The sequence below is a fragment of the Fulmarus glacialis genome, unplaced genomic scaffold (genome assembly GCF_000690835.1).
Source record: "Fulmarus glacialis isolate BGI_N327 unplaced genomic scaffold, ASM69083v1 scaffold9432, whole genome shotgun sequence".
Classification (NCBI taxonomy): domain Eukaryota; kingdom Metazoa; phylum Chordata; class Aves; order Procellariiformes; family Procellariidae; genus Fulmarus; species Fulmarus glacialis.
The window spans coordinates 55,221-113,415 of record NW_009198421.1 but is presented as its reverse complement, the minus strand read 5'-3'; the positions used below and the strand labels follow the sequence as shown (position 1 = coordinate 113,415).

At 37.6% G+C, this 58,195-nt stretch overlaps 1 protein-coding gene across 2 annotated transcripts; it reads left to right on the top strand.

The window, feature by feature from the left end:
* The first annotated feature begins 17,988 nt into the window (after positions 1-17,988).
* Positions 17,989-54,567, top strand: LARP4B (La ribonucleoprotein domain family, member 4B). Of its 2 annotated transcripts, XM_009572892.1 has the most exons (17): positions 17,989-18,117; positions 31,573-31,720; positions 31,906-32,067; positions 34,267-34,348; positions 35,233-35,369; positions 35,958-36,061; positions 37,887-37,997; positions 38,483-38,536; positions 38,889-39,098; positions 41,327-41,433; positions 41,953-42,207; positions 43,687-43,732; positions 47,041-47,205; positions 50,292-50,416; positions 51,079-51,190; positions 51,765-52,077; positions 53,922-54,567. In XM_009572892.1, the coding sequence occupies exons 1-16, from the start codon at positions 18,040-18,042 to the stop codon at positions 52,044-52,046; spliced, it is 2,178 nt and encodes a 725-aa protein (XP_009571187.1). In that variant the 5' UTR covers positions 17,989-18,039; the 3' UTR covers positions 52,047-52,077; positions 53,922-54,567. The 2 variants fall into 2 exon arrangements, with proteins under 2 accessions (XP_009571187.1, XP_009571186.1); XM_009572891.1 differs by lacking the exon at positions 53,922-54,567 and having other exon boundaries at positions 51,765-52,162.
* Positions 54,568-58,195: the final 3,628 nt, after the last annotated feature.

Genomic DNA, 58,195 nt, shown 5'->3' with positions numbered 1-58,195 from the left:
GGGCCAGCTCTGCCGGCAGGTTACGAAGCACTGCTTGCAGAAGCCGCCACCGCACAGACGGTGTTTTGCCCCTAGGATTTTGTTGTCGTTGGGCCTTCGCCGGCCGCTTCAGCTAAGTTGTTTTCACTCTCAGTTTCAGTTTGTGCAGATGCTCAAAATTACTACGTAGCTTTGACCACAGTTTAAACAGATGTGCACTTGCCAAACAATGTTGTACAAGATGCCTGTGTGGCAGATAAGTATAATTATTTTTATTCTGCAGGTAAGGGAATTGAGGCAAAGTGGTTAAGGCTTGCCTGTGGCCACAGAGAGAGCTGGTTTCAAAACCACTGTTTAAACTTGAGTCACGGTTGGGGTAAAACCATGGGAATTCTGGCTTCCGATCCTGCGTCTTGTCTCTGGCCTAGTTTTGTTGGCCTCCGTCTGAATCCTTAGTAAAATTGGAGTAGGAATCTTTCTTTAGTTCTGCCGCAGGATCACTATTGAAAGGCTTTAACCTTTCACGTGGTTTAAGTTTCATGTCAAACTTTGCTGGTTTTGAAGGATTGAGATAAATTTTCAAAGGTCAAAGCATGTTGTGTTCTTTTTTTAAACTTGCTGGGATTTCACAACTCAAGGGTTTTGATTCTGATCTGGTAACTGTTTATATCAGTTGAAACTTGTTTCCTTTTTTTGCTGACTTGTAAGCATTTCTTCAAGTTAATTCTTGAGATATGAAGCTAATCAGCGTAATCACTCTAGCTATTAGAAGAACATTGATATTTTCTAATTTTTTTTTTTTTTCGGGAAGTGAAAGGGAGGAGAAAACTAGGGTGAGGCCTGATAAAGCACGTACAGAAAACAGTAATACTTTATATGTAATGTCTATAGGAAATTTCATTTTTCTAGGTGTGTTGCCATTTATATGTGTATACTATTTATATGGAAGCCAAAATTATTCTTATGTTCGATTGGTCTTACATTTCGGAAAAAAAAAAAATCCTTATTGAAACTGAAATAAAAGGTTTGCATAAATGAATTAATAGAAAACATTTGACCTCTTGGATGTTCCTAAATAAGTGATTGTATCTTTTCATGGTATATAATTGGGTCCTTAAGTGCACACAATGTTCTGGGTTAGATTGAATTGTTTCCCTTGTAAGTCTTTCTGGTTTTTTCAAGTGTTTACACACAAATGCCTTAAGGGAATAAAGGTGTCAGCGCAAGTGTGTTCTGCCTTTGTTGCTTTTTATGGCTTGCTCTAATGCAAATATACACATAGAAAGGTATGGATGACCGATATGTACATATATATATTGTTTAGATACGTGGTTGAACTTAAATCTGCTTCAGTACAGAGCAAGGTGGAAGATCGGGAACTGGAGGCAGTTGTGGGCGCTTTGGGATTTTGGGGTTTTTTGTGTCTTTTTGAGACATGCAGTAACCATGTAGGCAATTTCTGGCTCTGATATTTTACTTGATTAGAGTGAAATTGACTACTTGGTTTATTTTACTGAAATGCAAAATACAGTCAGGTTTGTCTAATCTACAAGTTCTGTGGAGATCTGTTGCTGCATCTCTTATTAAGTCTCATATCTGGCAGTGGCTTTGGCTTTGAATCATTTGTGAGCTTAATTGGCATGGTAATATAAACTCTTTGTTAAATATTTATTACATTACCTCACAAAATGCACATGCTGGACATGGAAAAGGCATGTTTCTGGCCATAGTGCGTGACAAATCTAAAGTGACAGCTGAAAGGTAGCGAGAAAGGAGTTATAAAGAACAAAGTAATTAGGTGTAGATGCATTTCATCAGTTTAATTTTTTTAAACTAGGTGGCTTTTTGGCCCTTCAGCACTATTAATGTTTAATTCCATGGTGCCTGTATATATTCATCAGACATTCACATTCTCGTCAATTAACAGGTAAGGTACATAAATAAGCATGTAGAGCGCTTGACTTACCTTTTCTTGTGCCTGTGTTGGAAGGAGCAGGTTTTGTTAAGGACAGCAGCCTTATTGATCTTCTTGAAGGAGAGCATTCTTGTCTTGGAGATGCTCTGTGAAGGAAGGTGCAAAGGTGGCTGTAGAGGTAGCTAACAAATGCAGTGTCAAGGTGGCTACCGCTGGCACAGAGAAAAAAGCAAAAGAGACCAGATGAAGAATGCAAAGAGACACAGTTTCAAGTCTGGAGAACATCAAGCTTTGGGAATGTGATTTTTTTGTGTGTGTGTGCGTGTACGTGCACATGTGAGGAACTGCTGTATGACGTAAGACGTTGTAAAAAATGTGGTTTACGTAGTGTTTGGTTCCTTTAAGCATTTACTGGCAAAATGACATTTTTAATCAACAAGTTTGTGTAACTCTTAGAAATAACTGTTGAAAATAGACTTTGGCTGCATTTATTCCTGTATCTAATCAGTGATATTAAACTAACATGAGTATTGCCGTCTCTTGTATTTGCATTCAGAATGGGCACACAGGTACGAGTAGGAAAGGAAGGATGTTACAAAATAGGACGTTGTAAGGAAGAAAATTAACCCCTCCCCTTGCAGTTTTGTAAGAGGCAATAGTATGTGGAGAGAAGAAGATGAGAATAAAAGCTACTCTTGTAGTAAAGGCCCCAGAAAGGTATTTGAACCATATTGTTCCCAAAGCAAGGTACACGCATGCTGAATCTAATACTGTATTTTAGTCCATGTAAAACAAGTTCTAGACAGGTGGATTTCACCACGTAAGCCAGTTGTTAGATTAGGGAGGGGAAAGTGATGTAAAACTTTAACTTTGAAGTAATGCTGGTTTTATGTATACCTCAAAAAAGAGAAAGCACGCACGCGCACACCCCCTTACCCTTTTATCAAAGGTACCAGCTGAAAATGTTGTAAATGCAGTTGTAAGCTAATGCTTTGGGGAAGTTCTGTTTCCTTTTCCTATGTATTAACTCCTCTGTGCGAAATTCAGGGCAAGCTAGTGTGTCATAACAGTCAAACACAAAAATAGAATGCCTCTGAGCACTTTCTCTGAATATAAAACTCAATAAAAATAATTTGGTGCTGTAAATACTGGATAATTGAAGAAGACCCATTGCTATTCCAACAATCTGTTTCTTTCTCTTTAAGGATATGCTGTCTTTGACTGACTCATGATAAAAATTTATCTAAAACCAGCAAGTTTGAGGAACTTGTTAGAAACAGGAGACTAGAAGTTGATTTCTGTACCACTCATCCATTTAAATTAATCTAGCCAAGTTCCACAAAGTAGTGCAAGAGAGAAACTAATTCTATTAGCTGGTTCATAGCCGATATTTCTTAGGTTTTGGTGATGTGATGGAGCCAAGGATTTTTAATTTGTTTTTTCATTGGTCTTTCACGTTTGTGTGTTCTGTGTGTGTGTTGCTGTTACGTACTCTTTCTAAAGGGGGGTGTCCCCCCCCATTAGGAAGCAGGTGCTACAGAGTAATACCTGCAGACAACAGAGGTACTTTGGAGTACTTAAATTAGGTGTGACTGTAACACAGCGTAATTCTGTGATTAGGATAGCCATGGCAGTGTTCGTTCTGTGATGTGTGCTGCTGCAGGTATTTTGTGTCTGGCTATGTGTTTCAGGAACAGCAATTAACTCCAAAATTGGAAGTCTGACAGGGGTTACTAATATGTGGCTAGCTACTTGGCCTAGAACATTGCAGGGAATTGGGGAAATGCTGTTTTGACGCCCTGATGAATCACAAATTTCTTTGAGCCTTAATCTTTTCTAACGCTCGTTTACTGTGGAGGGCTGGGCTATGCATATTCTGGATCCTGTCAGTCCAGCTCCTTGATGGGTAGTTGGATGATGTAATACAAAAGGAATCATTCGTTCATAAGCTGAATGGATTGCCGCCTCTGCACTTCCAGCAGCTCTGTTGTTATTCGCATAAGGCTGTTGGCACGTAAGGAGCTGGTGTCCCCGAGAGTATATCCTACAGTAAAGGTTTATTCTGGATTGCCTTTATGGCCATCTAGAGTTCATGGATATCTCAAGTTCAGTGTGCATCTGTTTAAGGTAGTAGTAGCTATACACAACTTTTAGTTCTGGACTGTTTCACAGATAGATAGATAGAAACATAGCTGCCTATAGATATCTATAGACGTCTATCTGGCATGGTAGCTTATGATGAATTAGACCCAGAATTGCTTTATCTGTTAGGGACTCCTTCCTAAAATGCCCATATCACTTTCGCTATTGAAAATAACAAGCACTGGCGATATAAAGACTTTGGAAATTACACCTCCAGATGCTATCAGTAGTTCACATGGGACTTGTTCAGGAATATACTGAGTTTTGAGTGTAGTTGTAGAACATACAGTTATTTTATCTAAAGCTTGTGCTGGGCTTTTTGCAAGTCTAAATACTGTATCGCTTGATTTTGCTTTTAGATTTCCTGTGGTTTTTTGCACAAGTATCAGAACAGTATTTTCCCTTTGCTTAGATTAATTCTCCCTCAACTTCATACTGGCTCTTCCCTGCTAGCTTCTGGAAATAAGCAATAATGATGAATGTTAGTACTTTATTGATGGTATTCATAAGGCAGACTTCCATCTGTCTTGGTAATGGAGTTACAAACTTACTTCAAAAAATTGTAGATTTCTGTTATTCTATTAAAGTGTTGCTCTGTATTTCTTGGCAGACCTAACGTTCTGCAATCTATTTTCAAGTATTTTATAATCATAGGATGCCAGTGATCTGACAGGGAATCTTGAGAAACAAAATATTAGTTAAATAGTAATTATGTTGAAGAAAAAATATTTAACCATTTGGTAAATCTCACATGTCATAAAATTCATGAAAGGCTTGAGAAGCTTTACAGTGAAATGTCTTGGCAGCTTTATGGTTTTGTTTTCGGTCAGTGTTGGTATCCCCAAGCATATTTTTACAGGTTGTGATGCTGTCGCAGGTTGCCCCACAACGGAGTCTGACTCTGACTGTTGTTCAAACAAGGAACTGATGAATCAACAGACCAATGTCCAAAGTAGCTTGCTTTTTCATAGCCTGGCGCTGAAGGTTTATGCTCAAACGTTTTGATGTATCCTATGGTTTCTGGTTCTTGTTCTAGGGATTAGAAAAATAGATCAAAAGTGAAGAATGCATCAGGGCACTGTTACTTTAAGTGCTGAGGACCAAAGCTTATAAAATAGCTACCTGTATATGCAGAATTTGCAATCTTATCTCGGAGTTTCATTCCCATTCAATGTTGTTGCTGCCCGACAGATAGGGACAGAATATGGTCAACATGTTTCTGTTTAAAGCAGCAAGGCAAACAGTTTGGGCAAAATATCATTGCCTGCATTGGCACGTCTCCAAGATCTTGGGTTTGTGTCCCTTTTTAAAGCTTGTTGTCCAATTCTTTATAATAGGTGTCTAAAAGATTTGTGTTATAAAGAAGGGAGGGGAATCCTTTTTTTTATGAACATGTTGCAGCTTAGTTTATAATCTATTTTGTTTTGATTATAATTTCTGTTTCTTAATGTTGTGTATTTTAATTGCCTGGATTCAAGGAATCAGTGGAGTTTTTAGGAGGGTCTGTGCCCAGTTATTTTGACTTGCAAGGAAGAATTATTGTCCTTAAATCCAAGCTCAAATATTGAAACAGTCCATCCTTTAACAGTGAGTCAAAACCTGAATTACCGGTAGTTTTGATTACAATGATACTCTAAAAAGGTGGGGTGCTCTAACTGTGAACAAATGTGCACTCAGTAGGTGATAATCTTTCATACAGTGTTTTAAAAGTAAGCAAGAGTTGCTTCTGATTGTGGTGAAAATTGTAATGGAGGATGGTGGCTTTTTTCAAAAGAGGAAGTAATACTAAAATGACTGGATTATTTGGGTTAAATTCTATTTTTGGCAAAGAGGTTAATGAAATAATCGTTGGCAAAGACATTAGCTTCCTTTTCTTATTACAAAACCTTAAAGTTAAATGATGCTTCTTCTGTAAGTAGTTTAATTTCACTTTAGATTTGGTCCTGAACATGTTTCAAAACTTAAACTAACATATTTTAGGTAAATGAATGCCTTTCAAGTCATCTGAATAAAAACCCAAACCCCAAAGCCTGAGGGGAGTTCATCCTACACTGTTTGTTTTGCAGAACAACTGTTTATTAAAATAGTCTTTGCATAGTCAAGGATTATTGTATACATTCATGTTGGAAGAAGACTTGTCATTGTATCTTTTCATTTATCACTGTAATTATCAACATCTTATTTGGTTCTGTATATGCCTCTCACCTGGACTTTACGTAGGTGTAGACCCTTTTCTCTCTCACTTTTCTCAGACCTATTCTGACCTAAGATGTATTCTAGGAGCACTGTAACAGCTGACCCATCAGTCTGCATCAAATCTTTTCCAGAATTCTAGTTCTGTGTGCATTTGAATTTGAGATCCTTGATGTAAGATTTCTGCTTCCCTGAATTAGGTGTTTATTGTGTGGTCGAGAATGTGGTGATAAAGAACTTAGCAAATCGGCTTTGAAGCTGTGTGTGTGTCTTAAAGAATAATTCAAAGCACTAAAAATATTGTGTCTTAGAAGTTCCTAATGCAGTTTTTGACCTCCTCTTGCTTAAGCACACACTGATTGCAGACTTGAAACATGGAATCCAAATAATAGCGATATTCTAAGATGATAAGCCTATTAAGACCTGTTAAAGAACGTCAGACTTTTAACCTCACCCTTGGAAGCCCTAAATATTAACTTTATAGCTTCAAGTGAAGTTTTTAGTCTTGTCTTTCATTATAAGATACTGCATCCTCTTTTGCCAACTTCTGAATTTTTCTGAAGAAGGTGCTGTCTATAAAATCCTGCCCAGCAGAGCTGGGTTAGTTATCTCCTTTACCTTTGCGAACTATACTGCCTAGAATCACAGGCAGCATCGTGAGTGCATTGGCCACTTTCTGGTTAGAGGTGTAGTGAAGTATGCGGAAAACTTAAAGATCTTATTGGTATATCAGGAGGGGGAACATTCAGTAATTGAAACAAGCAAGTTCGTTGTTCCCAGCATTACTAAACTGACACTCTTCATGCACAACATCTAACTTGTTCCCTCTAAGCAAGTGCTAAAGCTGCTGGTACTTTGTCATGTGTTGTATCTTTTGAAGACTTAGGGTTTGAAGAATTAGGAAAGCCCAAATAGATGATCAGTTGCTGCATCTTAGCTTTAAAAACTTGAAGCAGCTAGTAAAATGTTGTAGCACTTGCAGTTGTTTTGTGAAATAAATATAATTTATAAAATGACAGGTCCACTTGCTGCGAGACTGGCATGCTGAGATGCTGGAGATAGCCGGCAAAGTTCAGTATCTTTTTTAGTTTTCACTCCAAGTCAGGAATCAGTTTCAGTCTTAGAATGAAAACTGCTTCTCATGATGAAAGTGCAACAGTAAAGTAAACTTTACTGCTCTGTGTGAGCTCTTAGCATACTTAATTGTTGCTTCCTTCGGCAGTGGAATAGGAAGATTAATCTCTCTGACTTCCCTTCAATAGATACCTTAAAGAAAAGCAAACACCAAAAAACCCGTTGGTTAAGTGAGAGCAAGCCAGCTATGTGGGGAGGGAAGGGAAACAAGGAAAATATACTATTATGCAAGATATTATCCTTGCATAATAATTCCTCATGTGTGCATGAGTTCAGAGAAGACATGATAGAATGAGACTGACTTAGTATCCAGAGTGCCAAAGTAAACTCACCTGCTGGAAATAAGATGTGTGTCGAAATGAAGAACTATAGTTTATAGGAAAAAATATCTGAAGTCTTTCACGTGGCTTTTTCTGATAGCCATGTTAATCTCTTTATGTGGTGTCTTGGTTGGCTATGGGAAGGAGTAATACAGGCTGAAGAGATATGGAAGTTTTTGAAAAGTTTCCCTTATTTTAAATAAATCAGAGCTTAAAAGTTTAAGTTACCATCTAGTGTTCTGAAAACGCCTATTTAAAAATAGTACAGAAATGAACAATATTTTGTGAAATCTATAGTCGTTAGTACTAATAGGTATCAGCTCCTGCCCTCTCCACTCCAGGGCAAGCTTTAATTTTCTTTCCAATTCAATTTACTGCTTCTAGTCAATTGTGTCTTGGTCTTCTGCTTTCTGTGTGTACAGAGGTGTTGTGCAATTGTTAACGCATGTGATCTCAGTGCAGACAAGCAACATGGATGATGATAGTTGATGAATTAGATGAGGGTTTGCGTTTGACGGTGCTAAACTTCAGAAACAGATTTTTGTGATGCTTTCCTCATGTTTGCATTAAGTGAAAAAATTAATTTCTGCATCAGTGAACAGTATTTGATATTAAATATTGGTATTACATTAAAAGCCTGGAATAGTCTCCCAGCTAATTTGTAGTCATAAAGATATCTGAAGTTACTGAGAAGCTTTGACTTCCAGAGAAAAATGCAATTAGCCTATTAAAGATTACACCAAAGGGTCTAAAATTAATATTTGTGTAGTAGGTAAACAATTTTAGCAGTTAAAATGATGTATATTGGTAAAAATACCAACACTTTTATTGGTGTTACCTAAGTTGTGACTTGTATTTGCAGATCAGAATCCCACTGCACTGGACACTGTGCAAGCACAGACTGTTGCCTCGTAGCTTAGTCAAACGCAACAGGTAAATACAGGTGGATGGGAGCGTTACAAGAAATTAATGTGAGTGGTGGGTTAGTATAATATATGATGCCTGTGGTCTGTTGAAAACCTCATCAGTTTTTAATATATTAATTTTTAAAAAATCTTGTGGAAGGAGGGAGCTTCCATCACATTCTACAGTTTCTGTTAACCCATGTTAGGCATAAATTTTTTTTTTTTTTTACTTGGCCATTATTTAGGCTGGCTGTTTTTAGAAGATTATATGAAAAGTTAGTCCCCCTCTATGGTTAGGCTAATTTAACAAATGTATTCCCTATTATACAGCTTGGATGCAGAGGCAGATGTGAAATGCTGTGCAAAGTGTGGAGTCTGGAATTCCAAGCTTCTCCTTCTGTAGATACTTTGAAGTGTTGCTGCCCTGTGTTCAGGCTTAATTGCTTTTCTGGTTTTTTTCAATGCAGAAGAGCAGTGGTTTGCATTGCTCTAATTCAGTAGAGGCATTCTGCTGGGACTTCTGTGAAAGTCCTGCAGGTATGTTACTGTCATCTTTTCTTTCTTTTTTTTTTCTTCTTTTTTCTTTCTGTTGCAGTAGGAACTACCTGTGATGCTTTGTAGGCAAGAGTAAATAGCAGCAGCAGAGTGATGTGGCCTTGACTTGTTAAGGTTCACTCAGAACTGCAGTACTTGGTTTGCAGTACTCTCTGCTGATGGTCTCCTAGAGAACAGTAAGGAAGGATTAATGGCATCAGTTGTTCAACTTGGGTCTTCTCTGCTACTATTGTGGTGGTCCCAGAAGTAAAGCGTGTGTGCAAGCAACTACTGTGTAGTTCTGTTTAACTGTTTGTAGAAAAGGGGGATTACTCGAATTTATTCCAATTCTGTTCTTGCTGGTGATGTTTTCTTTCCTGGAAAAATAGAGAGACACATCAGGCCTGGGAGGTAGGGAGGAGGTCAAATGCTCAGGAACCTAAATGAGGGCAAATGATGGAGTATTTTAGTGGAAAGTCATCATACTTTGAGGTACTTGCCTAATGTGCTTGAGTGGCAAATTCCTGATCTCTTCCCTGAGAAAGGTAAGAGACCTTTTTCTCCAGTGTGAGATGATTTCTGCTTTTGGTAGGCATTGGGAATTTGGGATTCTACATCCAACTAGATAAAACAACTTTTCAAGAGAGGATGAGGTTGTGGAGAATTACGATCATAGATGCTTTATATTAAGGTAGCATCCCACCTTTCATTTCAGAATTGTCATGGTTTGGCTGAGCTGCTAACAACTTGAACTCTGCCATTTGTGGGGTTGCTCAGATAGTACACAAATGGAAGAGTGAAGGGTTTATTTTAATTAACAGTTTGGTACTTTTTGAAATCATCATCTGATAAAACAATATCTTATCTGACATGATAGTTATAATAGAAATTAAATATGCATCTTTATGGATAACCTGCAGGGTGTGTGCTGTTAGTCCACTTACAGTGAGGAAAACAAGCTTGTGGCTTTGTGATGGATGTGCTACATGAAGCAAGCCCTGTTAATTAATGAGTTGGGTTTCTTGATGTTATGTCCTTCAGCCTGCATTCAGGAGAGTGCTGCTTCAGATCTGAAAACTGGGAACAAGCTATAAGCAAACTGAGAACTGCTCATGACACAATCACACTTGTCTTCAAGGCACATGATAGTCTTATCAGGCACAAAAATTTCTTCCTGGTGGGTTATTCCTGTCTTAATAGGCACTCCTAGCATTCTTAAATGGTAAGATTTTTTTAGACTATATACTCTTAAACATCTGGTACATTGCATTACTGAGGAGGATGCGATCCACAGGCTTATTAGTCCATCTCTTGAGTGATGTTTCAGTGTGCATCAGATAGTACCTGCGTGTAAAATTTATCATTGCGGTGTGCAAGAGGACTGTGGAAATTCTGGGTGAGACCTTTCAATATAGTGAAAAGATTTCCTTTTATTTTAAGCATATATACAATGCATAAAAGGCTAGACATAAAAAAGATAATCAGGATTATTTGCTGGTAGGAGTCATCGTGTTATCTTCTGTGTACTATCAAGATCTTTCTTCCTGTTGTTTGAGATTAGGTGAGCGAATGAAGCTGTAACTTTACGCCCTTCCCATTTTTCTTGCTCTTGACTGAAAGAGTTTTTCCATATACCTCTGTATAGTGTACTTGTCATTTACCACTATCAGGATTTTTTGGGTATTTTTTCACCTTTTAGTAACTTACTGCTTGGTATCTCTTGGACAAGTAATTACTGTAACGATCTGAATTTCTAGACTTGCAGAGTAATCAGTTCTGGTGTGCGGTTCCATTGCAAAGGTTTGTGTGCCAGTTAGAACGCTCAGTAAATGATGGAGTTGCAAATTGCTTGTGAAGCCTAGCGCAGAAATGTTTCATAGATCTTTACATAAGGAAATGCAGCGTTCCCTTTAAATAGCAAGGTTTGCGATTCCTCCTGAAATCTCAGCCATTCTTAGAGGAGAGACTATGTTTGAAGAGATAATTAATAGAATTGCAGGAGAGTTTTGGAGGCTATCAACTTTATAAAGAACAGATGTTTTTTTTTAAACAACTTGTGACGTAGATGCAGCAGCAGCTCTAAACCCTTTGAGCTGGTGTTTTGCAGAATATTAAAAACATACAGCATTCAGGTTAGGTGGTCTTCTGACACAGTGCATTTCTTGCTAACACCTGGTTGCCATGTGGGTTATAAAATGCCTTGCACCTGTCAAGTGTCCAGTTGCAGGTTCACTCCCTGTGCTTTATGTCCATGTTCCTCTTCAAGAACTAAAAAGTTGCGTTGTTCTGGGTGCTGCCTGGGGGGTTCCCGGGCATAAGCAATTTTCTTGGGAGGAAGGAAAACTGAAACAAATCAGACAGTACTTTTCTCGGGTTTTTTGAAATCTAACTTTCCAGCCACCATGCTGGCATGTACATTGGATGCATGTATGTTTTGAAACCTTCATCTGGCAGACTTTGATAAATGTCACACTAAGCTCCAGAGGTGAAACTTTCAACTTTCCCCCCAACTATTTAGCTAATTAGCAGTTAAACAAATTCAGAGCCTTGTGATGATTTTTAAAATAGTAGTGTATTCAATATTTAACTTCTGTAGACAAATGCTGTGACTAAATATTTATGTCATGTCAGCTTTTTAATTGTTGTTGTGTAATAGAGAGTTTACAACTGACATAGGCACAATGATGATTGCAGAGATCGCCACCAACAAATGTGCTTTTTGGGGTGGTTAGCTTTTTTCGTTCGCAGCTATTTTGTCCACTGTGGTAATGTAACCACAGTATATTTTCTTTTAAATAATGCCATCCTTTGAATGATAGATTGCTTGTCACATCTGTTCTGTAAAGAGAATGATTTCCTGCTTCGAAAGGAAAGATGGAAGCCCCTGAGTTCTGTCACAGGCTTTCTGTATCGGGACGATACAGCTTTGTAGGGTTATTCATCTACGGAATGGTAACGTGCCCCATGCAGCGGGATGATGGTTCAACTCTTACATTAACAGCTGAAATCTTTCTTTGAAAGTCTTCTAAAACTGCCATCTGATTAAAATTGCAAGCTCCAGTTTGTATCACGGCTCATAATGCTAAGACGGAGGGAAACTTGCAGCCTTTCAGGATTAGGATTTGTCATTTTTTTTCTTGATGATGCTCTATCAGCTTAACTATCCTGTATCTGAGTTAGCAGCTTTACCTGGACTGAGAACATGATTAACTCTTGACATATTACATATGCCTTGGGTATTCAAAACACTTGTGAAAGTAATAAAAAAAGGAAAGGTAAACTTTATTTAACCAGCAGTTAATGTATTAAATATATAGCATACTTTTGGAAGAGGCATCTGTTATTTCTCATATCAACTATGTTATATATTCAGCAGGTGCTAAAACTCTTTTCAAAGCTGAAGTCAGTGGTATCTCTGGTTACTTCTGCTGTGGTGTCGTGATCCTCGTGGATACATACAGGCGTGAAAGATGGTGAGAAAGTATGTTATCTCTGACAGTAGAAAGAGGGTTTCTGGCCTGCAACTAGAAGTTTGTTATGAGGCTTAAGTTAAGCAGTGCATGTCTGTTTTGAAAACATTTTGGGCTTTCTCATGTTACTGGAAGTGTATTTCTGTATTAGCCTTGTGAAAAGTTTATCTTAATCTGTGTTTAAAGTTTCAAAAATGTTTGCTAGGAAGAGTTCTGCACAAAGCCAAACTCAAATCTATTTTTGTTTGTGCTTTCTGGAAGAGCAGTGGAAAGATCTTTTATTCTAGTGAGCTTTTTTGTTTTATGGTGTTGCTGTTTGCAGTGTGAAAGTTAGTTGTCAGCACTTGCATTTGTAAATCTCTTTTTAAGGGCTGATTACTCTGGGCTGAAAGTTGGCAGGCAAGATCTCAGCCCTAGAGCATTGTTTGGGGTTTTGCATGTTTTTAAATAACAGATCTATCTGACTGGTTTGGTTGAGAGAACGCATGCTGCTACTCATACTCTTGTAACTCTAGACAGCAACACAGACTGTATAAAAGCACGCTTTGAATATGAATTAGAAAAATTAGAGACTACTTCTGATGAAAGCAGAGGTGGGAGGATTGGGGGGCTGCACTCAAGGGAGGTTTTGGCGGGGGCAGTAGTGGTTTTTGTTGGCTACATAACAATCGAATACATGTCTCTTCCGAGCTGTTTGCAAGGTTGTGGTGTGTGTGGATGCAGTGTGTATACAAATATCTTCAGACAGTTGAACATTAAGTCTGCCAGTACTATAAGATACCTAAACCTGAACTAAAATGCAGCGTAAAGGTTAGCCTGATGTTGGCACCACAATAACACACACGTGTGGCTTTTGGATGAGAGCGGTCCTAGCACTGCTTGGCTTGGCACCCAGACGAGTGATCATGTGGTGGTGTGCAGTTATCTGTATAGTCATCCTGTGTACCATTGCTGGTTTGTATCTGGTATCTTCTGAAATGATGGAATTCTTAAAACAAGATGCATTTGAAAATATTTGCCAGTAAAGAACCATGTTGTCAACTTTAAAAAAAAAAAAAAAAACCCAAAACAAAAAAAAAAACCCACAACCAAAAAACAAGCAAACAAACAAAAAAAGCCCCACAACTTTTTGTTTGTGAAGGTTGTTGTGGATGTTGCAGAGGGAAACCGGTAGACTGAAATAAGTGATATCTGTGTCATTTGGCCAGGCGGTCTCAGTCCTTCCTGAGAATACTCCTGTAACTCCTCAGATAAACCCCTGCTGACCAGGTACCCACAGGGACAGATCTGTACAAGTACGAGTAAAGAATTACTGCCCACATTGTCCTCATTCTAATGAGAAAACAACAATATTAAGGTGCTCTTCCTGTTGCAATTACTAATTTAGTAGACTGAACAGTGTATTACAGTTTTGGGGACAGAAAGGACTTAGTGGGTGAATGTTACGCAGTTTCTAAAGAAACATGCTTTCACCTGTATTTTAAACTTCTGGGGGATAAATGTTTTGCCTACTTACAAACCAAGTACAAACTGCTTGTGGTAAGCTTTGGTAAAATCCATGCAGTTTCTCTTGGATTAGGTAGTTCTGGAAACAAGTATTTGCATGTCTCGAGAGTAACTTTACTCTTGACATAATATATCTGAAGTTGTTGAACTTGACTAATTACTCTGTGATGACTGAATGGCAAGCCAGGAGAAAAAATATTACTATACACATTTACAGAATTGAAATTATATATAGTATTACAAAATTATAATTGTGTACTTCTAAATTGATTTATAAATGCAGGCCACTTTGTAGACTATGTGACTAGACATAATTTGTGGAAGATGTGGATTTTTTTGTGAATCTGCTTGCTATAGACTAGAAATATTATTTAAGAGATTGTGTGCTTCTGAAGGTTTTTCTTGTGGGTTTGGGGTTTTTTTAATAACTTAAATGAAAAAAAAATTGCAGTGTACTTCTGACAGCTCCATGTTCTGCCATAGGTATTGCTATCTCTATCCCAAATGGGTCTGTCGACTTGACTTTTTCTCTTGAATGTCTCCTACTTATTGCAGCAGCATGTATTTATGCAAAGATACGGTTTACCACTCAGCAATTCAGTGTATCTTTTAAAGTGGTGGGCAAGTTAACTCTTCAGTAGGATGATAATTTTTATTGCTGCATTAAAATGCCACATTTAACTTGCTCGCTAATTTGACTATTAAACTAGCATCAAAAGACGATAAACTGTCTTTTAAACTATGAATCCTAATGTGTAGTTCCTAGTACTACCAGATATTGATTGTGGTTCCTGTAAATAAGCTTGTGTATAAAGCTATGTATCAATACTAATGAAGAACATGCTAAAACATGTCCTGTGAAGAGCCTTTAACATTTTGTGATTTTTATTGTTTCTCTCCTTGAAGTAACAGTACCTTTTCCACAAACACTGTATTCTCTGACAGGATAGTCATGGAAGCCTGCAGTCATGTAAGTTTTATGCTTTGAATCCGATAAGTGGCAACTCTGTGGTGGAAAAGTTGATGGCACTAACTTTCCAGAACAGCCCTGCACATGAAGTCGTTTTGAAGTATATCACAACAGATGGGATTTTGCAGCAGAGCACTTGGCATCCTGCGGACTTGTAGCAGTGTGACACATTAAGTGAAGAAAATTGCAAAGGAAACCCCTTCTGCATTTGAGGTCCTTCTATATGGCTTACCCATTTGTAGAAAGGCAAGAGCTGATCGTTGTTAAAAGCATGGGATTTAGAAGGCAGGTTGAATATTCTCTTCAAACAGTTTATAATAGTATCTCATTTTTTTTGAGAGCCATTTTGATCCTTAATGATCAAAACGCAACTTAAATATATGGGTTTGGCATTGTAGTTATTAAAAATAATTTGCTCACAGGGTGAGTGGATTTAGTGTTGTGTGTATCACAACAAATCTGTGTAACTAATGAGAATATGATTATTAGTCTGAGTAATCCAAACAAAGTTACCTAGAGCTTCAATCTAGACCTAACCTGTGATAAGCGTCTTGTGTAATCTCATCTAAAGGACTTCTGAAAAGCAGTGGAATGATACGCTGCTCTGATTGCTGGTGGCTTGCCCAAGAAGTTTGAAGTTGCAATGTGCACATTGCAGTCATGTGTTACCTATCCAGTTGGCTAACAACTTGTCTACCCTCAGCTGAAATTAATGATTTAGCTGAATATTTTGTGCTTGATGGCCAGTCAGCAAATGCTTTAAAGGACATATGTGTAGTGGAACTTTACTCTTGTTTGTTAGACTCACATGATCTTAGCTGTTTCCTTCCACAATCCATAGATTTACAAAGTACTGGTGCTAATACTACATACCAGAGGATAGAAGAGATTGCAGCATGACTGGGGACAGGCTGATCTTAGAAGGGAATGGGAATCTGTGAGATAAGCAGGCAACAGAGGGATGCAAAGAAGTACCTTGGCATTGATTTGGGGATCAAAATGCTGAGTAGATAACATCATTGCTGACTGAAACACATTTGTCTTTCTGAAAAGTAGACTTTAACTTGTGAATCTGGACTAACGTGCATGCTCAAGGTTATTATGAACAGCAGTGGAGACTGAGAACACGAAATGTGTAAGAAGTCTCATGCTCTTTTTAGAAAAATATTAATCCAAAATTTTAAAAGGCCAAATTTCTTTGAAGAATATTAACACAAGCATTCTCCAAGAAGCTCAGACACCTTCTGCAGTGTTAATGTGCATACAGCTTCCCATGCGTGGGTTTGAGCAACACAGAGTCTAGCTATTTAATACTTGCTTTTGAAAAATCACTTTCATCCCAAGGATGATTTTTGGTTATTTTATAAAATACAAACATCCTGAATGAATTCCAGGTTTTCTGCCATGTGGACTCTGTGTATGTTCATGTGTGTGTTACAATGTATGTGAGGGACAGTATAATTTTTTTAATTTCTTGTTTTGTGTGGGTTTTTTGTCTGTGTAATTTCTCCCTTACTTAAGTAGTTTCTATTCCGAGATGAGAGGCAGGGTGTTAGGAAAAAAAACTTCCAGGAATATAACAGTGACACAGTGCATGTGTTTGTTTCAAAACCATGTTTTTCATGCTGACTTATCACTTCATGCTATTGATGTAAAGCAACTGTTCATCTAAGCTGAATATTTCGTCCTGTCAGGGATGTCAGTATATTTGTTTCTTCAATTGTGTGTGCAAAATATCTTATCCTCTGCACAATCCGTAATACAGATGCTTGAATCAGTTTGTAGATGAATGTCATGATTTTATTTGTAAATTTTGGAATGTATTCAATCAGTTGTATGAAAGGCTTTTGCTTTTGTCCATTTCAAAATATAGTGTAGAGGAGATTCCATGGAAGGCCATAATGCCATAGACTGAAAGAAATACTTTTTAACTCCAGTCTTTTGGAGTCAAGATACCCCGAAAGATGCTAAATGATGCTAAAGATGCTGCTAAAGAATGGAATCATACCGTTACCTTCCTTGTGCTGCAAATCTTTACATCGTTTTTTAAGGAGATCGTAGAGAATCTCACCTTGAAGTTTTGTGTCACCAACTTGAAGGCAATTAATTTCTCTTACACATTGTTACAGATGCAGAACTGGAATTTCCACGTGAATAAGTTAATCAAAAAGCATATTACAACTTGCTCATAGTCCGTTTAGAAAAGAAAAACTGAAACCTGATTACCCTGATTTTACACCCCAATATTTACTTTCTGAGACTTCATGCTTTAAATGAGCTTTTCCTGTTTTTTAAAGACCAGTTTGCTTTTTTTAAGTAACAGTATTAAATAATAGCATCAAATTTCAAAGCAAAGTTGCTGTCAGACCTTCAACTCTACTCAGTTTTCTACTTGTCTAATCAAATAAAATAACATTTTAGGATGGTGGAGCAGAACAACTCCTTGAGCGTTACTAATCTAGCAGAACTGTTGTAACATGCTTCTTAAAATTTGCAAAGATTAAGCGACTGTCAGAGTAGTTGTAGAAGACAAAGGTTGGTTTGTGACTAAATGCTTCTTAGTAAGTTAAGTAAGCCTACCAGGTGGTATGAAGAAGTCATGGTTTGAAAACCAGTCTGAGTAATTAAGGTGAGAATCAAGTGAAACTTTCCCTATGGAATTTCCCTGCCCGGCGCTGTGGCAAGTGTTCATCTGCAGTCCTGAGGCAGCCGGCGACTGGGAGCTGAGCGTAGCTGCAAGATTGCTTTATCCTCACCTTCTGCCATAACGTTTTCTCTGAATGCGTAATCCTGACCGTGTTGTGTGGAAGTTCTTTGGGCCTTTGGTCTGAATCGGCATGGCACATCTGGAATGGCTGTGAGTTCTCAGGAATTTCAACAACCACTTACAGAATCTTTTGTCTTCCTATTTCCGCAGCTTACAGAGGTGACCAGTAAAGTTCTCTCTGAGCAGCCAAAAAGCAGACAGCTCATGACTTCTGATCAGGACACTAAAGTTGTTGAACCGCAGGTGCAGCAAGTACAAGAAGTTAAAGACGGTTCTCATCTAGTAAGTATTATCATTAAATATTCCACTGGTATAAGTGTTGCATGAAACACGTTTTTTTACTGTTTTAATCAAAATTGTATCTCAGAACATTTTAGAAGACAGTTGGCTGATAGCATTGCAACATAATATGCTACAACAGAGCTGTTGAAGGTGGCTAATTCTCCACACTGAGTAGGTGCCTCAACTTAACTTTTCTTCAGCCCTACAGGGGATTTAAATAAACTGCAAGTTACAACAATTTGCACTTACTTAAGGTACGGGGCTTTTTAGGCTATGCAGGAATTATATTACCAATCTTGAGTTAGGTTCTAGCTCACACGTTAACATGTGAGGAAAATACAGGAAATGCACTTGGCATGTATCTGTAATTGAAAAAAGTACAAACCCATACAAATAGGAAATTGCATTCTGTAACAGGAATTTTGCTCAGTCATTTCTGCCAAATGGCACGTGCTGCTGCTTCTGTGCTACTGTGCAGGATCCAGTAAGTTGCTTTATGGGATGCTTTTGGCAGATCATACAGCAGACAGTACTGTGTGTGTTTATGTTGCAGTAAATGTTACATACATCTTCAATGTTACATACATCTTCAAGAAGACTGAATACTTGGTTTGTGTGTGAGCTCTACTCATATTTTTGTCTTTGAATGTTAACTATATATTGGGAGGAATGTTTCCTCTTGGGACATCTTGAAGGGTTTGGTTTCAGTGTATGTCCTCCTAGGCACTTAGCCTGTGCTATGCTAAGCAGCAGATGCTTGCTGCTTCAACTTAACCTTGCAGCAAGCACTAAGGAGAATTTTGAAAAACACTGTATACTTGTGCTTTTCTTTGCTAAGCAAGCTGGGGGGTTTTTTGTTTGTTGTTCCCCCTTCCCGCTCCTTTTTTTTTTTAAATTGGTTTTCTGGGTTCTCTTCTGCTCTCTTTTATCTTTCTCAGATGTGAATTTTGCCGATTTGACAGTAGAGGAAGAAGTTGAACCCGCTTCTGTGCCATACTTTTGAAAGTTGAGCTTTTGTGATTTTTATTTTGTTTTGTTCTTTCCCCCCCACCAGGCATTAATTCCAAGAAACCAGTGTGTAAGCTTGAGTAAGAGGCTCTTGCAGATTTGCTTCAAAATCTTGGAACTGTCAGTGCACTTTCAACAGCTGCCTTAGTATTAAAGGTGGCTTGATCAGTCTTCACATTGATGCTAGTTCTTTTAATTTGGCATGGTAGAATTTTTATAAAGCATCATGTAAACTTGGATCTAAATCTTAATTTCTGTTCTTTCATAGTTACTTGGAGAAAGAAAGTAATCATTTCTTTCAATTTCAGAAAATCTGTCTGCTCTTTTCCTTAGTAGAAGAGACGAATGTTAATTTGGATATCTTGGAATGTATCCATAGTGCTATAATGGTGCATTTCAAATAACTAATTCTTTTGAGATAAGCTTTTCCTTTGCTGAAGATTTTATTCCAAAAGCTGAGACCTGTAGCTTATTAAGCTTTTCTGAGTTATATCAATATCATACTCCTACGTGCACAGCATCACAAGGTCATTTTGTTGTATGAGAATCATTGCCAATATATGCTGTTAAAAGTGTTGTTTTCAAGATGGTCCCTTCCATGATGGCATGCTTGCGTGAGTATATTTTGCCAGTGCTTCAGGACTTCGCTTGCAAGTTTTGGGAACAAGGCTATAGTTTGAGAAAAATGTCATGGAGTACAGGAAGAAGTTAGCAAACTAAAATCATTAAGACATTTTCATCTTTCCAAAAATGTGATAGGAAGGAGAAAAACTTCTGAAGTCCTAACTCGATTGCATTTAGCAAGTACATGCTTCAGGTTAACTGAAAATCATCTGCTGTTTCTTCTGTGTCTTAATTATTTTGAGATCAGGGGGCTAGACTGCATAAAGGTATAGATTCGTGTCTGTGGTGATCCCTTCTTCAGTGTGTATTTGATATGGGGCCATACTGTCATGGTATCTAGTGAGATTTCTAGGAGTCTTTTTTTTATAGACTTAAAAGCAATTTGCTGAATTACATTCCCTAGCTATTTTGGCTATGCTGTTCTACTAGGATCTGGTGATACCTAGTCCAGGTGCTTTTGTGGCAGTTCACGAGGAAAGTTGTAGAATTTCTACTGGAAATTTTGGTACACCTGTATATATCCTGGAAAAATAACGCCCTGTATGCTAGTCTTAATTCTGAAGTGATTATATAAAGTATTTTTCGTTTTATCTTCAAATATTAACAATAAATAAATTTTCCTAATTATGTAGTAAGTCTGTTTTCTTTGGCAGGAACAAAACACGTGTTCTACTGTTAGTAATGTTGAACAGATAGTCAATAGTGACTGAACTAAAATGAAAGTTTTGATGTTGTAATGGAACCCTTCAGAAATCACTTTCCATGGTTGCTTATGGTACAGTTACAGAGGTCACTTGTTTACTTTACTAACAGTTTTCAAAGGTTTAACCTCATGGTGAGGGAGCCAAAGTAATTTCTTCTGCCTTGAAGTAGCTATAAAACTATATGCTATTTAATGCCTAATGTAGATTGATCGCAAGCCTAATATAGTTCACTTCCAACAACAGCTCCTCTTTAATTTGGCTGAGTTTAGTAGTATTCAACAGCAGAATTTCAGTAGTTTTGCACGCAAGTTGATTGAAGGAAGTTGGCAACTTGAGGATCCTTGTAAATTTCTTGTTAATAGTAGCTTACACTTAGAAGTTGGAGATAGATAATTTGGAGGATACTAGCAAATTTCTTAGCTTTGATAAATTTGGGAGTTAAATATGCTGGTGTTTGTGGCTTTTTTTTAACCTAGAGGCAGGCTTTGTCACTTCAGGTGACATCTGTCATTGGATTTTTTCTATCCTGATTGACATTTACTCTTTCCGAGAAAGCCATTGTCAGACTGGACCCAGGAAAGTCAGTGTTTAAGAAATGTTTCACTCCCTTTTGACTGACTTCTCTGTTTCCTTTTCGATCAGTAACGCTTTGCTGCTAGAAATTCGAGGTTTCTTTCTGAGGGAAGAGGCCAAGACCCAAATCCCATGGTGGAGGTAGTTTATATGACCTGTCTCTGCCAGACAGGACTTAACTAACCTTTAGTGCTAAAGGCACAGTGTTTTTCCTTTCTCATTGATCCTGAACTCTTCCCCTGCCATGCCCACATTTGAATACGTGGCCTCTCAGAGCACTTTCCAAGGACCAAAGAATTTTCTTTCCTTGATTGGCTGAATTGAAGACCCGATCTGGAAATTTGAAATTAACTTTAGAAGGGATTCTTGTCATCAAGCGGCAACAGATTCCGCAAATGTTGGCATGTTCCAGTGGAGGATACTACCATGGGATCATTTAAACTTGCTGTCTGATGGCAATATGAGCATCACCCATTCCTTCTCTAGTTGAATAATTATCAGGTGCTGCCATGGGCTTCTGTTAATGGGAATTCAAACCGATGTGGTGTGCTGGTTTTTGTCGATGCTTATAGGTACTGTAAATACAAGTTCAATCATATTGTTGGTTCTAAGCACAATAAAAATAGCTAGCAAGTCAGAAAACTTAGGATAGGACTTAATTGTACTTCCTAAAATGTTTTTCATAGGAGGTAATGCGTAAGGATGTCTCGGGCTTAGAGCTGCTAGGTTATGTTGTTCAAAAATCCTTTTGCAACCCATTCAAGAATAAGCCTCATAAAATAAAAAGGGACTGAGAAAATTAGATTTGCTAGTTTAATATAGGACCCTGTGTAACACTTTAATGAAAATTCAGTATAGCATATAATCCTCAGATCATTTGACAATACACAGTATTACATACAGTATATGCCAATTAAGAGTTGAGTAGCAGTTTGTATAACATGTAGGTGATATAATTCAAGAGATCATTAATAACTTTAAAGAGAGATGGGAGGATTAGACCTTAAACTGAACATGTATGGTATCAGCATCATGAAGGATCAATACTGCTCAGTGTTTGCTCTTTCTGTCACATTGTTGTAGATTTAGACCATAAGAAAAGTGCTGAATAGTTCTGCACCTGTAGATGACTTCTAATGCTAATGTTTAATTGCTTTAATATGTAAAATGTGTATTTAAACTCTTAACAGTCCATTTAACCTTGATATACTGGAGGGAAAGTTAAGCAATCTGACCAGCTGTTTCCAAAAGCCTGCAGTAGTGGCATTGTGATGTTTGTTGTGATGCTGCTCTTCTCTTTTCCCTTAACTGGTGGTGGGCAGGACATCAGGTATGGCCCAGGAGTGCAGGATAATTACTGTTTCTTCAGGACTAGTAACGATTGCATGATTTTATTATAGAAAAAGAATAAATGAAGTTAGATGTCAGAAGGTTGTAAGGACTGTTTTAACTTGTGCTATTGTAACTGTAAAGGAATAGGTACATCTGGAAATGAAAGTAGATGGGTAGGTATACTCCTGTTAATAAGCATGTTGACTTGTTGCCTTCTGTGTAGGTGTGTACAGGACATAGGACTAAAATACTTATTAAAAAAAAAAATTGTTCAAGTTATGAAAGTGCTGCTTCAGAGCAGTTTCGTTTCGTGGAGGTGGAAAACCCGTTTAGGCTTTGAGTAGATGAGAAATATACTAAAGCTGAAGTATATACGTATAAAGGAAAAAAACCAAAATAAACAAAACCCACCCCTCAGCTGAGCTGGGCTCTGAAGTGGCAGAGCACAAATTCTGGTAGTTTTAAAGTGCTTTTCAAGTCAGGTGGTGGTGTTTAGCTTAGCCAGAAGGCTTTTAAGACTTATTGAGTCTTGGAAGTTAAACGCCCAACCTCAGGTGATGTAGCATAACAGTGTAGCATTTTCTGCTTAAATTTATGTTGCTGGTGGTTTTTTTTTTTAATGGTGATCCCACAATAAACGGTATTGAGAAATGTGACTTAATGAATGTTTGCTATAGGTTCTTAGAAATAGAAATTATCCCTGGAACTCTTAGATAAAACCAAAGGAACAAGTATAAAAAGTGCCTTTGCACATAAGGAGAAGGGTATGGGAAAACTGGAAGAAGTTTCTACTTGCCCTGAACTGCTTCACCCATTTTCTCCCCATTAGCTGATAGCAGAAGTGCTTGTTAAAGCACTGGAAAAGTGGACTTTGCCCTGGTCCGTCTCTTAAAGGCACTTAGTTAATCACAGAGGGGAAAAATGTTGCTATTTGTTTACCTGACGAGGGAGTTTTCTGAATAGTTGTAAACTTTGCAAGTATTAGTATGACTTTATGCTGACATTGAAAATAGTTGAATTGTTTGCTCATGGCATTTCTTCAAAAAAACTATTATAAGTAACTCCCTCCCCCTTTCCCTGTACTTGGTTCCAGGGAATGCTAAAGAGAGGAGTGACTTGGCACAGTTTTAAGTCTGGATTCAAGCATGTTGAGTAACTTTGTCCCACGGGAGAATTAAAAAAAATGCAGCAGATGGCAGCAATGATGCATCAGACTTCCTATCCTTAAGAACAATGTATCTGCAGGCACTTTGAGTCTTCACATGTTGGATAACCTGGGAGGGGCAGGGTAGTCTTCCTCTTTTCTTACTTTGCAATTTCAAAGCAGACTTGCAGAGGAGGGGATGTATTCCGTAGCCAATTCAGCAATCTTTTTTATGGTCAGAGGATTAGTGATGAATAGGAGGTTTCCCCTGAAAATTAGCCAATATGGTTGTTTCATGTATACAAATCTGAGTCTGCCTATGGCATTTAAATTTATATGGCATTTAAATATATGGTAACCTGTGCTTAAGAATCTAAAGCACATTATTTTTTGTGATTCATTTGTCCTACGAGCAGAATACTTGTCTGTGGAGAAAAAACTACATTGGCAGTTACATTAAGCTTTGCACTTTTTTGTGTTACATAGAGTATTTATAAGGATAAGTAGGATAAGAAATGACTCAAAATAAATATTTAAATACCTTGCAAAAGCTTCCCAGAAGAGAATAGGAGCATTTCATGCTGTATAAGGAGGAGAGATTCAACTCTAGTCTGTTTTATGCTGCTAAATGTGAACTGTACTACTGTTACTGCAGGAGTGCTTCATAGTGACGGCAGTGCAGACTGAAATGAAACATTGGAATTTCTAGAGTGTTTCTGCACTTGCTCAGTACTGCCTTGTACTTGCAAGTTATTATCATAAGACTATGAACAGTTTGGGATAGCAAAAGCTTTTTTTATGTTTTCTACCTGATTTTAATCCAGTCTGGTTCTGCTTACTGTGGTTCAGTGCAGCATCATTTTTTTCTCGATCTTCAGGTGACAATAGGAAACAAAAAATGTTTGCTTCTCTTTTGGTTCATTACTCTGAGCAGATGTGAACTTAGTTTACCAACTAGATATGAATGAATAAAAGAGGAACCGATGCTTAATATATTTCTATGTTGATAGTAGTAGATTTTCTGTCAGAAGTAAAGTAAGCGAAGGAGATTGAAACGAAAAAGTGACTGTGGGCTTCTCTGGTAAAGATGTTTTTTTTTTTTCCTTGGAATTTTGGAAACAAAGCAGAAATCTTGCAGTGTGGCGGTGACGGGGACCATACCGACAACATAGATGAGACTGAATCATGTCTTAAGCCTTATGTAGGCTATGTGACTTGCCATGAAAGCAGCTGTAAAATAAGTCACAATGACAATCATGCAAAAAACCACCCAAGTAATGATAGTGGAATACTAGAGCATGGATCTCTCTGTTAAGCAGCCTTTACCTTGCAAGTATAGTTTACAATAAAAATTAAAATAGATCTCTTACTAGTTAGTTGAAAGGCAACTACTTCTATTAGCCTTAGTACCCCTATGTACTGCTATATGAATACAGTGAACTCTAGTTCAAGTACATCTTGATTAAACTTACCATAAGGTGCACAACCGATTGAAAAATAGCACTCAGTTCAATGTACAGCTGAAAGAACATTTTAAATAGAGTTCAAGGGTCTGTCTTGTCTTACTTTCATCTGTGCTTTCAGTACCTTTTAAGTAACGGAGCAGAGTGGTGCTGTAGTGGCACAGTCTGCAAGCTTTCTGAAGGATGGTGTCCAAATTTGAAATAATAGCAATGGATTTGAGAGGAAGTTTGAGTGATGTGAGGTTGTGTAAAGGCAAATAAGAACAATTCTGTTTAGAGTAGAAAAGATTGCTGGCTACTTTTCGCTTTGTTACTGGGTTTTTATTTTTGAAGAAACAGAACCACTTTTTTAGCAAGTAAAGGGACTTACAGTAGTAGAAGTCTTCAATATGTAAATATATGTGTAGAAAGATGTTCTTTGCTGTCATAAAGTCAGAAAGAAGTCTGTTTACATACAACAAAGAAAACTTACACTGGGGACAGACTTTTGGAAGAAGTAGCATTTAGTCAAACTACTTTTTAAATCCATCTGAGGTGGTTTTTGTAAAAGAATACACAAATTTTTTTGGAGGTTAAGTATAATTAATCCTGCCACAGTACCACGAGATGGCTAGATGATCATGAGGCCCCTTCCAGTGCTCTAAGTCACTGAGGGATTATGTATTCTTTTTTTCATGCAGATAACAAATTTTAAAAAAAAGCTTGGAACAGAATTAGCTTCTGATAACGTACAATGACTCTTCAATGGAATACATGAGGTCTTATCTATCTTTAGCCTGTTTTTCCTAAAGAAGTAATCTTGGTGTAGGTTCAGCTCTGGGGGAGGGGAGGAGAAGGAGAAATTGGTCCAAAGTGTGTTTGATCTAATAGCTTCCACTAGTTTAGTTTTCAAAGCAGATTTAAACATGTGAAGCCAGACTGTATTTATCCTTGTATAGAAGGCGGGAGTTGTATTAAATATGAAGGCAAGCAGTTTTTTGGCACACATGGACATTGTGCAAGATGTCATTTAAATATTTTAATGATTTGGATGAAGGAAACTTTTCAGGAAATTAAACAATGGAGGTTCATAAGACTTGGTAATACTTGTAAACAGACTGTAATCTCATTAGAAGAATTATTTGGCTTGAATATTACAGTGCATATGATGAAATATTAAAACACTGCTCAGCAACTGGGATTTGGACTTTGAGTGGCAATGACACATGAACCCCTGCCTGGTTTTAAAGTGTGCTATTTTTGGCAGCTGGGTGTTGGCTTGTCTCCTCAGTAGCAGTAGAAAGTTAGTTTAGTGTATAGAGGAAGGTGATTTGCAATGAGAAGACTCCTCTGACACTACGTACTAAACATGGGCTGCTGCTTCAGTAAAGAATTGAGTAACAGCACAAATGAGGAGAAAACCGGCTTGTTACAAAAATCTGTGGAAGAGGAAGCACCAGAGTCAAGGATAAGTAAAACTTTATCTTCAGTTTTAGGAACTGTGGAAAGCCAGGATCTGCATACAGTGGGAAGGACGGTTAATGGGGCAGCTGCGATAGTCGGCATTGAACGCGTTTGTAGCGATGATTGCGCAGCGGCAAATTCTAAATCTGGGTTCTGGGATAGAAAAGCAAAATATCCGTCATACAAAAGCATGGAGAATGCTCCCCATGAGAGCTCTAGGAGAATGTATGACAAACCTTTTAGCTTCTTTAATTCCTTTAGTCACCTCCTGAAGGTCTCTGGTACATATAGAAATCTGCAGAAAAGTGAAGAAAAGAAAGATAGGGTTATTAAAAAAAGAGCACCTAAAAAATCTAATAGTAATGGTCAGCACATGAACAATACAGAAAATATTAGTAGTAATATTAATAATGAAAATGTAGCTGCAGAAGTGCATTGCTTGTTTGATCGTATTTCTACTTCACATGTACCAGACATCCTAGACAAAGGCTTACAGGGTGAAATTTCCTTAAATAGAAATTTTCTGGAGGATTACGCAGTTACATGCGTCCATTCAAGGCAGAATGAAATAACAGTAAACATTGAAGACAGCAAGAGTGACAGCCTACAAAAAGTTTCAAGTTCACATAGAGAGATGTCTCCAACATTTTCCTATCTTGATGTAGACAACAGACAAAATACAAAAGATAGGGAGTTTTACAGTATTTGTGTTGTAAATGCTGAAGATCTGAAAGGGGATGAAGAGGTGCCAGCTACCATGCATGAAGAGACTGCATCAGACATAGATAACTCAGCTGTTACTGATGAAGGAATGTGCAGCATGGCACGACCTCTAGACACTGGGGAGGAATTTCCACTGCAGCAATTGGCACAAGTGGAAGCTAAGTTTAATTCACAGAAAGAACTGTTTGAGTATAAAAAAGAGGATAGGTCAATCATGCAGAAAAAGGAAACAAAGGAATATTGTAGCATAGACATCCAATCTTCTTATGATAACTTACTGGCTGACAGGTGTCGGGTGCATAGGTTAGATACTGATAATACAGTAACAGATGGCTTAAGAGTGAAAGTATACGATGAAGTCGTTCCTGAGAGTCTACGAGAGGAGGTATATACCATAGGTAATGCTGTCAGTTGGAATGAATCACTCCATAGAGCTTGTGATCCTGTAAAATTTGCAGATGCTGCTGAAGAGGACCGATACAGCCCTAATTCAGAAAACATGAAACACAGTGGTTGTGTTTCCAGTATATTATTAGACACTGGAGTATGTAATTCAGGAAAAATTAAGGGAAGTCATGAGATTGTACCATTTGCTTTAAGTAGGCATCCCTCAAGTGTTGTAAGGGAAATAAATACTAAACAGGGGGTAGAGAACATGAGGGGTAACTTTAAATTATCGTTAGAGTTACATGAAATGGACAATGATTCTTCTTTGGCGAGTCAACATGTAGAAAAACTTGCTGAAGAAGGCTGCTTCCTAAAGCCAGAAAGTGAAGTAAACTCAAGTGTGGAAAAGAGAACATTTCAAAGACTGTATGGTGATAGCCAAACGTTTGCAGCTGACTGTAGTGAACATCATAGTGATTTGGAAGAATTCTTGAAAGTTAAAGAGAAATGCACAGGTACAGTTTTGCATAGCTGTGAAGCTTTGAATATGACTGAAATGCACGAAAACTTGGAAGAAGGTTCTGATTTTCAAACTCAAATTAAGGGTAGCACTGAAAACAAGATAACTGAAGTTGCAAACCATAGTGGCATGGAGGAAGATGTCTGTGTGAGTATCATCAGGCTAAAAGGCGACATGCTTGAGGAAGCTGATCGCTTGAGCAGAACTCGATCATGGGTAAGTGATGGCACTTTGACATCTTATGAACTACATAACACAAGCGCAGATGAAATATTCCTAAAGGAAAACAGCCTAGAATTTCAGATTTCACAAGAGTCACCAGGGAATAAAGGTAAAATATGCAAATATTCAAACTCAGATAACAAAAACAGTGTCTCTTTTGTGTCTGTGGAACATGAGGATATGAATAAAATGGTCATGAACTGTAGACAAGATGAGCAACAGGATGTATGTTCCTTCCATGCAGAGGAAAATCAATGGAATGCAGGGACTGACTTAGCCAAAATAGCTGAGGATGTAGTAGAATCTGTAAAACATACAAAATTTGAAGTTCACCTAAATGAGACAATTGATAACAAGACAGAAAATGTAAAACAGAATTTGGATGCTAATATTGTTGATTGTGATAAAAACATTTTAAATTGCAATAAAGGCTTGACTCACGATCAGAATACTTACTGTAATTCCGCTGTACCTGTAGCTTTGGACAATTGTATGTATACAAGTGTTAAATTGATAGATGACACAAAAAATCTGGAAGATGCCAGTAATCTCTTACATAAAGCCCATAAATGTTTACCTTCATTGTGTCAAAATTCATATTCTCATGTGCGTGATAAAACAGTGGAAGAGCCTGAGTTACATCACTGTGCCAGTCCAGAGCCGGAGGTCGGGAACACCCAAGTTTCTGCTGGGCCTTTTACTGAAGTAGGATCAGAAACTCATGAAAAAAGTGTGTGTGATGTAAATGAATGTAATCTTCAGGATGGTGAAGTAAAACAGTGTGTCAGCGTCCATTCAAAGGAGGACAACCTCACTGGTTTTACTATGTCAGCTGGGAATCTAGAAGCTTTTACCATGGGGAATTTAAAGCAGTTAGAAGCCAACACTACTGAACTGAAAAACACCAGTTACGTATTAAATACTCAAATGAATGACTTGACCACAAGTTGGGAACACATGCAGCCAGATCACAAGATTTTCTCAAACAAAGAGCTTGGAGTTTTTGTTGACCTAAAGCAGGTAGACAAATATGCTGCTACTCCTTCCTATGAAATACACAGTGCCTCTCCTGGTGCCACAGGATTTCAGCGAGGCAGTGAGCGTTGTGTATTACCTCTGATGGAAGATGTATCGAGTGACCAAGAGCGCTCCTATGAACTGGACAGACAAAATCCTCAAGTTGAAATATGGTCACATTTCATCAGTCTTCAGACTGGCAATGCTGATTGGACAAATCAGCTGTTTTCTGACACTGTTACTGCTAGTAACGGTGAATATCTGATGAGCTTTTTATGGAATAATACAATTTCTAACAATACTGTGAAGAATGACAGACTATGTATAGTTAGTGAAAACTTCCAGAACGAACCTGAAGATTTAACAGGTGCTTCATATGCGGTGGAAGGATACCCGTATCAGCTGCTAGCACCAGAAAATGTTGGTACTTGGGGATGGCAAGATAAAGACGAATTTGTAAGTATTCTGCAGAAGTGATTTGATGTTAAAGCTTAAAGCTGAAGCTAGGAATTGGAATAAGCCAAGTCAAACTGTGGTTTCATTAGAGAGTTAAATATATCATATGTTATTTTGTCCTGAAGCCGACCACTCTTTCTTCTGCAAAACCGAATGCTATACAGAACGTAGTAGTTCAAAATGTTGCTGAATATTGATTTTTTTTTTTTTTTTTGGTTCTGTTTACCTTGTGTGAAAGTTTAAATGTTGGGTAGAGTATCTTGATTGCAGATTCTCAATTCTAGATGAACTTGAGATGAACACTTCAGTATGTGGAAGGGAAACTTTCTACAGACTGTTAATAGTGCTCTTTACCCTCATATAGGAAGAAATGTTTGTGGATTTCCTGAAATCTTAAAGTTCTTGCTTGGTAGCAATTAGGAAACCTTTTGCTCACTTCCGGAGATGATCTTCTGAAGTGCTGTAGAAAGGAGTGGCTGCAGGAGAAGCGTGGGGAATGAGCTAGACTGGATCTTGGCTAGCTGGGGTAAGAAAGAAACAAAGCCGACCTGCGGCAGCTGCTGCTCCTCTTCCTTCCCCGCTGGGCAGAGCCAGCGCTTAGTATTGTTCTCCGCACCAACTGCATCACAGCAGCTGCTCTGACCTTGCCCAGCAGTTGCAGTGCCAGCAGTGGATTGTACTAGAGGCTATCTCCTGGGAGAACTTTCTGTATTAAAAATGGAAACTGATGGAACTTGCCGTCATCTTTGAATCCTTACTATTCAAGTAGTTATGTCAAACACTTCTACTTTTTATAAGTCTTTTCTCTGTCGTTTGGTAGATGTGTTTAAGTTGAGATTCCTTCCTTGTGGATGTGTTTTCTATGCCCTATGATAATGACTGTCTGAGTGTACATGTTTCAGAGTAAATTTACACCCTTAAATTTACAAAACAAGTTTTAATAAGCTTTTCTAGTATGTGTTATCATGAGCAATACTATTTTCCAGTATAATCGTCATATTAAAACACACCAAAGATATTCTGGGTATGGAATAACTTGATACATTTGCTCAAACATCAGCAAAACAAGAGAAAACTGTCTCATGTTACTATCAAAGCGGTATTGTAAATGTTAGCACTGCAGAGAGCAATCTGTCTGAAACACAAATATAACCATTTATATAATAGCTATATAAAACCATATATGACCATTAAATGTGTCGATTTCCAAACCAGGTTAAAGGAAATTGGCCTAAGATGATTTACGTGGATCTGGTAATTCGTTCTTTTTGCCCTGCCTAGGGGAAAACTAACCTAAAAAACTCTGTTTTTTCTCTTGAAGTAACGACAGAAGTTGTCACACACATCTCATTGCTTTCAATTTTCCATAATGCTTCCTTAAAACTGTTATGTTTTTATATAAGTCTGAAAAAAAACCCCTGTGTTTTTCTATTTTCTTAATTTTTTTATATTATTTCACAGAAAGATAGAATAACAATATAATCAACATTGAGTTAACATGTATGTTGGAGAACTTCCTGGAGTCTAGGGCAAGCACAGGTTGAGTTAGTCCGTCAAAGATGAAGAATGAAATGTTTGTTGTAGTTTACTCTGCTTGGCTAGCCTTTTCTGGTGATTCCTAATCAGGGAAATGAATTATGTGCTGCACAATTCAGTCGTTTTTGTACCTGAAACAATTATGGGATGGCAATTCAGTTAATACATTCAGATATGAAAAAAGCTTGACGATACAATCTTGAGTTGTACATCTGATACTGTTATTTGAAACTGTACATATATACGCACAGATGCGTGCTGTGCATCCACAAAATGCATAATCAAAGAAATTTCTTTTTGTAGGAGTCAACCAAAGTTTCTGAGTTAAATCCTAATGCAAAGGTGTGGGGAAATCATATGTTACACTTGGAAGCAAGTGGTGCCACTGATCAAAACGTGAGCAAAACGTGGGAAGAAATACCTGACCAACCTCCAGATTCTTGTAAAGAAGGTATGAGTAAGAATTACTGGTCAAGCAAAAGGTAAAATTAAGTGCAGACCCTTCTCAATTTTAATTTCCTGTTACAAAAATGAATGCAAATATGCAAGTCACTTTACTTCAGATTTAGTTTTAACTATGATGTTACTGTGATTAGAAGGAATGCTTTTTGAGTGTGTTTGTCATCTCTGCTGCAGGACTGGATGCCAATGGTGATGGCGACAAAAAGCATCAGAATGCAGTGCTGACAGAGCTGCAGGAGCCGTCACCAGCTGTTTCGGTGTCAGACCAGACAGATATGAACCCTTTGGCTCTCGATCATTCGGAGTATGAGTCTATGCATGAAACCACCCAGACAGGTAAGAGAAAGCTGATATTTGCTTGGAGTTGGTTTAAAAAAAGAAAACATATTTTGAGTTGAACAGTGAGCATCCATTAAAAAAAAAAAAACACAAACCAAAAAACCCACACCACTTTCATTGTTCAATATATGCATTCTGTAAACAGACCCCAGAAAATCCTGTCTCTTTTGCTCTCAGGCTTAGACATACTTGGAAACTAGTCTCCTCCTGTTTGAGTATAGGCCTTATGAGATACCGCACAGAATTGATCATGAGTTCTGGATATAACCGAGTATTGTTTTCTGAAATGTTATTCTGAATGCAAGTACCTAGTGTAGACGTTTACATTTAGATATCTGCCTGTCTAAGCTGCATGTTTCTAGTTGGGTCAGGTACTGAGGTGAAATTCACATACCATTTGTGTCTGAGGTAGTAATATTAATATATTGAAAGATCAGTCTTGTAAAATGCTAAAATAAGCAACAATTTAGTCGTCTTCTTTGCATTCTTTTTAAGTGAACTCTCATGCTTTTTTTTCAGTGTAACTGTTAGTAGCTGTAGTCTATAGCAGATGGCATGTTTTAAGAAACTTCTGGAAACTAGCATAGAAATTCAGCCATGCTTATATTTCACTGAAAGGGACAGAAGGTCTGCAGGATGCATGTAGGATTACTACTTGAACTGAGATGAGGGATGGGAAAGAGAGGAAAATGTGCTGGGTGTTTCTTGAGGTTCATGAGAGGTCTGCTCCTTGTTCATTGCGCTTAGCTGATTTTATAACATGTATTTAAAATGACCAGTATAGCCTCCATAATAGTTGGGAATCAAGACAACTGGAATCAGACACAGTTGTGGCATCATCCTTGCTTGTGTTGAAAACTGAAAGTTCTCTTTGATTTTCTGCTTAAGGGTGCTATTAGGGAATATTAAATAATAACTAACTGGCAAATAGAAAATTATATTAATGGTGCCTAGCACTCTAGAAGGGAACAGTGTTCCTCAGCTTAATGTTAGAACTTGTTGGCATGTCCTTTACATGCCCGAAATAGTTAACTTTTAACAAGAGTCAAATAATGTTGCAAAGCAGCTGAACAGCAGGTAGGATCTACACCACTTGATGGAATAGTAACATAGGTGGTCCCAAGTCTGAAATCTGATTTTTATTTTTTTAATTATTATTTTTAAAAAATGCATATAATTTTGGTCTTTGCTAGGTTTTGGGAAAGGAAGAAAGAGGAGATGGGGAAGGGAAATAATGGTTAGTACGTGATATGTGTATTTCTCAAGTGTTGACATTATCTATATCAGAATAGAACACATGAAGGACAAAACGGTGGGAGGAAATTAGAAGTTGCTTTAGGAAGAAGAAAGGTTAAGGAGAGCTGAAGAAAAGGATGAAAGTTACTGAAGAAGGGGAGGATATAGAGGGTAATAGTTGGTGTGAAATACTTTTTAAAAAAACTAATTTACATTTATGTAACGTTATGTAACATTACTAAATGTTTTGTAAATCTCTAAAAGAGCCACACTAAACTTGTGATCTTTAAACAGTTCTCCCACTGACACAATTAGTTTACTCTCAACTGACTGTAGTATACTGGGTCTAAACTAAAATGAACATGAAATCAGTGTTTTCCATGTGATAATTTTGAAACTTTCAGGTATAAGAAACAATTAATTTCTCCTTAACCAAGAGATCGTTAATTGATCACACATCTGTTGTTAATTGATTGGATATCTGCTGATATTTCATAATTACGTTTTTGAAACTCTCTTTTCTGAGTTAGTGTGCTGGGAATTTAGAGTGAGGCCAGAAGTACGAAGTGCCTCCATTACATTGCTCACTTGCTCTATTAGTCAACTGCATTAGTCAGGGTTTAGTCAGCTCGAAATTGGTTAGTTTCCTAAGACTGGAAGACAGACGTACGAGCTAAATCAGTTCAGTACTTTGAGATGTGTTTGTAGCTGCTCTTCTAAAATTTTTATGTATTTGGAGAACAGAGGTTAACAAGTGAAGTCAGATACAGGGGGTTTTTTGTCTTAAAAAGTGTTCCTGGGCAATTTTGGTGGGTGGTGAACTAATACACAATGAACATTTATTGAATTTGAAAATTTGTTACTAGTTATACAGCCAGTAATAGACATGATGGCTTGATTAAAATATCTATTGTGTAATATAGCAGAACTAAATTTAAACTTAAGTATTTTAATTATTAGGTGGAAATGAACAGTTGCAGCCAGAAGGTCAGGAAGATTTACGAGAATTACTGAAAAAAACACTGGAATTCTGCTTATCTAGGTATGTATATACCTAAATGTCGCAAACTGGAGGGTAACTAACAAGATGCAGTTACCTAACTTGGGATGTATGTTAACGTATTTCACAGCTGTCACTTAAAACCAAGTGGAAAGTATGAGAATTTGGGGAAAGTAACACACAAATTCGAAAGTATTGTATTGAGGTACCTCTTAAAGCTTATGTGAAACTTCTGGGCCTAAAACATAAACTAGCAAATACATTGTTTCGAAGTGAGAGTAGTTACAAGCAATTACAGATCAGGTGAATTTTTGACTTACTGGTTTTTGGCAAATTAAAACTGAGTAGCTTAAGCCATTTGCTAAGCTTTGTTTAAGCCAATAATTTTTAAATTTGCATTGATACAAACTAGCATTTTTGTATGTGCATCTGTAGATCCCTTTATATTTTAAGTTAAGGATCAATTTAAAAAAGGAAAAAAAAATAGATTAAGGGCTCTAAATCATACACATTCCACTAGAGACTGATGCAAGATCATCAAAGCAGTTTACTTGTACTTAATTATTCTCAGTGCTTGTGTCTAGATAAAAACATCCTAAACACGTCTTAATAACCTAGAACAATTCCTAATCTGAGTACTCCTGCATAACCAGTCACAGTCAGTTTATTTAAGTAATAAACTCCTAACAGTATTACATAGTTGTGGGGGTAATGTGCTGCCTGAACAGGAAGATGCCGATACTCTTATATGAAGGAAGAAAAAGACAATTTCATGTTTTCTAGGAAGTGAAATATAGTAGGTGAATGGAACGGGGAGTTGGTGAAAATGCTGAAAACAAAAACTATGTGATGAGTTTTTGTCTCAAGTTTATTGGCAGAAGTTACATCTGTGACATCTCCCCATTTTTTTTTTTCTCTCCCAACAGAGAAAATCTTGCCAGTGACATGTACCTTATATCACAGATGGACAGTGATCAGTATGTGCCAATAATGACAGTAGCAAACCTTGATCATGTCAAGAAACTCAGTACTGATATGGATTTGATTGTTGAAGTGCTGAGATGTAAGTAAAAATCCCTCAGTGTTAGAAAGCATTTTGGTTATTGCCATAGGACTGTTAATCTGGATTTTCGATCTCTCTTCCTTTTTTTGTTATGTATCACAATAAAATGCCGTCCTTTTTCTGTAAAGCATTAAATAGAGCAAGCAGTTTCCAGTTTTAGACCATCACAGTTACAGGACTGCAGTTTTATCAAAACTACTCCACATTTGAGGTATTGAGTAATGATCTGTGTAAATGAGAATAATGTGAGTTTAAATTCTCAGAAAAGGCTGCTGGGTGTTACCAGTAAGGTAAGAATCAAAAAAGAACATGACTCAATGTGTGCCTTAGAAGTAAAAGCTAATGAATTGGGATTTTCTAGGCTGGAAGAGTAGGAAGAGTGGGGAGATTTTAAGGAACATGTCTACTCAGTTTCACATGTCTGAAAGTATCTTCAGTCATCTTCTGCTTTTTTCTTAATGTTCAAAAATAATTGAAGTTTAGCACAAAAAGCTTTGCATTGTAAAACTGTGTCCACAGAATCTTTTGGTGTGCAAAGCTATTATGATTGCTGACAGCTAAAATACATTTTTGTCTTTTCTCTCTTAGCGTTGCCTTTAGTCCAAGTGGATGAGAAGGGGGAAAAAGTTAGGCCAAATCAGAATCGCTGTATTGTGATTTTACGTGAAGTACCTGAATCTACCCCCATTGAAGTAAGTGTTTAATTGTTCAGTAAAGAACGCTTCTCCCTTAGGATTTGGAAGTTAGATTTCTTCCAGATTTCAATAAGCATATCACATTTCTTACTACATTGTTTGTTAGTTTCTAACAATGTTTCTAAACCTTAGTTTATTGTGTCTGTTTGGGTAATAAATATACTTGATAGAAGCATGTCGCTCATAGGAAGACTGCGGTAAAACCTGTAGCTCTGCAGAGGGCTGAAAAACTGACAATGCTGTGTTTGGTAGAGATACAGTAATTTTCTTGGACTCTGGCTTATCCATATGCACTTAACGCTCAGCTCCTTGGATAAATAGCAAATGAAGATGAGGGAAGGTAAGTCTTAGAATGGAAAATGCCACTGCTGCACCTTGAAGCTTGTTAGGGTAAAGTACTTAAAGCTTTGCAAACATTTCCATAATGCCGACGGTAGAGGTGTCAACAAGTCCCTAAGGATCTCCGCTGGCTTGTGGAATGAGTGCGAGAGTGGAGAACTTCATTTTTTGAAAGGTATTTAGTGCAACTCTGATGTAGCTGGGACTATGACAAATGGAAAGACTAGAAAAAAATGTTTGGGCCATAGATTAAACCATCTTGAATTTTCAAAAAGGAGAAGGCACAGATTCTTGATGATGGGGATATATTTTAATTTCCCCTCTATTTAATTTTACAAGGAAGAATAAAAATTCTGCAAGAATTGCTGCTCTTGATAGTATTCATACAAAAATAAAAAGTACTGCAGATTAAAAATTATAATAAAGAAGTAAGTGGCCTTAGTAAACAGGAGCATGAAACAAAATGCTAAAGAATTGAAGGGAAGAAGTTAGATATGCTATATACGTAGCTTAAAAATACCAGCTGCTTTTAGCTTTCTAAATGAAATGTAACTTTTCAAAGACTGCCTAGCTTTTAATATTATTGGGTTGGGTTTTTTTTTTTTTGCTGTCATCTGTCAGGTTGGATACATTAGCACTGGGTGGTTGCTCTTAAATGCTTAAGAACAACAAAGTTCTGAGGAGCCTTTATTTTCAAAAGAGGTGGTCTGAAGTGAAGTGTTTTATACATTATGTGTTTAAATTTGCCAGACTGGAAAATCTGTACTTAACCCAACAGATTTAATAGAATACGTTTTCTGGCGTAGCATAGTCAGGCTTTATTTAAGCAGCAAAGTTCCAAAATACTGTAAGGCCTCCTAAGTTGCATTGCTTTTTGATGCTGCTCGCCTGAACTCTGTGACAAAAATAAATAATATGCAAATGGATTAAAACAAATACAAAGTCCCAGGTGTGTGTTTTCCAAGGTGTAGAAACTAGCTGATTGTTTTTGAGGTAAACCCGGTTTCAAAGATATTAATCTGTAGATACTTGAGATAAAGTGTTATCTCCAGGTTTCTGCTGAAAAGGCGGGGTTCGCCTATCCCATGCAGTATGCACAGGTTTGTGTGGCTCTGGTTTTGGGGACAGGGGAGAAATAGACATTCTTCTGCACTTGATGCCAAATTTAAGTGTCTCTCTATGGCCTAAATAGTTTATCTCCCCTGATTTAAAGGGAGCAGGAAACTTCTACTTGCAGTATGGCCTTAGATGATGCTTGTTTGAATTCCTTCTAGCTAGTGGGGAGACTGGAGAGAGCTAACACTACTGCAGGTGTTCTGAAGTTCTCAGTTCTGTTTTGTAAGCCCCAAAGTGCTTTTTATCTATCTTACCTGGAGTTCCAGAGTTCTGCACTTTAAATTGATGTTTTCTTCTGTCCATCCATTTTTTTTTTTGTTTCCTCCCACCCTTTTCTCTCCCTTCTTATCAAAACCACTTTCCTTAGGAGGTTGAAGCACTTTTCAAAGGAGATAATCTGCCTAAGTTTATCAACTGTGAGTTTGCCTATAATGACAATTGGTTCATCACGTTTGAATCAGAAGCCGATGCGCAGCAGGTAACACTATTTTTTTGAAGTATTTTAGAATGTAACAGTAAATGAGGGTGGATTGATGGGTCGTAAACTGTATTACAAATGTGTAACAATTTAAAAAGAAAAATACCCAAACCTCTAAAACCAATAATGCTTCCCCTTAGCTAATACCCAGTTATCAATACTATTAAACATAACCCTGTAAGAGTTTTATCTTAGTCGCATATCCTGGCTTCCTGGCCAAAGCTATAGTTTTTTGTACTAAGAACATTGATATTTTGGATGACACATTGAAATGCTTCAGTCGTAAGACTTAAAATCTTGTTTTAATGGTACTGAAGCGTTTCTGCAATAACTTAAATCTTGCCGAATGCAGATTACATATGAGGGTTTTCTATAGTCTAACATTAGCAGACACTTCAAGAATTATTGTTAGGCTTAGCCTGTCAAAATTTAAGTTTCCTTTGTTTAAATTATATTTGAAAAATTTTATAATTACTTTTTTAAAGGCTTACAGATACCTTAGAGAAGAAGTGAAAACTTTCCAAGGAAAACCGATTAAGGTAAATAGTTTTATGGGTTTTTGGGGGCATGTGTGTATATGTTCTGTTTTTTGTGGTGCTCACTGTGTTTTCTAGTATAAATTTAAGTGGTCCAGTCTCAGCAGCCATTTGACCTGGAGATAGATTTTGAAATGTAGCACATGCCATTTTACCTTTCCTTTTCCTCCTTTCTGGCAGTGGTATATCCATCCCAGCATCAGGCCAGCAGGGAAGCATTCAGCTGTTCCTGCCTTCCTTGATGGAGAAAGCAGTGACTGACAAGTGTCCAGTAAAAATTTGAGAGCTGCTAGTTTGAACCATCCTGATTTAATTTGAAAGGCTGCTGTAATAAATCATCTAATCTCCTTTGCAGGCAAGGATAAAAGCAAAGGCAATAGCTATAAACACATTTTTGCCAAAGAATGGATATAGACCTCTGGATATGAACCTCTACACGCAGCAGCGTTACACAACATCCTTTTACTTACCTCCAGTATACAGTCCCCATCAGCAGTTTCCATTGTACAGCTTAATTGGCCCACAGACCTGGTCAGCCACGCACAGCTACCTTGACCCTTCATTGGTAAGTCTCTTGATTATGAAATGGCTGCATTATTTTCAAAGTTGATATTATTTTCTTATGAAGTCTTGAGGCATAGGAAGCATATGTATCCTGAAGAGGGGAGTTTAAGATACTGATTCTTCTTGAAAAACAGTTCTTCAAAATTCTGGTGTACAAGACTAATAATTTGAAAATTGCATCTGGTCTCAGACTGCAGTGTGATTCTCTTCTTAACCTTTTAGTTTTTGAGGCAGTTCTTTACTAAAGATTAGTAATTAACCATTACCAAAAGAAACCTTCACTAAAGACTTCATCCTGCAATGCTGCTTCCATCTTTTCTTCCATTGTGACAGTCCCATCGGAACTACCTTGGTCCCTTTTACTCTGCCTTTTGTTATCCTACAAAAACTAGTATGAATACAGTTTTCTGTAATAACTGGGAGACTAAGGTTGTCCTATGAGGAACCTCCTCCTCCCCTCTGTAAATGCCTCTTTACTTGCGGCTAAAAGAAACTAGGGTAGCAGTGCTCAAAATTAGAAGCTTTTTAGAGGTTTTTTTTGGCAGAGGATTAAAGTGTCCTCGAACAAACTTGAGCAAACTTCCTGTGTACTGAACAGCAAGCTAATTAAAAAGTTGGTGTGCTAAACACTTCACACACAGGGAAGGTAGCCAGAGCCCTTGCGGGGGAAAGCTTTTTAAGGGGGATGAAGAATGCGAAGGAGACAAGGTAGCGTAGTGAATGATGTTATTCCAGGAGAAAGCGACCTTATTAAGCAGCAATGAATTCTTCCTCTAGATAAACTAAGATTGACTATTGCACAGTCTTGCTGTGGGATAATGAAGTAGTTGGATGGCACTGATGTAGAAGACATAGATTAATTGGCCACAGGTTCAAGCACAGCATAGTGTGTATCTGCCTATTGTCATCCTGGAACTTCTTGTATTCCAGAAAGCTTACTAGTCCTGGCCTTTAGGGGAAGACATTACAAGTTTGCCAGCATTAAAGATCTCATACTTTTCTTAGTAAAAACAGAAGATTAATTGGCAGAGCTTTGCCTCCCACTGTTTTGCAGCATATTGTCATTAGTTAGCTGCATTTTGTGTACATTAATGTAATATGATATTTCTTGAACCTTCTATAGGAAGAGCTATATTTGAATAGAAATTTCTTGTGAGGAGAACAGGGATCACGAGGAACAATGACACAGGAATAGTTTTCATGAGACAGGGTTGCACTTTGCATGTAGGGACTTGTGTGCAAATACAGCAGAAGTTTGTCTCCTCTTCTTCTTCGGCATAAACCCTAGCAGTGCTTTATCTCATCTCTAATTTGAGGTTAAATACACTCAGTAGTATGGGCATACGGTTTTAGTTCTGAAACTAGAATATGGCAACACATATCCTCAAAATTGTAAAGCTACTTACCACTTCATCAAGTACTTAATAGTATTTGAGGAAAAATCTAGTTTGTCCTGCTTGTGTTTTTTAAAAAAAAAAAAAAAAAAAAAGCAATGAGTTAAACTTGTTTTCCTTTAGTATGTTCAGTGTCTTCTCATTATTCAGGTTTAAAAAAAAAAAACAGAAAAAAGTGTGCTAGTGAGTTTGGAGAAATTACTATGAACATGTTTCAAATTTTGAGATATCTTTGTTAATACAAGACATTGATATGCACCCACCCCAAAAAAATCTTTTGCTAATGTTGCTTCTTAAGGCAGCAAGACAGTAATTCACATGTAGAGTAAGGTGGTAAGATACGAAAAGAATCAAAAGTTCACTTAACATTCACTTACTCACTAGGCTTTATTTAGGTGTCACATGGAAGATAAGTAGAAAGAGGAACTAAAAAGAATTTTTTTTCTTTTTAGGGAGAGATTCACTTATAAATTATAAGAAAAACAATTACAGGCTGTGTAGGTTAGAGACTCTGACGAAGAAGTATCTCTGTACTCTGAGGTCATGCATAGTATGGTGTGAAATAGAAGGAGCGTTACTTAACTTATGGCCAAGGTTTTTGGCTCGATGTTTTTCAATCCTCTTAACAAATTATCAGAACTTGAATATGTGTAGTGGCTGTCTTCTCAAAAACCAGCATTTTGTAAGCTGGTTACAAGGCACTGGACAAATGCTCCATTGCTGTTTTGAGCCAATCTTTTAAGTACTGCCCTGCATAGAATGACATAAAATATAGGGTTAGGAAAAAACAGTACTCAGTTTGTTTATAATTATGAGCATGCAATATATTCTTTAGGTAACACCATTTCCAAATACTGGATTTATCAATGGGTTCACATCTCCAACCTTTAAGCCTGCTGCTTCTCCATTGACTACGCTCAGACAATATCCTCCCAGGAACAGGTAAGTTCAACCATCTTTTAACAATATACATGCTATTTTATTATCTGGCATGTGGGGCTTTAATCTGCTTGTTTTAGTAACACCAGCTAACTTGAAAATACTTGTGAAATTGAACCTGGTGCAAGGTTAAGTGAGGCCAAAGGGCAGATGGTCCTGCTATTGTTAGTGGATATACTGTTTCTAAATGTAAATGGACTGTCTGAAAGCTGAGAACTTGTCTGTTCCATGATTTAGGGTATACAGATGAAATATTCTGAATGATGGCATGTGATCAGCAGGATTATTCATATAGTATTTTCAGTTTCAAGTAGTTTTTAGTAAAGCCATAGTTGAAAATAGACAGTGCAAAGGTTAATTTTGATAGTTCACGTGACCTATTAAAATGAATATTTATCATTCTTCTAAATGAAATATGCAATAAAGGACTAAAGATCTTGCTTCTTCTGAATTCTGTGTATAGACTTAGGCCTCAGAAGATCTCTCATAGTACGTATGTTGAAATGACTTTTGAATTTGTAGGAATCCTAGCAAGTCTCATATACGACATACAATACCCAGTGCAGAAAGGGGACCTGGGCTTCTAGACAGTCCTACAATATTCAACTTTTCTGCTGATCGTTTAATCAATGGCGTCAGGAGTCCACAGACGCGGCAGCCGGGACAAAACAGGACACGGATGCAGAATGCTACTACGAGTTATACCAAGAGGGAAGTAGGAACTGGACGGATGGAACAGACCAGCGTCGACTCGCCTCCCGGATTAGGTAGAGGAAGGTGAGTGTACTCTGTAGTTGTCCTCTGGACAACCTGGTATTGCTGCTTCTAAACTACTTTTAGTAAAGAGGTATGGGACTAGTACGGTTCTCATTACTATTTTAAACTGAGACTGTCTCTCCTCAAAGCTAAAATCTTGGAAAGTACTTCAGAGAAAGTGCTAAATATAGAACAAATACAAAATGGACTTGCATACCTTTCTACCAAATGAAAATCATTAATGGCAACTGATGAACAATTTATAGCCATAAGATCTAATCCTCTATCCTTTCTTCATCTGTTGTAAGAAAGTTTTTGCATATTATTTGTTTGACTTTAATGAAGCAGTTCTGCCCATTCCATTGTTCAGCAGTGTAGATTGTGCACCTGAACCTGTACTAGCAGTGCTCATTGTTAATTTTTTCAGTTGAAAGATCAAAATTTTGCCCAAATTAGACATTTACAACAACAAAGATGATGGATTGGTATGGAGGGAGGAAAAAGGATTACATGCAACTAAGAAAACTATTGTTACACAGTTCAAAAAAAAAAAACAAACCACCTGGGGAGCTGAAAATTTGTGGCATCAATATTAATGTGAGAATTTAGCAGGCTTATCTTGGAATTTTTTTAATACAGTACAGTTCTAATAAGTGCTTTATAAAAGTACTGTGCAGCTTTGTTTAATGATGGTTGTGTTTCTGTCTGTAAGTAAATCACATTTTGAGTGACTTACTGAATTGGAAGATAACTTGAGTCTTTGCAGGTGATCCTATATTAGACTTGTATTGTATCACTGCAAAATTAAGTGGGTATTTTGTGCAAGGATTGTAATACTTTTCTAAATCTAATTTGCCAAATTGTGTTATAACTAGTGGATGAAAGTATGATTAAGGACATAGGAAGCACGATTGCTCAAACTATAGACTACAAAAATGTACAGGAATAGTCAGTACTTAGATTTATATTCTGATGTTTCTGTATTGAATACATTTAGAAGATTAGAAGTCAAACAGAAAACTTAGGAAATATATTGAAACCAAGTTAGAATGCATTGCAAATTTTAAACTGTTGCTTGGAGGGGCTTTACCTGAAGCAGGCAAGGGGGAGAAGCGCTGAAAATGTTTTGGAGGGGCTTTACCTGAACTGAAAATAGTTAGCCATATTTCAAAAGTTACATAGCTATATTAAAAAAAGACTAAAACCTTTACTTTGGATATTGAAAGGTTTTGTCTAAGCCCTATGTGTAATCAGCACTGAGATGCTTTTAACACAGGAATTACTTGTAACCAGTGTATTCTTATGCTGACTTGTGTAAGATCTGTACCTTTATTTTAATGAGAGCTTGCTAGAAATTCTTCCCTAAAACATTTTTTTTTTAATAACCTGTCTAGAATGAAGGTGGATGAAATAGCAATTTGAATTAATTTCTCCTGTTTTTACCGACTGCCTTCCATTCATTTATAGGCAAGGTTCTGATAACTGTTTTCATTCCCTTAGGAAAAACTCATATGGCTACCGGAAGAAAAGGGAGGACAAATTTACAGTAAGTGTTCATGATCGTATTCCTCTAGATTAAAAGTAGGGTAACAAGGCGATAGTATGGATGTTATGTGGAGTAGCAGGTGAGAAGTAATTGCAGAAGCAATTGTATGTCACAGTTGACTGAAGACAGCAGCTCACTAGAGTCACATGAGTTTACTGCATTTGGGTATCAGAGAAGATTGTCCATTAATGCAGAAGTCAGGAAAAAGTTAAAATTACTCTTTTATGGTAGCAAAAAATTTCCATCTTCATGGTACTTTGTCAGCATGCCAGTATTCATGTTCAGAGAGAGCTAAATAACTAAGCTAAAGTTCAAAACACTTGATACTTGATTATTACTCATGTAGACATTGAAGAACATTTTACAGATCTGTGTGTCATAATGTATAGCTAGAATGTTAGTTATTAAGTGGTCAGTTCTGTTTCTTAAATGGCTCTCCAAGTACCACTCGGTAAGGGTATACTAACACTATTGAAATATTACAGTTTTGGTAAACTTAAATTCAAGGTGAATGCCTAAATAGCCTTGACACTTGAAAAGGCTGGACTAGACACTATGTAGAAGAAAAAAAATGTAATTTTTTTGTAGGACTTAAGGTTTGATTTGATAAAACTAGACGCTTCTCAGCAATTCATTTTTGCCACGCATGGCATGTTCATGAAATTGAACCGGATTATTGCCTTATTCTTGTTACAATTGCAAAGTAACCCCACTGCATGAGCCATAAAACTTTCTTAAAGGTCTGGAATCGTTGCATTTGTGTATTTGTGGCTCCTGCTGTTGAGTAGCCTTAGGGGACTTGGATAAAGGAGCATCAAGGTTTGGAAAGCATAAAACGACAAATGGTTCCTTCCCTTTGGTTGCTTTTAGCTCTTGTCAAGCTTCTCAAAGCTCAGTGAGAGCAGATTACATGTAGGATTCTCAATACTTCTTTTGCCTTTTCAAAGCTGCTTCAATTTTTAGATTTGATGTTTTCCTATCAACATTTTTTTCTGTCTTTGAAAGAACAGGGAAGTGGTACAAGTTAGGTCTATAAGTGAGTGGCTGGAGTGAAAAGATTACCTTGGACACTCTTACTGAGCAGAGAGGCTTTTCCAATGCAGCTGACTTTAAAGGTTATTTTAACTTTGAATGTAAAACTGGTAGATGTGACTTCTTTGGAGACCTACGGTTCCCCTCTCTCAGCACCAGGCTTTAATTGCAGCCTGTGCAGCCTTGTTCCTTCTAGTCTCTTCTGGCCCATGAATCTTTAGTCTGTACTGTCCGGTGATGCAACTTGAACAGAGGTGAGAGCTGCTGCACACCCACAGCTGTGTACACTGGGAAGGAGCGTACTCTGAAGTGAAAGATGAAAATCTGACCCCTTCAGACTGTGGAAATAATTGAATCCGGGATCCTATTTCTTGTGTGATGCTGTAGTGATTAGATAGTGTACATAGGACTTCACTACAACCAGTTGTATTTGAATGGAGTGATGACTTCTTTCGAATTTTTTTTTTTTAAGAGGAAAAATTAGAGAGTAGGCATGCTTGCATGAGAGAGAGCATGAACCTTTTTGATCAGATTGTATCTGGGGCTATAGACATAAGCCAGTTAACTCAACTTGTCATAACAAGTTGACTTGAGAAATTTTATGCAGTTGGCAGCTTAAAATGCATTTAAGTCCTCCCTGGTCTCACTAATTTAAGATGTTAATGCTGCTTGTTTCTTAGTATGTTGGGTTCTTAGGACTCATCTGTGTAACTTAAAATGTTTGTAATAGATATGAAAGCATTATCTATTGCAGGACTTCAGTCCCCTTTAAGAATACTGAGTGCTGTGATTTGACAAACTGCTCTGAAGAAAAAAAAAAAAAGGTTGTTTCTCCTGCAGTTTGAGCTGGATAAGCTAGTCTCTCTCCATGACCCTCTGACAGGTCATCTGACTTCTATTTTTGGAGGTTTGCAGCCTCCGTTGCTGTAGCACTCGTAAACTGTATTCTGGGGGGGTAATGCTGGGTCAGTAGCAGTCCTAGGAGCTGTCGTTGTTCTTGCCTCTGTATTTATTCTTTCCCTCCTTCCCTCTCAACACACACTTCTTTTGACATAAACTATAGTTGTGAAAAGACCTCGAGGGTAGTTTTCTATCTGTTGCTCTTCATGAGAAGGAAGGGGAAAAAACAGTAAGTAATGCAACACCTTTCTGTCCAGAAGCATTGTTCTCACATTCAGACATCTTGGCTATATACCCATAAATATTTTCCTTTTCAAAATAAGAATCAATAGTTGCATTTAGCCCATTGATTTTTTTTTTTCCTTTTTTGCCTGGGATATTGTTTTTCTTAGATTTAGTTAGCAATTTAGTCTTCCCTGGTCTCACTAATTTAAGATATTAATGCTACTTGTCTCAAAGATTGCTTTGTATTTGGTATTCTGCAGCAGAGGTCATCTTAGCACAGGCCTGAGCACAGTCATGAAACAGTTAGTTCTTTGTTTAGATGATGTAGATGAAGTTAATGGGTAACTCCAGTTACAGCCTATTACAAAAGGAATTTTATTTTTTCAGTGTGAATAGAATTTAGCGTTACAAATCAGTACAAGTGGTCCTCACAAGTGATCTTTAACTGTGGTACTCTTAACTCCTGAACTGCTGTCTGTAGTGCAAAATAGTTGCATTTAACCCATTGATGGGTTTTTTGTCTGGGACATTGTTTTTCTTCTCAGATTTAGTTAGGAAAATTCTCACTGTTTCAAAAATAGTTTTGACATTTATCTTTGCATTTTTACGACGTGACCATATAAATTCATATTAATTAGATGAAAATTGCCATTGTCTACACCACATGCAAGGCATGCTGTCTTGCCATTTCTTAATATATCTGAACATGATACAAGATTCTTGTTGACTCCTGTGTTTCATTTAGAATGTTACCAACTGCACATAAATGGGCTTTATATTTTCACTATATCGTGACACGTAAACCTAAAAGTCTGTTTTTCTTTCTATGTCAGTGTAAGTGTCCATCCTGAAGGAAGGGTCAGTGAGAAGACTTTTCTTACTATACTAGTATCACTAAAGCTTATGCATGTGAAATTTTTAAGGATGCTTATGCCATCCCATTTAAATAATAGTTAAATATTTTAAGGACAACAGTGGAAAATGAAAGCATCTGCTCCTCGGTACTGCATGGTTTTCTTGGGAGGTGGGATGGGGGAAGCCTCTCTAGGGCTTCACAGATATAACTCAAAAAAAAAAATACAGTTTAAAGTCCCATGTCTTCCTTTTCTGTCATCCAGTGCAGTAACCTCAGCATGTTATTTCTATTCCAGAGAGGCCAAACACAGTCTCCACCACCCCCAAAACCTCCATCTCCTAGCTTTGAATTGGGTTTATCTAGCTTTCCTCCATTACCTGGGGCTGCTGGCAATTTAAAGACCGAAGACCTTTTTGAAAACAGACTGTCCAGTGTGGTAATAGGAACGTCAAAAGAAAGAGTGAGTAGCCAGTATTCATTTTTGTTGGGAAAACAAAGAATTGCATACCTCTTGTTTTCAGATTTCGTGGCTTATATGTAGAAAGAAACTTATGGTTTTACCTGGGTCATAAGAAATGCTTTCAAAAAACAGCTGTCAAATCATGTGCTGCTGCCGCCTTCACTTATATCTTAGAATTTGTTGGGTATTCTCTTTGAGATGGTGTGGAATATGAGCAGCAGAATAAATAGACGTTAATAGCAGAGGTTAGAAAATATGCTCTTTGCTGTTCATAATTGCCTCAGGCTTTTTGATAGACTCAGGTGAAAAGTATGTGATAAATTTTCCTTCTCTTTGAAAGTCAGATTGCTGAGTTCTATATAAAACACTTGAAAGTGACAGGGACAAACTTTTAAGCACTGAAATATAAAGAAGCTGCCTACATAATCTCAGTACACTAGGCATCATAGCTGGAACAAGAACTGTTACCAAAACCAGCTGGATCCCAGCGTTGTCTTGCCATATTGCTTGGAAAGATAAAAATATACCAGAATGACTTGGCAACCACTGCTTTCTAGATGTAGTAGAGATGCAGTTGAAAATTAATGTTCAGTAGCTGTTCATAATTTCATTCTTAGGACAGTCTCTACCATGCCATCTGTGAGTGACATCTGTGAGTGACAGTACGTTCTCCTCCATCATATAACCCTGTGCACTATGGAACAGTCTAGGCTATGGAAGTCTGTATTGGCTTTTTTTGCTAGCTCTAATTTAACTTGTGTTTTTCTAGCTGTGCCACAACTGAAGAAGTTAACCCCTGGATATAGCAGTGCAAAGCATCCTGATGAAACACCAAAATCTCTCTTGTGTCTCCTCTCTAAAACCAGTCTATTGCAGAAGTGTTTTCTTTGGTGCCCACGTATCAGGGGTGGGTAGGGAGGGTATTTGTTGGTAAAGGAAAGAGGAAGCGGCAGGGCAGCCTGCACCCGAAGCAGTGATTGCACAGACAAGCCACCTATTCTGTCTCCTGCAAGTGGTAATAGGGACAGCTACATTCCAGGGTTGCGTTTAGGGCGAATGCACAGGACGGTGCCATGATAAGAGCAGTGTTTAACTCGCTGTCAGCCAGTACTCCAGACTGTAGTCTGTTCTTGGCCAAGATATCTCTATTTTTAAAGTATTTTACCTCTATTATTTCTGAAGTGTTTTTTGACTATCAGATTTCAGGTTTTAAATATAATTCCAGCACTTGCTATTGATACTGCAGCTGAAAACCCACTGCTCCTCCGATTACAAATCTAGTACTTGTTTTGCACTGTACTTCCTGTAAGGAACTTACACTTCTCCCCTGTAGAGGCAGTCTTAATATCAGGCACTGAGGTTTTATGATAGTGCAATGCATTGTCACGTTAAAAAGCTTCCTTTTGATTTCCCAATTTCTTTTTCCAGCTTGCATGAGTTAGTCTGTACCATTGTGTGGAAGAAAGGGATTGCACCGTCTTTCCTTGTTGGCATTAATAAGGAATAAAATAACAGTAACTGGCTCCAAAGAGCGATTGTGTTCTACTACAAAGGTGTTTGAGTTAACATTAGTATCTTGCCAATGTATACAGGCTGCTTTTCACCTTGATCTCAACATTTTTTCATGTCACCTGATGTAGAGCTATGAAGTGCTGAAGTAGAGTTACACAGTGCTACTTTTGTTTTATAGGTGGGCAAGTCTGGTGTACAGAAGCTGAGTGAACTTAGGTTGTATAATTTCCAACAGTTGTTATCCAAGCATCATACCTTTATGCTCTTTGCTTTGTTGTGCTCTTTTATATGTAGCTCTGGGGAATGGCAGGTGTTAATCATTCCACATTTTCTAACTAGGAAACTGCAGTGCTGTCAGATCAGGGACTGAGTGTTTTGGCCTAGGAACAGCACTTGCATGTCTGCTTGACTTGAAGCTATTCACACTTAACCATGTACCTACAAGTTTTGATGAACTTAGGCCAGAATGCTCAGCAACTTGCAGTTTCAAGCCTTTGCACGCTATTATAGTGAGTAAAACTATAGAAGCTGTTCTTTCATTTCTAAACATCCACCTTTTATGGTTTTACTTTTACTTTGAGTAAAACTAGGCTTAAATCTACTGCAGTGATCTATGCTGCCCGATTTAAAACAATGTCATCAAATACTATTTTCCTTTCTAACAGTGACCACAGGAGTCTCACGTTTTATGACCTTTGAACGGTGGCTGTGTGGGGGAAAGGGGTGGCTATCTTGTTCCTTCTGTGCTTGTGTTCTCCCATTGCTCTCCCTTCTGCTTACCAGAATCTGTTCTGGTTCTAGAGTTAGACAGGTCAGAAGCAATACAAAAAACATCGCACTTCTTAAAACAAACAAAATGGTTATAAATGTCAGAAATATGTTTTTCAAGATACAAAGTCTTCTTTCTCTTTTCTTATTTTGTGACAATTTAAATTCATGTGTGCATCTTGCATCTATTTGGCCTTTATCTGGAAGCACAGTATCACCTGGCACTAGCAGAATCTTTTGAGGGCTGTGGAAAAAGCCTCTTTTGCTTGATAGCAAATCACACTAGAGGATAAGAAAGGGACTTTTAAATGGTGGTCATATCCTAGTTTGCAAAAACTTCTGGGTTTTTTTTAAGCTTAGGTGTTTTTTAGTACCAGCTATTGGCATGATGCAGAATTAGAGCTTTGAAGAAGACAGTTCTTAGTGGATAACTCTAGGAGACTTCTGTCTTAATAGGCTGACTACAGTTATGTGAACAGGCGCAAAGCCCTCTTTGTCACTAGCAGGTGCAAAATTCCCAGGTTGAAAGAAGGGATTTTGTCATCCAGCTATGTCCCAAAGGGAACTAAGCTTCCAACTTTTTGGTAAAGAGCCACAATGTGTCATTTATTTGTCTGTTTGTAAATAATTGTAAAGGAGAAAACTCATTTGTTACAATACATATATTGGATCCTTCTGTATCTTCCTGTAGTTAATTTACCCTTATAAATCAACTTGTAAACTGTTTCCCGATTGTGTTAATTTTCAGGCAAACCATATTAATTGGATATTATGATTGCCCTTCTGTGCCTTTTTTCCTCCTTCAGAACATTAATGTTGATGCAAGTACAAACACTATTCCATCGGGAATTCCTCGAGAGCCGTTGTTGCCAGTTTCTTCTACATTGCCCAGGACATTTGAAAGGTCTCCTTCGCCATCCCAGTCTTCTGAGTAAGCACTTAATTACATGGCTATAATTATTCTGTTCTGAATCACGTTTGCATTTTCTGTCATAAGAAGGCTAGGTGGAACACTGTAAATAGCTATTAAAATCTTAATGAAAGAAATAATATTTTGCTGTATATTGTACTTGTAGTAAAGGCAATAAAGCTTAATTTCTGAACAATATCGTAATAGTGATTCAGTCATAATAGTCATTCAGCAGACAGAAGTTTAGTGTTGTGTTTTAGTCTCTGCAAGTATTTAAAAGTTTTAATGAATACCTTACTGTCTTGTATTTAGATAGCTTTGAAGCATAGAGAGTAAACCCAAGATCCTGTAGGCAGTACCATTGTCCATACAATAAAGTTTTCAGTAAGACTTTATTTGGAACCTGCAAATCAAATCGAGGTGTTTGAGTAACAGGAGTAAGATAACTGAATAACCAAATGCTATCAGAATGTCACAAATTACGGCTACTGTCAAGTTCCACAGGAGTATCTTTTTTTAATATTTGATAGCATTTTTAAATGCAATGCTTGTCGTAATGTGCTAGGCAAACTGTAGCTATAACTTCTTATAGTCAAATAAAGTTTTAGACCCATTATTAGATAATTCATCTAATCCTGAAGTTTCACTTTTCATGAGCCTTGCTTCCTGCTGGATGCTTACAGGGACTCCAAGGTTGTGGATAAACAGCAGAGAGAGACACAGAGTACAGAAAGGCTTTCTTCTTCCACACTCAGTACTGCATGTAAATCGGTACAAGTCAATGGGGCTGCCATAGTAAGTGATCTTATTACTTCACCTTGTCTTAATGATGCAGTTTGATGCATTTAACAGAATATTGCTTCCATTGCTACCCAGTGTTACTTAATCATGTGAGCCCAGCATCCTTAAATTTGTATGTTGGTGGCCTCATGATTACTTTCATGATACAATTATGCAATTAACAGTGCAAAATTGTTCAAGATAACTTGGTGAATGATAGCTCTTTATCTGAATTCTCTTCTTGGTAGTATCCTTGAGGTAGAAGCATTAATACATATGTTGATATTTAAATTGTCATTAATGAAGAGTATTCATTGTCTTTCAGCTGTTTTAGAGTTTGCTTGAATTGGAAGTATTTTGTCCTATCACAGTATCCCATTTTTCTGGCATACTGTTTTGCATTTTACCTCGTCTTGAACCTTATTGTCTGTACAGCTTCTGTAAACTTCAAACTCAAGCCCTCATCTGCATATTTGAATGCAGCAGTCTTTTGGGACAAAGACTTTACCTTTTTTGTTCATAAAAGTAAATATTTTTCTTCAGGATGCTTTGTTTATCTCTGATGTCCTGTTTGCTTTTGATTTCACAGGAACTGCGAAAACCTAGTTATGCAGAAATTTGCCAGAGAACAACTAAGGATCCTCCTACATTGCAACCCCAGAAAGAACAGAAGCCAAACACTGTAGCATGTGGGAAAGAAGAAAGAAAGCCCACAGAAACAATAGAAAAAAACAGAGAACCTCCTCCTGCAAAGTCACATCCTGGACAACCCAAAGACCAGAGGAGACAGTCAGGACGCAGATCGTCCCCTCCAGCCGTTGGCAAACGCTTAAATAAAGAACAGAATACCCCTCCAAAATCTCCTCAGTGAAACATAACACCTGGGAGGGATTCGAAAAGAGGTCTGCTTCCCACAAATTAAACCCATGTTCCCACTAAGATACCTGAGAATGAGTTGCTGGTTAGGAGCTTGCAGTGATACTAGGCATATAACAATGCCTGCAAGTTATTTTTCTGTGAAATACTTTTTCCCCTCTTGAACAAACATTCTATTTTTTCTGGATATTTCTGGATAGTTGTTCTAAACCTTACATTTAGGTTGGTGCTTAATTGGAGGTGAAGCTTAGTGTGATTATTTTTTTCAAGATGTAAAATATTTGTCTTTAAAAAAATCAACTTTTTATTAAGCCTCTCTGTGGCTGTGTGAGTGCAAGCTCTGTATAGTGAGTTTTTTCTAAACTGTTAAGCAGAAATGTGCTGCTGCAATATTTTTAATAAACTGGTCTGCAAGTACATATCTAAAGTGTCCAAAAGACTGATAACGGCAGCTAGTGTGTAGAGTGCAAGGAAGTAGATATATTTCACGAATTAGTATGTGACCTTGAAGTTTTTTTTTTATTGGGCTGCTGTACTAAGTGTCAGCAAATGAACTTGCACTTTTAGGTTAAACGAGTAGTTGTTTCTAGCGTTTTTAAAAATTTAATCTTTTTTTGATGTTTTGCACACACAAAATGAATCCTACGGAGCACCATAGCAGTCATTCTAAAATATTTCCTTTTTTGACTTACTGCAAGCAAGTAACCATCTTCTCACTCCAGAATAAAACTGATGTTATAATTTGCAAATACAAAGCACATTGTGAATAGAAAGAATTAAGTCTGTGAGCTTCTATGGTGGTGAAGCCTGTTAGTGGATGTTACCAGGAGAAAGCACTGTAGCCGCCTTCTGATAACCTTAGCTTCCCTGTGCTTGTAAGGGAGTTAACTGAGTCAGCGCTGTATGTTCTGGTTACCCCTGTGCTCTGTGTAGACTTTTTTTTAAACTCTGCCCCAAGTGCTCTTTGAAAGAGTTCATATCTTAGTCAGCCTTGTGTTGACATCTTCCTGTAACTACAAGCATTGGCATACGGATTTAAATTTTTCAAGACGTGAGATAATGGTGTTTGTTTTGTGTGGTGGAGGAAGAGATCCCTGATATTTACCTCTGGGATGAGGTTTCTCACAGTTATTTACTTTAGAAGTGATGCGCTTTCTGAAGGACAAGGATGCACTAAATTAGCAAGTTTCTAATAAAGTTGAATATAAATTATTTTTGTTTTAAAATGCCTAAAGTTTTTCTTTAAGTGTTTAAACTGCAGGAAGTTCTGCTGACTATGACAGTACAGTTTATTCCACAAAAATGTTTATTTAAACAACTGATTTTTTTAAAGAATTATTTCCATCCAATATTTAAAGACTTGAATTTTATTTAAACTTGAAAATGACTTTGCCTTAACTTTTGTACAAGACAGCTTAGAGTTAATGAGGTCTGACCCCGTGGAGGGTTAGCATGAGTGGAATACAGAATTACTCAGTTACAGTATGTATCTATTGTCACTGGTCTTACTGGGTAAACATACTGTAGTACAGGAACTAGCAGCAGTTTTTGTAATATACCTTAAAGATCTTAAACAGTTGATCTTTTTCAGATTGTTGAAAAACCTGTAAATGCAAATAGTCAATACTGTATTAAATATGTGCACTTGGAAGTGTGTGCTTTGCTTGTACAGTTGTAAATAATCAGAACATATAAAAAGGTACCCTAAAGAAAAAATCTGATAAAAATTATTGATATTATAAATGTTGCTGTTGAGCTGGATGTAGATAAACTAAATGTTGTGGTTTGAATATTACTTTAATTTGTTGTTTTTTCTTTCTCTTATTTTATTCTGGTGTGCTGAACTGACTCTGCCTCTTCACTGCAAAAGGGAAATGGAACGAAAGTCTTATTTGAAAGCCCTCAAATATTTTCCTAAGTCCCTCTAAAAACAAGCGATTTAACCAATTCAAAAGTGTTCTGCAGTGTAAATAGTGAATTTCAGCAGTCGAACTGTAATTTTAAGTCATTAATAAAATCAAATTTAATTGGAAAAAGACTTCAGACTGCTACAAAAATATACACTGAAGCTTACTTGTCTGCTTTCAAGAATATCAGTGCTTTCGTTAGTGTACGATTCATAGAACCGTAAAGTAACTATAGAAGTTGACTCCTGACAAATTTCCTGTTAAAAGCATCAATTGGTAACTAGTTGACCTTTTAAATCCAGCCTGTTGTATGCTGCAGAATTGGTCAAAATAGGGCATGCTGGAATCTGTTGATTTTTCTTGTTTAAAAAGCGCACTTGTGAATGCTGTGGGAGGAGATAGGACTCTAACAACATCACTAAAACTGCTCGACTAGTTCTGTCATTGGATTTTTAATATGCTTCTCCTTTCCCCAGTGGCAGTGAAAATGGTAGCTAGAGTTGTGTATGGTTTAGGCCAGCTGTATGATTCGTTTTGTTTGTCTGCTGCAAGTGAAAGGCTTACCAGCTGCAAACAACCACAAGTGGTTCCTTACAACGACTGTGTACAGCTAGTCACAATACTCAACTGGTACCTAAGGTAATATATTGAGACCAGCGGGATGTGTTGTGCTGTTCTAATGTATTCTGCTGCCATTTGTGCTAGGTCAATACACTGTAATTACTGCTTACCCAGCAACAGTCTGTTGCATCGAAAGTTTAAACCTTCCTCTGATGTGGTTTTTATAGCTTTTTTTAAAAAGAAAAAAAGTGACACGCCAAATAGCTGTGTAATATACAACTTATCCTTACTGCATTTTACTTTGAGATTCCCCCCCACCCCACCCCCACTCAGTGACAAAATGGAGTTTTCGGAGTAGAGTTGTGAAGTTGCATGCAGACTGTTGCTACGATACATAGAGAGATTAAAATGTGGCTTTTAAAATGAAAAACCTCCCAAAAGCAGTAGCTGAGTTAAAGGTTCAGGGATACAGTAACTAAAATTGGCATTTTACCTTGTAGGACTGTGTGGTGATGCTTTTCAGTTTGAAAACAAGTCAAAACGGGATCTGAGACTCTTCTTCCAGGAATTTAAAAAACAAAGGTTGCTTTTAAAACTTTATATTGTTTCAGGTCAGGCCCCCACCATGACCCTGTCATTTGCCACTTAGAAATCTAAGTGGCAAACTTAGTGAACCGTGGCAAATTTTTTATGTTGCTGCATTATCCTTCAAAGACTTCAGCAGTTGGCTTAGAAAGGCCCTTGTTCGAGTGTGGTGCAGTGTATCACGAGCAACAGCTGACTGTAATGGTGCATACCTATCTCTGTATCTCCTTCAGCTAGCTACAGTTAGGGATTTTTATGTGCTTTGTAACCTATTACACTAATAGCAGCAGACAATCGAAGATTTCTAAGGAGACCTAACAGCTGCCAATTCATGAAATAGAAGTGTAATATGGGAGCCTTCTTGAGGGTTTTTGTTTTTGTTCTTCTTCCATTAAGACTGGAATCAAGCTTACATGTAAACTATCAGTAATTTAAGTTTCCTTTTGTGTCATAAAATGTAAAACTGTCTAATTTGAAAAAAATATGTAGGTTATGAAAAATAAAGATTTAGGCACTGTTGAATTCCTGATTTTTTTAATTAAACCTTTCTTCAGCAGTATTTTTCATTACCTTTTGTCTTTTGCTCCCATTTTTGGAAATTGTATATTTCTGATTTTGGGAAAAAAATCTTTGCTTGCTTTATTGTTCAGCACAGCTGTTATAACCATCACCTAAGGCTATGTAGCAGCGGCAAGAACACCTATAATATAACTCTGAAGGCAGCATTATCTATTAAGTAACTATGACTGTTAACTTTCTTTAAAACAAACAAAAAAAGCTGATGTGATGTTTTGTTTACTAGAGGTTATCATCTTTATTAGTGGTTTCCTCAAATTATTAGATAAGGTGTTGGCTTGGTCTTAACCCAAATGTTAAAATCCATGTTTAGTGCTTTGGTTGTATGGCTCTTGAATCCAGAGATGTGCTGGGATTATTTTTGGCCTTGGCTGGTTTTAGAGGTTATCCTGGTCATGCTTCTAGGAAAGAAGAACTTCTGGGTTATCCCCCCCTCTAAGTAAAAGACCTATTTTGGAAATACTTGAAACCCTTTTTTGGTTTTTTTTAGGTTTGTGTCTCATTCAGGTGTGTCTGACCAAGTTTAACAATGGATGTAAGCATGGAAGTATTAACAATTACTGTGTTTTGTAAGCATCTTGGGAAATATTGCAGTATTATTCTTCAGGCTGGATGTTCTGTAAGCTTGTGGACAGGTTAGGCTGCTTGCTGCTTTATTTCCCCACTACTGTCTGCTCAACAGGAATACCAGCATATACTGAGCACTGCAAGTTTCTCCATGTTAGAAGAGTCAGTTAAACATTAGGCTTTGGTGACATGGACTACAAATAGTTGAGGACAACCAATTTTCACTTCAGCATGGAGTATCCCGTTCTGCCCTTGGAACTCAGTTTTCTATTACTTAATGTGTAAAATGCGTGGAAATTTGTCAGCAATGTTGCCATAATCCTAGTGTGGCTCTTCAGGACCACCCCAGCTTTGGCAGAAATCAGGGATTTGTTTGTTCACGCAATAAAATTGGGCAGTGTCCCCTTTGTGCTAGTTTTCCCCAATACAAAGTGATGTTTGATGGCTGCACCAATGTTCATATTGAACAAACTCTTTCATTTCCTCTTGGGCATGAGGAGAAATAGTGAATATGCAATTGAGTATCCGGAGGTTACTTATTGTCCCAGAAACTGTGACTCATTGCATTTTGATCCTAAGGCTTCTTTAGAAAAAAAGATTTCATGAAGTTTTAAGTTTTCTGATATGCTTTTACTTCACAAACCTCTGGAAGTTAAAACCTCCTATTCAGCTGGTTATCGTGGGTGGGCTTTTATGAGTGCAACTGCTTAAGTCAGGGAAATGACTGAATCTCAAATTTTGCTGGTTTATAGGTGGAAGTAACGTTACCTACTTCATCTCTGCATTTGAGAGAATAAGCTGTATAGCAGTATAGAGCCCTGGTGCCATCCAGTTATAGTAGCTCAGTTACTGCAACATCCATTCTCAGCATGGATATACATCTTTCATATGTTCAACTTAAGTTGATCAAACAGAAATTTGCTCCTATTGAAGTGATGCATTGGAATACTGTTACTGAACTGTTAGGCCAAATAAGCACAAAAATGCTGTGAAGAGGCTGGCCTGCCTGAGCTGTGCCATGACCTTCCTTTCTGTCGGCTCCCTCACATCATCAGCATGCTGGCCTGTCTGAAAAGTAACGAGAAAGAGGGTTTTTTGGAGTAAGTCAGAAGCTGTTGTTGTACCATCAGCAGCATGGAGGAAGAGGCAGGAATACGCAGTTGGCGCCCACAGGGGACTGGCGTGGTAATGGCCGTGGCAGGGACAGTGTCTTACATCAGCCGAAGCAAACTAAGTATTTGTACAATTAGCTTACGAAGAATGGAAGGTCTTGGCTTAAACACAGCCTTGCTCGTGCTTATGTTTGTGTTGTGTTGTCCTAGCTCAGGTGAACGTGGCTCAACCCATTAAGCTAGCTTGGTCATTTTTGAGCCTTATTTTCACAATGGAAAGAAGAAGGGTCTGGTTTTTGCTTTAGCCTTTTTGGTTATTCTTATGTACAAGCCGTAAATGTGCTAAATCTTAGTTTATCACCATGAGACAGATTTATCAGAAGTCTTTGTGCATCGTCCTGTCACAACTGGTTTGGGAGCAGTTCACTGTTTTGCAAAATGTGTATGTGCTGGGGGAAGGGAGTCTAAGATAAAATCACCCCCTAATGTCTCTTAAATTCTCATCAGCCTGAAGAGCAAATTGCTTTGTGTGCTTGTGTTACGCACGTACAGTGTGGAAACCATCCTGCAGTCTGATAGCTTTACATCCCATTTACTGTAGGCAGGCAGTTGTCTGCAGAGTGGTAAATCTACCATGGCTAAGGATGCTCTGAGGAAGGAGGGATAAAAGGATGAATTTAGAGTTGTAAAACATACCGAAGCTGGGAAGCTCTATGAAATCCACATGGATGGAATTACTGGTATCTAATAAAATGTCTCCAATGCCTTCCAATACTGGAGCCCAAGTCGTATGTATCCTCTCCGTGCAGTGTGAGATGTCCGCCCGGGCAGAACAA

Coding starts and splice junctions, on each gene's coding strand:
- LARP4B (XM_009572892.1), top strand. CDS start 18,040: ATGACTTCTGATCAGGACACTAAAGTTGTTGAACCGCAGGTGCAGCAA. Junction 39,099..41,326: donor GCTACCTTGACCCTTCATTG/GTAAGTCTCTTG, acceptor TATATTCTTTAG/GTAACACCATTTCCAAATAC. Junction 50,417..51,078: donor TCGCCATCCCAGTCTTCTGA/GTAAGCACTTAA, acceptor GGATGCTTACAG/GGACTCCAAGGTTGTGGATA.